This window comes from Apium graveolens, chromosome 3 (assembly GCF_009905375.1).
Source record: "Apium graveolens cultivar Ventura chromosome 3, ASM990537v1, whole genome shotgun sequence".
NCBI classification, from domain to species: domain Eukaryota; kingdom Viridiplantae; phylum Streptophyta; class Magnoliopsida; order Apiales; family Apiaceae; genus Apium; species Apium graveolens.
The window spans coordinates 158817080-158889168 of NC_133649.1; the positions used below are offsets into that span (position 1 = coordinate 158817080).

Consider the following 72089-nt stretch of genomic DNA (forward strand, 5'->3'; position numbering starts at 1 on the left):
ATTTAAAAGAATTCATTATAATCAAAATCTCACCACTATCATGTGATAAAAATATTAATAAAAATTGTCAATAAATTTGTTCAAGTATGTAGTGCTACACAACTCATCATGAACTACCGATAAAGTCAATAACAAGAATTTTTACAAAATTTATCAAACATTATAGTGCTACAAATATCACCAACAGCTAATGATATGGATATCAAGAGTTTATGGTGCTACCAATCTCATTACTAACCACTGAAATAAATTATCAGATGTGTGATGCTACAAATCTCTTTGTTAACCACTGAAACAAGTTTTCGGAAGTGTGATGTTGCAATTACTTTAATAATTTGACTTATGGAATAAATAAAAAGTTGAATTGCTTCAAGGTCTCTAAATTAAACTATTAAAGCAAGAGACACAATAAATAAATGTAACAAATATTCAACAATTATATGCATTTACATATTGAGGAAAAGATGTCATTCGTGATTTCACGCCATATCTCGTAGTCATTCATTTGCTTTCATCTCTAAAGGTTACTAACATGCCAGCTTATTTGTCCACTTCTGATAGCAAGGCTCTGTCCTCGAACTCTTGTGTATTAAACATCAAATGTTCACACTCCACATGGTTTGCTTCACTTTTACTTGCCATGTATGCATTATGGATCAAGTTTTCTTTGGTACCAAAATTAAGTTGGGCCTAGGGGACTTAGAGTAGTTCACAGTATGAACAATATCATATGCAAATTTGACATGCTTTTGCTTCTCATCGACTGACTCCTTCTTCTCTTTAGAAGCCCTAAGAATTACTTTAGGTTTTCAAGTAGGAGTTTCCTTTCTAACGTTAGGAGGACTGACATTCTTTGCCCTAACATGGTTTCTACTCATGGTCTTATCATTATGATTGCAAGTAATAGATGAAAAATGTATCAAGTTAAGATAAGAAGACAAGGTATTAAAAGTATATGGCATACATTCAGATTTATGACATGATGAATGAGAACTAGGCATAGTTGGCATGTTATGCTTTTTATAAATCTTGATATTGTCTATTATACTCATGTTACATGCATATACAAGATGCGAAACAGAATTACATTTAAAGCAAAACTTCCTAGAAGAGTTAAGATTAAAGGAATTTTTATTTGTGTTACTAACACCTAACTTCCCATTTTTATTGCTTCTGTTCCATTTTTTAGCTCTGTGAACATCTATATCATCTAAGTGAGTTTTAGATTCATCACTAGAAATAGACTCTTTAGATGACTCTACATTTGATTTTTCCTCACTTGAGACATAATCCTCAACAATCATGTTATCTTCATTGAAATCAAGAGCAGCTTTTTTGCATAACAAATTGTTGACTTTTTGAGAAGATTGTGATGTATATGAAGAGTTTGATTTAACATTGTCAAAACTCTCTGATTCTACCACATGTTTCTATCCAAAATCACTGGATCCAAAATGCCAATTATGGCTCCACTGATTTGGTTGTCAATAATTTCTTTTACACTAATAGCAGAGTTATGATACTCTTTCAATTTAGATTTTAACTCAGCTATCTTACCCCTACGAAAATCATCTAATTTCTTACTGGTATAGACCAAGTTCTCTAGGCATCCATTACGTTTCTTAAGATTATCTAATACAACTCATGACACATAGTTGTTCATTTTTAGCAAACAAAATTCTATTAATTTTTCTTAATACTAGACTTGCTAACATGAACTTATAACAATTTTACTCCTCTATCTTTAGCACACTATGTGTGATCATGCCAAGATAGATTAGTAGTGGTGTTATGCAAAACATGCATGTACATAACAATACTAAGTCATCTTGACAACCCTAAGGATAAGTTGTATGATAATCTAATTTTGTATTCTGTAATTGTATTTCTTTAGTCTGTGAATATGTTAAGTAGATTAGACTGGAGAATTTTTCTATGAACAACTATCAAGCTAAGGAAATAGACTCTGTAAGAAGATCAAATCCTGATCATGCCTCAGAGAGAAGTGTAGCAGCTTGGAGTTGAATAAAGTTGTTCTAGGAAAAATGTTCTAAGTCAAATATCGACAAGTCACAGATTAAGGAATATCGAGAAGTATGTCGAGAAGTCCCAAATGACTTATAGAGAAGTCTCAAGAGATATCGATAAGTCAATCTGCATGTAGAGATCTCAGATATTGACAAGTCAAAAAGTCCATGTAGAGAATTGGAGATATGGACAAGTCATTTATTCATGTAGAGATCTAGAGATATCGACAAGTCAAATCTTTATGGAGAGAACTAGATATGTCGACAAGTCAAAAGCCTATGTAGAGAACTGGAGATATCGACAAGTCATTCTACCTGTAGACAACTGGAGACCTCGACAAGTCATTAACACATGTGGAGAACTCAAGATATCGATAAGTCATTTTACATATCGAAATATGACATCTCTATAGAATAAAAGAGATCTCGACAAACTACTTCATAATTCAGAATGTAGACAAAATGAAGATTCAAGATTATCAGTCAACAAACAATTCTATCACTGAATTGGAAAGACTGTAAACGCAACTTTAAGAATAAAAGATCAAGGGCTAAGATTCACTGGACAAAGGAGGGTCACAAACCTATTAGATTCTGCATAGATTTGCTAACACTGGAAATGGAAAATATACAAAGTAGCTTTAGAAACTGTGTTAGTCCATTTTAGTGCAAGTTTTGTAATCCCATGCATGTTGATCTATAAAGCATGTCATGGTCCTTTATTTAGACGCAACCAAACAGACCTAGGATATATCTTGTATTTTTTCTCAAGAATTATAGCTGAGTTCTTACTTTTAAGAACACAGATCTATAACAAAACAAATTTTATTTTAATAAATCAAGTGAGTTTTTTGATAATTTGCCCGTGTTTTTACATTTAAGCATTTTATCACTGCAAGTTCATATATATGCTTTGTTCCAAATAGCCAAACACCTTAACATTTATTTGAAAATCACGAAAACACATTCACCCCTAGAGCTGAGCATTCGGTCGGTTCGGTAACCGAACCAAGCCAAATTAACCGAAAACCGAAATGATAATTTTTTCCTGACCGAACCGACTTACGCATAAACCGAACCGAAAACTGAACCGAATTATTTCGGTTTATTCGGTTCGGTTTATGAAAACTAAAATAATTGAATTTTTTTGTTTCTGCAACAAAAATGAACATGCAATTTTTTTTACAAAAATCCGATACTCTGATTACTTCTACTTTGCACTCACAAATGTAAGGAAGAAAACCATGGACTAGTTTATTAATTCAATGACCAACGTACATGATTCTGCCTATCCTACTGATGCCTCAAAGTAAACTATTGTATTAGCTTAACTTCTTAGGTTCTTATAGTGCATTTATTTTTCTGACGCATTCTCATAAGTCGTGTCCTAGTTCATTTTCCTTTATCTTGTATAATTTGGATATCAGAGATTCCCCCAGAATCAACAGAGTTATTTGGTCTTGAAAAAAAATAATAACAATGATTTGGTGTACCCAGAATCCCACAATTATCTACTCACAATAAGTAGGAGGAATGACAAGGGGTTTAAAGATTATTTGAAGTTCACACATGACACAACCAAATCTCTTCTGTAGATTGAATAATATATAATTGCCATTATATATATTTCAGTAATGTAATGTAGAAAAATATGAAAAGTCAGTTGCAATTGTAAAATTACAGGTGGTCAAAGAAACATCCATGGTTGTTTGCGCACTGCTATTGTATTGCAGAGCTGATAGAATTATACCTGAAACTCGCTTGCTAGGTGCATCCCAGATTGGCAGAACTAGAACAACAAGGCTTGATATAGTATGTTCTTTTACATATATTTATTATATTATATTATATAGATAAAAAATATAATTCAAATATATATATATGCATACTTCGGTTATTTCGGTTAAACTAATTAATTTCCAGACAAACCGAACCGAACTAATATTATTTCGGTTCAAACCGAAAAACCGAAGTAACCAAAATTTTGAAAAAAATTTAACCGAACCAAACCGAAATTGTACGCTTCGGTTTTGCTCAGCCCTGCACTCCCTATGTGTTCATTTCATACCTAACTAGTGGCCTCAGAAGATACCAGCGATGAAGAGGTTTTCAGTGATGTTGGATCATTGCATTCTTCTTCATCTACATCGGGTTGCATTTTTATTTTTTATGGGTCGGGTTATAAAATTTCAAACTCTAAATCGGGTTGCTAAAATACATTTAACTTGGCCAACCCTACCATGTGCACCTCTAGTTTCTGTGAGTAAAATCATTGATGATATCTGTGTATTTGTTGTAAATGGGTGTGGTATGAGAGTCCTTAACGTTGTTGTAGGAGACGTATTCGTTCAGTTTTCTTTTCAATTTTTAATGGACATAATAGTTAGTGGTCTAAATGATTTTCAGTTTGATGACCAAATTGCAAGTTTTAAAGCCCGTTGAGTGACCAAAATGCCGCTTCAGTTGACTGTACATGCCTCGATGAATTTATTTAAAGGAAGTCACCAAGCTTAGGGTGTGTTTGGTATTGTTGTTGTTGACAACAACAACAGTTTTTCGCTAAAAAATAATTAAAAACTGTTTGGTAAAATTCAAAAGCTGCTTTTCGAAAAAGTGCTTTTGGCCTAAAAGCTGCTGTTAGAAAAAATAAGTCCCCCATACTTTTAGAAAAAGCTGCTTTGCAGCTTTTACAGGAAGCAGATGCTGATTTCACCATCAAACTTTACCAAAAACATTATTATTTATATTATTTTAATTTTTTGCATTAAAACATATACATATAAAAAAAATCACCAAACAATTATCTGATTTTTATAAAAGCACTTTTTTCAGCAGTATTTTTTCTAACAGCACAACAATTTTTAATATTAATTCCAAACACAGCCTTAGTCAGCATTCCCTCAACTTTTTAACGGAATGTAACAACGAGTGATCTGGATAAATTTTTTTAAAAATAAAATGATATAACTGATTTTTTTTTCTGGATGATTTTTTTCTAAAAAAATGATATAGCTGATTTTTTTTGAGTTGGATGACCAAACTGCAAGTTTTGGGTACAAAATGCATTAAAAACAGAGTTAATCCTTAACGGGCTGTGATCTTAATAGGCCCAAAGTGTGAAAGACCTAAAACTGGGCCAGCATGTACTGAACCCCGTATATATAAGCTGCTCAGTTTAACAACCCTAGGGTTTCATTTTGTAGAAGAAGCCGCAGCAGCACTGCTATTCCAAACTACCTCGTCGCCATGGGAAGAAGTACGTACCCCCCCTCTCTCTCTCGATTGTCCTTTTATGAAATCTTTTACTGCTAAAATATATTGTGTTTTTTTAAGTATCTGTTGCTTAATTGCTATATTTAAAGGCAATTATCGTTGTTCTATTCCATCAGTTTGTAAATGTATATGTGTAATTTGTTCATATAACATTTAGTTTACAGCTCCTATAAATTGATTAATCTTTTCCTTTTGAATCAATTATTTAATTGGATATTAATATTATTGAAAGAATGGGATAGTTTTAAATTTTTGATATGATGTTTGTATTCAGGACCTGCAAGATGTTATCGTCAGATTAAAAACAAACCCTACCCCAAATCTCGTTTCTGCCGTGGTGTTCCTGATCCTAAAATCAGGATTTACGATGTCGGTATGAAAAAGAAGGGTGTCGATGAATTCCCATTCTGTGTTCATTTGGTTTCCTGGGAGAAAGAGAATGTGTCGAGTGAGGCATTGGAAGCTGCTCGTATTGCTTGCAATAAGTATATGACTAAGTTTGCTGGTAAAGACGCATTCCATCTCAGGGTCAGGGTTCACCCCTTCCATGTGTTGCGTATCAATAAGATGTTGTCGTGTGCTGGGGCTGATAGGCTTCAGACTGGTATGAGAGGTGCTTTTGGCAAGCCGTTGGGTACTTGTGCTCGTGTTAGTATTGGTCAGGTGCTATTGTCTGTTCGGTGCAAGGATAATAATAGTCCCCATGCTCAGGAGGCGCTGCGTCGTGCTAAGTTTAAGTTTCCTGGTCGTCAAAAGATCATTGTTAGCCGCAAATGGTATGATTAGTTTTCTGTGTTTATCTGTTGTTTTTAGCAATTTTAATATAATTCTTGTTGTTTTCTAGTCATAGTAGCAATTGCAGTAGGTGTGTAGTCCAAAGTTATAATTGCATCAAATAATTATAATTTCTAATTTTTTGAATTCACATTAGTGTACAAGCTTATATGTGCATCTCTTAGGATCCAGCAGCCAAATTAAATAATTGTAGCTTCTGAATATGTTACGAAGTATATGCCATCATTGTTATCCAGAAATTTATCATATTGGAGAATATCATATCAGTGTGGAATTGCTTGAATTCATGATTAATTATCTATGTTTATTTATTGTCTTCTCTTGTTAATATTGAATTCTTGTCATTTGATTGTTCTAGTAGTATTTTTGATGGTGTGGTATCTAAATTTTTAGTTGCTTTAATTGTTTTATTTTCTTCAGGGGATTCACCAAGTTTAGCCGCACTGATTATGTCAAGTGGAAGGCAGAAAACCGCATTCTTCCTGATGGTGTCAATGCTAAGGTTTGTGTTATTTTAGCCTTGTCCAAATTTCATTTTACAGTTTATGGGAGTATATTTCCATTGACATTTTCCAAGACGAATAGTAAATGTTAGCTTGGTCAGCTAGTTTGTATTAAACACAAGCTTATTTGTCATTTCGAATTATAATCTGAATGCGATAAATTATGGGTTTTAACTTTTGCTTTATTCACGCAGCTTTTGGGTTGTCATGGACCTCTTGCAAGACGCCAGCCTGGTAGAGCATTTATTGATGCCGTTGCTACCTAGAGAATCATATTCAAAATGGACGTTATCAGAATGATTGAATTTACCTTTGCTGAAAGTCGATTGAAAACTTGTAACAGTTCAAGTTTTATTGCCTTTTACCTAGTATTTTGTATTCAGAACTCTGTTTAAAAGAGCTATTGTGTTGCTTCCTTTTTTTGGTTCTTAGTTTCATCATGATTTTGTTACTTTGCTATTGCTATACTAATTCGTATCAGTTTTGATTCCTTTTTATTATTTCGCTGTTTTTACTCCTTTACAATTGCTTATGTTTAACCATTACAGATTCTGGTTGCAAATTCTTGGTAGAAACTTCAATAAATGGGAGGATGAACTTTTCATTTTTCTATTTTTTTGTCAGAATGATAATTTCTTACTAGGAAATTATCAGAGAGCTATTTCTTACTAGGAAATTATCAGAGCTATTTTTTATGGCTACATGACCGAAACCTTAATAAGAAAGTCACAAACCTATTGTTTGTGGCTACAACTTATTCAAATTCTGTGCCATTATCAGGAAGAAGAGTATGAATGTTACTATTAATTTCCATTGGTCAACTTCGTAATAATTTGTTCCTATGAAATTTTCCAACTGAAATTTATGTATGATTAAAATTTGAAGGTAACTTTTCTTCTTAATAATTGTTACCCCCCATTCTCCCCATTTATGCACAAGGGTAATCTTGTTGGTTTTTTGCGCCTAGTTTTGGTGTACTATATTTCGATTCAATTGAATCATAACTAAAATTTTTGAGTATTTGACATGCATTGTAGCTACTCCGAGGGTTATTTTTTTTTTGCCCCACTTCAAATCCTAATATACTTGCTTCTCTGAGGGTTCTTTTGCCCCACTTTGAAGCCTAATATACTTGTGTATTAAAGTAGTTTGATACTTGGAAGTAAAGTTGAGGCCACAAAAAAAGCAAAAACGCCCATGGCTTTAATAATATAGTTAATTGCACTTTTCAACCCCAACCTTTCATTTAATAACAAAATTATATACTTACTTTTAAAATTATAGTTTGCAACCTCTAATTTTAGATATCAAATACAATATGCATCCTTTTAACCATTTTGTTAAAAATATTTATATTGTGGAGAGTAAAATTGAAATTCAGTAAAATATTTAAATAATAATTTTAAATTAAACTAAAATTTAGAATTTCAAATTATAAAAATAATATTGATATCAATTATTTTATTACTCAGTATAATTTTTAAAATTTTAAAATTTAGATGTATTTAGAAACTTTATGATTATATATATAAACATATATTTTGCTTAATAAATATATTTTAAGTATTAAGCATTATGATTAATTTAGAATATTACTAAAAGAAAATAGCTATAATTTTTTTCATGTAAAAAATGCATTAAAATAAATATTTTAATTAATTTGAAATTTTAATTATTAATATTAACAACTCAATTTCAATTTTATAACCGCAAGGGATGCACGTTGTAATTGATATTAAAAGTTAAGGGTTACAAACTGTAATTTGCAAAGTAGGTATACTGTTTTGATTTTAAATGAAAGGCAGGGGTTGCAAAGTGCAATTAACTCTTAATAATAATAATTTCCTCACATGTCGAATTCTAGCAGGTTATTTCGGTGTGAAAAAAAACATACTACATTTGCTAACTGTCTCAAATGACTGTTCCTGATTCCTGCTGGTATGACAACTAATTTAGCTCTACGTATGTGATCAACAAGAGTCGTGTAAAATGTTGTAAACGTCTGATCTTTGTTCATCTGTAAGTTGCGTAGGAAACTCTACTTCAAATTTAACTATCAGGTTACCTCTTTCCCCTGGCTCCTTGGACTTTGGCATGCCCTGTCCTGCAACTATCTTTTGATAGCCATGATATATAACATCTTCTATCTTTATCACCATGTTCTCTCCGTCTAATAGAGGTACTGTAACTGTGCAACCCGTGAGAGCTTCTACCAAAGGAATATCTATATCGAACACCAAATCATCACCATCTTTTGTAAACAAAAGGTGCTTGTTCTCTACAATCACAAAGGTAACATCTCCTGTTTGACCTCCTGGTATCTCATTTCCCTTACCCTCAAAAGTAATCTTTGTGCCATTTCTCCATCCAGGCTTCACTTCTATTGTTAGCACTTCGGTTTCTTGCACTATCTCCCTGTTATATGTGTACAGATAAGATGAGTAAAAACAAAATCCTTATAATCTAACACACACACACATTATCGAAGAAAGTTTACAATATACCATTTGACAAAAAGAAAAATATTGATCGGTAAATGCTCAGGAAACAATGGAACTAGTAAAGGGAGGTAAACTAATTTATGAAGAGAAGGCATTAGAGACTAAATAAGCTTTTGGACAAATCCATGTCATAGTGTTTGATTTGTTACTTTATCTACTTTCTAAACCAGCATATGCAATTTTAGACATAACTTGAAGGTCCGAATCATCTATACCATTTCTTTATGCATAAAAAATGCAGAAGATTAACCAAAGACATATAAAGAGAAGAAAAGAGTATGTAATATATTGCTCACCTGTCGTATGTCATAACATCCCTTGTGATTTTGACCTTCTTAATGCACCCGAAGCATAACTCCTCGAGAGTGCAAACAAGCTTTTTTTCAACCACAGGGGGTTTGATTACCCCCGTGGAGTTAGAATACATGATGTTGGTGCTTATATTTCTAGACAGTGAGTGTGGCAGTTTCCGTGTTCCATCCACACTCCTCCGCCTAGAATTATTCTGGCTGGTACTTCTCTTGAGGGATGCTAGGTTTCCTGACATGCTCATTCTTGCAGGTCCGAGTGGTTGCGAATAACTAGAAAAACGAGAAGGCAAAGACACATGATGTCCCTTGCGGTTGGACAAATTCCCGCTGAATCCTCGTGGAGTACCAGTGTCAGTGCCACGATGTTCCACCGGATCAGTCATCATCCGATGAGGGGTCTTAGTTTTGTTGTGTTCATTCTTATTGCTATTGAGCTGAAAATATTGCATAATCAAGAATCATTATATGCAACAAAATTGGACTTGTTAATATGATTAATTAATTTGCTTAGAAATATGATGGACTAATTTAGACCAAGTCACTGATTACACAACTATCAGAATACTCCACAATACACAACAAATCAACATTAATTGAATCAACATATTTCACTGGCAGCTTTCTTAAGAAGCAGATATAAGAATAATTGTTAGTCAAAAAGAATCTTACAACTTTGTGAAATCTCAATAAACATCTCTCTACACAAAGAGAATGCAAATCACAGGGGATAAACCCGGAAACTAGATCAACTAAAGAACATTAGGCACAAACGATTTAACGAGCCACCGTATTTGCAGACCGTCAAATAAAAAACTTGATTAAAACATTAGCCATGTTATGTAGGACATCATCTTGATTACACGTAATTAAACTTCCACAACATATAATTATACAATTATATGGGCAGATTTTATCAATCACCAAGAATCTTACATTAATTTACATACAATTATATACCCTAAAATTTGAGACAGCAGGTGCAATATATGATACAAGTACCTGGGAAGATTTAAGGTGCTCTAAATTGTGATTTTTCTTCTTGCTGGCGGCATCAAGTTTGTTAAGATTTGATGATTTTTTGAGGCTGAATAATAAAAAAGATTTGCATGATTTACCAACATTGGCTAAACGATGTACATGCATGCCACAAAAGTAACTAGCCCTCGGTTTCGAATGAACATCTGGCATTGCACGTGCACACGATATAATTTTAAGATAAGGAGTATATATTAAGATGATGAGAGCGAGGGAGAAACAAGCAATATCCGTTTCTTAGAATGATTTGTAAAGAAGATGGAAAGGTTTAGGTTTATTAGCATATCCCCCCATGTACTTTCCTCTTGAGTCCCTTTTCCTGTTTGTAATGTTATTATTGTTTCTTTATTTGTAAATTATATTACAGGAAGGCTCTATGGACTTGGTAAACAACCATTAATTGGGACGGCATCCACCCCTAGTCTTGGATAATCAAATTGGCTTAGAATCTGGTCAAGTTTTTTATTATGATATATAGGGCTGAGCAGAAAATCAAAAAAATCCGAATTCGAAACCGCTAAAAACCGTTAAAATCCGAACCGCAAAAATCCGATCCAAAACCGTAAAATTAAAACCGAACCTGAAACGATTATCCGGGTTCGGTTATAGGTGAAAACCGAACCAAGAAAACCCGACCCGAACTGATAATTAAAAATAATATATATATATATATATATTTTAAAAATTAATAAATACAAATAATTTTTAACAGAAGTTAAAAAATAGTTATAAATTAGGGGATTGGGCTGGGGTTATAATGGGGATTGGGCTTCTGAACAAGGGTTTCATCTCAGTCAGTCACTCTTTTTCTCTTCTTAGTCTCTTTTAGTTTTACGATCTCCTGACCAGTCCTCAACCTAAATCTTTATCACCGATTTGTTGAAATTCAGTTTCAGACTGCCAAGACCTAACTGCTAATAGTTTCAGATTAAGAAGATTCAATTTCAATTGGATATATTGAGCTCTGATGGAACCATCCGAGATAAATCTAACTCAGCCGCAGGAAGAAGTATCTCGGGCTGGGGTCGTTCAAGGGTCTGCTCCGGCTCAACACCAACACCAAACAAATGATGTGGTATGTATTCCAAACTACAATTCATAATATTCTATGTACTTACTAGTTCTCTAAATTTTAGATATATATTTCTTTGTTTGTACATACATGTGAACTTAGAAGATGAAGAAGTAAAATGTGATGATAAAAAAGATGAAACTTGTGAAAGTAAAAAGATTTCAGTTGTATGAGATTATTTTGATAAAATTAAAGGCCTTCCGGTTGGTAAAGAGAAAGCTGAGTGTCGATTATGTCGTGTAACAATTGGATGTTATTCACGAAATAGGACATCGACAATGTTGAGTCATTTGAAAACCGCATGTCCTAAATCACCACTTAGGAACAATCTTGATAAATTGCAAAAGACATTGCAATTTGAAAAGATATCAAAGGAACTAAGCACCGTTAAAACTCACACCTTTAATCAAGAGAGGTTAAGGAAAAAAATTGCCTTAATGTGTATAAAAGACAATCAACCTTTTAGGATTGTAGAACATGAAGGGTTTAGGGAGTTACTAAATGAAGCGGAACCAAGATTTAAGATTTCAAGTAGGTGGACCGTTGCTAGGGATTGTCTTAAAATATATGGAGAAGAATTAGTAAACTTGAAAAAGAGTTTGCCTTTTCAAAGAGTTTCTTCCACAACGCATACTTGGACATCTATAACGACTCGTATTTCTGTATTATTAAATGTGTAATTATTGAATAATTAAATAAATAAAATATATTATGGTTCTGTCAGTAGTGTGTTATATTAATACTAAGTATGTGTGACTTATTGGTGTACGAAAATTATTTGTGTGGTTAACTGCTAAGTCGTAGTGTTTTATTTATTTCTTTTTAAAAGTGTTTTTATTGAGAATTTATTTCTATAAAGATTGAGATTATCTATAAAATTATTTTTATTGCTTTATAATATTATTAATTATTTTGGGGATTTATAAAATTTAGAATCCAATATTTTATCAATTATTTATTCCAAGATGATTTTCTGATTATATTTAAGTGTAAAATTCAGTATTAAATTCCCAAATGCTTCAAAAATTATGAAACTCATATTTTCTTAAGTTTTTAATATTACGAGAATTTTAAAATTATTTTGAAATTTTTTGGGATCAAATTCACCCGCACGTTTGTTCGCTATATTGTAAAATGCGGGTGTGATGTGCGATTCAAAAATGATTTAAAAATTATAATTTTTTTTATTAGTTTTACTTATTTTGGGAATTTTAAATTATTTTGGTAATTTTACGGGTTATTTTTACCCGTAAATTAGTTCGTTAAATAATGAAATACGAAACAAAATTGGACTGAAATAGGAGGCAAGGGGCAATTCAGGATACGTGTTATTGTTTCAGGAAATCACTTGATATGTGTCAGCATTTGTGATTTTAAAAGGAAAAAAAACAACACAAACTCACATACACAACCCTGTTTCCCCACCTAGGGGTGTAATTCGAACCGAGCCGGCTCGAACTCGACTCGATAAATTGAGCCTGACTCGACTCGAACTCGTTATCGAGCTCGAGCTCAAACACATTTTTTGGCTCGATAAAAAACTCGAGTCGAGTCGAGTTTTTATGAGCTGGACTCGAGATCGACTCGATAAACTCAAACTCGACTCTGCTCGAACTCGAGCTCGATTATTTTTTTTATAAATATTTATGTGTTTGCTAATATATGTGTCATTAAATTGTCTAATAAAATTAGTTTTACAGACTAATTTACTAGTTTTTCATAATATATCGGCATTATTACGTTTTATTATATTAGGTAAAAATTTTGAATTGAATTATTTTTTTAAAAATATATTTAATCATTTTTTATAGTTAAATGTTGAAAAATATGAGCTTAATTTATTTATTTTTGAAAAATTCAACTCTAATTAGTTTAAATATACGATAAGTGCTACCTAAATTTTAAAATAAAATAATAACTTAATAACTTCCTTTTCGTTAACAAAATTAATTTTAGGGGTTTTATCAAAAATACCTAAGTTATAATTTTTTTGCAAAAATACGGTACAAATGGAATAAGTTCGAAAACTCGTTTAAAAACTCGAAAACTAGAAAACTCGAAAACTTGATTAAAAAACTCGAAAAGCTCGAAAACTCGCGAGTAGCTCGAACTCGACTCGTTTATTATCCGGGTGGAGCTCGGACATAATTTCCGGGCTCAATTTTTTTTGGCTCGACTCGACTCGATTAAAAAAAGCTCGAACTCGAATTTAATAAGCACAAACTCGACTCGAATTACATCCCTACGCCCCACCCTCCCCATTTCTGTTGTCTCTCTCCTGAAAATCTCACAGTCTCTCTCAATCTCCCATCTCTTCCTCCCATCTCTCTATCACTTTCTCTTATATTTTTTTTGTTTTGTTTCCCCCATTCCCTTGTGTTTCTCCGCCTCTCTTCCTCGCCCCTCGCGTGCGGTTCCCGGTAATTGCTTCGGCCACCTGTATTTATTCGGTGATTGCTGTGATATGATTGCTGTGTTGCGTTTATCTTATTTCCTAGTTTGTTTCACTTCGCAGTCGTGTTGCTGTGCTATCCAATTGTTGTTGTGTTATTGTTGGTTGTTGAATTTGGTAATTCAATTATCGTATTTCTTTGGAAATTCGAATTATCGATTTGATTTTTGGTGAAAACTTCGAATGAAACATTCTTGATTATTCAAATTTTCTCTGTATTAATTTCCGATTATTATGAAATTCAATCGGTGGGATTCATGTCGGAAACTCGAATTAATCGGGTACCCGCGAATTTTGCCACCGTCGGCGATGAGCCTCTGCGAGCTAACGGTGGACCGCGATGAATTATTCCGAGTCCTAAATTTATAAAATAATAAATTAGTTCGGAACAAAAATAATTAATTATTTTTAAAAGTCGTATCATTAATTGGATTATGATTGTGATTGTTAGATTGCGTAATTGATTTGGTTGGGGTTATGAAATCGATTATGTTTCGACAGGTAGGCCAATAAACGTAGGAGATGCTGCCCGATATTTGGGAAATTAAATTCAAAAATACGGGGACATACCCTGAGATTATCGGGATTACTAGTCGAACGTATATAACTATATAATTATAAGTATTTTACGAAACATTCTTGCATATTGTGATAAAATATTTTGTAAAATATCTGACAACCCTATTTCTCCGAAGCGACGGGTATATGTACTTTCTGGAAACAAATACCTAACCAAGTTTCGAGTATATGGACACTAACTGTTATGTGTATTATAATAATACGTATAATTAGGAATCGGGTTTTGGTATCGTTTGGGTAGAATTGATAGCGATGATATGTCAAGCATGGTTGTCTCACATAGGGTATTTTGACTCTGTAGGTTCTAGTCAGAGGACTCGAGAGTTGACGTCGGACTAAAGATAGCCTAATGGTCAGTCGAAAAGCTCAGCAAGGTTCCAATCGAAGGGTCTGAGTGTTGAAGTCGGATCCAGGATAATCTAATAGTAAGGCGATAAAGCCCGAGCGTCCAAGTCAGTCCAAGGTCAACCTGGAATAGTTGTAAAACTCTGCGAGACAAGTACCCCTGACCATACTTTTATGGTTCAGTATATATGAATAAACTGTTGCTTTATTTTCGAACAGGAGCAGAAATATTTTAAGTTACGTATCCCCTGTAGTTATAAATATTGGTTTAAAAATCTATTTTAGGGAAAAGTAACTTCGAAAAGGTACCTATCTCCGAATGAAAAATGATTTTGCAAACAAAATTTATGTGTGTTGTTACATGAACGGTTTTAAACTGAGATAGGTACAAGTGATTTGAAACTGGATAAAAACTATCAGATATTGGATACATAGGGGCCAGAGTTGTAACAACCCAAATCCGGGGTCAAGATTTGGTGTCACGAAACAATCTTTACATAAAATAAAAGAATATTCAATTAACCCCTTGAATCCGGATCGTTTACAGGTTATGGTATGAAACAAGAATCTAACCTTCTACAACTTACAATAACTAGAATACAAGTGAAAATATCTTTGTCCCAATGCTCCTGTCATATGCTTCTAACTTCTTCAACTTCTCGCAGCAGAGATTTCTCTAACTTCTGCTGTCTATCAAAGCTATTCACTTTTATCCTTATCTGTTTCTGGTAGAAATAAGAATTTACAAAGGAAGAGTGAGCCAAAAATGCCCAGCAAGTATATAATTTGAGTTTCAAGCATTAATACCAAAGGAAAAACTTCTGGACAAAATCTCAAAATAATTTTAAACAATTCTATTTATTTGAGTGAGTTGCGCGAATAAACGTTGGCTGTCACCAGCCTCTAACTATAAATCCAAAAGTGACAAGCGATTCCCAGATTCTTCTCCAGAATCAGGGTTTTGTCCGGTTTTGAAATCATGAAAACCTTTCGAGAGAGAATGCCGTTAATGGCGATCAACAACAAATTAGACTGTACACTAGTTCGCATCTATATCCTGCTGATCAGTCAGGATACAGTGCAGATCTATACCTACCTGTATAGATCCAGTCGGGTCCCCAGGCTCTACGACCCATCTCAAGGCACCGGTCATGTCCCGGCCCTTAGGATTAAGTAAAACTCAATCCCCAAAATATCACTATCCAGCCCGTGGAGTATTTTGATATCAAATCATTTTGAATTCAAAACATCCCAATTCAGGGTTCGCAAATAACCCGAAAGAATGGGTATTTTCTCAAGAGAGCAATCGAATTACAGGAATAATAATGAATGGAATATGCATAATCAGAGTAATTGTAGCGAAATGTAAAACATTTAACTATTCTGAACTAAGAATATGAATGAAGAAATAATTGCAGTATTTTAAAAAGGAAAATCAGGAATACTTGTCCCAATAAACTTTAATCGCTAAAACTGGTTGACTTTGGTTCGACTTGAACGTTCGGCTTTACCGTCAAACTACTATCCCATTTTGGATACGATCCCAACACTCAAGCCCTTCAATTGAAACTTCATTAATCTCGACGTCTAATCACTAGATCATTTCTAGTCCGATGTCGATACTCGGGTTTTCCGTCTAGGACCTACAGGGTTGAAATGCCCTTATTCAGATAACCGTTTAAGCTTAACATCAAATCGCTATCCTATTCTACCCATACGATTTCATAACCGAACTCATATTTATATGTATTATTGAAATACACATAGCAATTATGGTTCACATCTTCGACTCGGTTCGGTATTTATTTTCGGAATATATATAAATATATATATATTCGTCATTTTGAAAAAATAGTGTAATCGATTATTTGTAAATTATTTTGTCTCAATCACACTTAAGTTCGTATAATATAACTATATATATATATGGTTATTAGACGTCTCCGATAATTATAGGTTACGTTCCCGTAATTTCAGAATTAATTTCCCGAAAATCGAGCAGTGTCTCCTTTGTTTATCGGCCTACCCGTCGAAATCAAATCGACGTCAAATCACAACAACAACCACAACACAATCCAATCCACAATCCAATTACCAATTCCAACCACCGATATGAATTCAATCATTATTTACTGTTATTCTTATCTTATTTTTCATTTCGTTTCGAAATTAATTTCTCAACTAATTTTATTTATTTATAATTTAGGACTCAGAATTAATTCATCACGGTCCACTGTTGAGTCGTTAAAAGTCATCGTCAACAGTGACAAAATTTATTGGTGCCCGATAAAATTCGGGTTTCCAAATAAATTCCACCGATAATTTTAATCATTTCCCGCATGAATTTTTATTTCACGAATCGCAATCAATAATTTCTAGAGAAAATTAAAGGAATTAAATGAATGAAATTTTCCAAAACCAAAAATTCAATTCGAATTACTTGGATTTGAGCAAATATACAGCAAAGCAACACAGTTGAATTAGAACTCACAAAGACAGCCACAACGCGCACACGCGCAGCAGCCGAACCAGAACGGACTAACCAGGAACGCAGGCAGCACAGAACAGGGGGAATACACCATGACACACACACACAGACCACAATAACACACACATACAGTCGATACACAGACACACACACAATCGATACACAGATACACACACAGTACAACACGTACACGGGCCACCTAGCCGAAGGAAAAATCCGGTGGCGGCGGGAGAAGAAATCAAGGCGGCATAGTGGAATTACCGAAACAAAAGGAAGAGAACAGCGGAATAAATCACAGAACGCCACAGGAAAAGAAAATAGGAGAGAAAGGAGAGATTAATCGAATAAGAGAGATACAGAGAAGAGAGATGAGAGTTTGAGAGGAGAGATTAGAGAGGGAGATCAAAGGGAAGAGATTACCCGAGAGATTGAACCCGAGAGAGAAAGTAATATGCGGGGAAGGGGGTGCAGGGGTTTTGTTTTATATTTTATTTTCGTTGTATCCCGTTTTTATTAATTTCCGACTCGTTTTTCGCAAATTAACGAAGTAATTGTGTACCTAAAATTTGTCGGAAAAAATTACAATTATATTCCAGAAATATCAGAATATTGAAAAGTTATCAAAATAAAGTTTTCAAAATTTTCTTTTTAAATAAATTTGGAACGCGTATCAAACCCGCATTTAATGTATTAACGAATAAATGCGCGGGTGAATAAAAACTAGAAATTTCTCGAAACAATTTTAAAATTCTTGAAATATTTAAAAGTTAATAAAATAAAATTTTCAGGATTTGTGAAATATTTTGGAATTAAATACTGATTTTATGATTTAAAGAAATCAGAAAATCATTTAAAGATAAATAATTAATAAAATATTGATTTCTAAATTTTATAAACCCCTAAAAATAATTAATAAAATTATGGAATAACAAAAATAATTTTAGAGACAATTTTAACATTTATAAGAACAAATATTCAATATAATTACTTTAAAAATGAATTAAGTTCATACAACTCGATAATTAATTACAAAATTAATCTCCGCATTCAACAAATCACAAACAATTAATAATACAACAACCCATATCTGATAGAACCATCACACATTTTATTTATTAATAATTCAATAATTACATTTACATATCGGATCCGAAAATAGGTTTCTTAGCCGCTAAGTAAATAAAAAGACGATACGATTTAATACTACAATTGGATAATAATCAAAACAGAGCTTCCTATAAAACACTTTATACGAAAATAAGGTGATAATATCTCGCCTTTTGAAATTATGGAGTTTATCGATCTACAAAATGATTTGCGTATCGAAAATTTCACACCGGGACTCGTACAGGTCAAACCGTACCCCGGATCGAAAAAGTCAAAATATGAAAAGTGTTCAGAATTATCAGATTAGGTTAGGAAGGAGTTTTCGGAAGAGTTTCAGGTTGTAAAAACACAAAAACAATTGAAGTGGGACGATTTCTGATTCTAAAAAGTAATTTTATAATTATGTAAAAATAATCATTAATAATTCTATAAATTCTTATAAGATCATATAATAATCCAAAAATTACCGGAAAAGTACCAAAATTATCTATATTTAATTCTGGATAATTAAAAATTAAAATATTCTAATTTTATCAGAAATAAACATCCAAATATTAATATCAACCCTCAAATAATTCACCAAAATTCACGTAAAATCACATAATAATTATTTATTGATAAAAATGATTACATAATATTTCCCAGGCGTTACATCCCCCCCTTAAAAGGATTCTGTCCTCAGAATCATGCTAAGGAACAAACCATGATAAGTTCCAAGTATCCTTATAATTTCTCAGGTTTCCTCACTTTAATCACAACTCAACGATCTCTTATGGCATCAAATCTTAGTTACTCACGTAACCCGAATCACATCTCCATTTCATACATATGGAGCTAAATAACTCTTCCTGGTCATATACCTATGAACGTCTTATGAACTCGTTATGCCTGTGACAACGAGACCAACTCATTCACAATCATTCTATCTATCTCACTGTTTCAAAGGACTAACTTAATTTACACCAATCTTTTTTTTATAATTTTAATATTTCATTTTCATGAACTTTCTATTTTCACTGACTGTTCTACTCTACTTTCCATGTCTCCTTCCGTTCGGCTAGCCTAACCTATGATCGTTTTCAATCGTATTCAAGAATCTCTAATCGGTCTCTTACACTTTCTATTCGTCTGCGCCCGATATGCTGAGCTTATGGTGTCTTATACTTAGAAACGTTCTAAATCTATTTAAAAAAACTAAAAAGTAAAGGAAAAATCTCGACAATTGCATTTAACTCACCACTCTGTGGTATACTTCAATTTCTTTTCTATCACCATCAAGTATATTCATTGAGCGAGAATCTGTTACTATTTGAAAGGAAATATTAATTTGGAACGGAATGAATCATAACTTTATTCAAAACCCGATCTCTTGGTACTAATACTTATTTTGTCGTCATATCAAATTAGATGTCAATACGAACTTTGATGCTCACAACGTCCCATACTGAAGTCAACATCAATCATCTATATTAATACCACCTTTGATATCTAACAACAAAGTAAGTATCAGCATAACCCAAAAGACAGATCAAAGCATATTCTTCAATTTCTAACTTTTCCAATTCCTTTATCCATTTTCCAACAATCTTAGTAACATTCATTCTTTCTTTTCTACTCTAAACACCTGTCTCTAAATGGATCTTACTTGGTTGGTAATTAACCATACTTTCGTAGCTCATAATCTATTATGACCAGAATTCACACCTTTGAAGCTTAGAATGCAGTTGCTACTCTTCAACCCTCCGCAGGTATATCTTCCAATGCTTAACTTGGTCTTCCTTAGTCATTGAATTAGCGAGGATGCTATCAATAAATACAATTACACTATCCAAATACTCCTAGTACATTATGTTCATTTAATCTTCAGACTTACAATTTCTGATAATCGATGCATAACTTCATACCTCCATTCTCTTTTCGTCACGACCACTTTTGTATATAGCGTGAAACATTCTTTATTTTATTATTCTTTCATTCCACATTCCTGAAGTTTCCTTCACTAATTACTTAATCCCAATTTAGCCATACGATATGGGGCCTTTGTCACTCGCTTGACTCTGTTCAGTAACCAATGAGAAATTTCACAGTTATGTTTTGAGGTAACCTTGGTAAATCATCCGTTAAAACCTTCGGGGCTTCATTCTGGAGAATTCCGATGTGAGATTCATTGTAACGTTTTTCTCTAGCAGTTCACCATCAATACCTTTGTTTAATCATTCCTGTTTACACGCATTTTTGGAACGAATTCCTATCTCCAACTATCGACATTTCACCTCATTCTCCTAACAATTCTGACACAACCGACGTTCCCAACTTGCATATTTTCTGGATTATTTTACAAAATTTCTTTATCATCCTTTTGATTCCACTTCTTTTCTTCATAATTTCTCCATTCTCATTATTCATTATCTCTTTTAAACATAATAAAAATCTTTTTCTTAGTAATATTAATATGTTTATTATTGGATAGGTCATTTCTGGATTTCACACTGGAATGAAGACTTTTATTTATAATATTTAAATTCTTACTAACAGAATTATCGAATTTCATTAGTAGCTATTTTCTTAGCCTTGGTTAACTCATCACAGATTGCGTATTTGACTTCTCCTCATTGACCAACATCTCTTTTCCCTGAGTTCACATGCGGACTTCATCAGTCTCCGTCTTACATTAGATGCTTGAATTTGCGAGTTTCCCAGTATTTCACAGCATCTTCCATTAAATCGTAATTCGATATTGATGTACATTCACATCCTTCATGGAGTATTATTATAGATGGTAACATTTCTTTGCCCTATTTTGGATCTTCAGTTATTGCAAACGTTCTCTCCACTACTTTACAGTAGCTTCCATTAACTCGTCATTCGATATGGGTATACATCCGAGTCCTTCTTGGAACGCTATTACGGATAATAGAATCTCTTTGCTTTATCTCGTACCTTCAGTTCTTGAAAATATTCTTCTCACTAGCATGAACTAATAACTTTGTGTTCCTTTTGTCTATTGAAAAGGCGTATTCATCTAGATAAAATCTCGCACAGGCTTGCAGCAATATTACATTACTTTTACTAATTTCCACTTCTGCTGATGCCATTACTTCCTCCAAATTGCTAATTGCTTTGCTTTCGGATCTGAAAATCAAGTCAGAATTTGACTTAATCTAATTGGAATTGATTTTCATTTAACTGATCATTAGTTGGTAAAGTTGATCGATTAATTCTTTTAACTGACCACTTAAACCAAGTGCTGATTAGCTAACTAGAATCAAAGACCAATTATATAAAGTCGATTTGGTCATAACACTTTCTCAAGAACCGAGATTGCAATCATTTGGAGTACTGACGAGAACGACAATATACTTCTTTCTCCATAAATGTAGGGTAATTTCTGAAAATTTGGGCAGCACTTCCCCTATATCATTGACTACCAGTCGGACTCAGGCCGACACCATCAATCAATCAAAGCATTCACAATCATACCCATCCACTTTTATCAACCAAATTCATCCATTCACCATAACTCAAACTGTAACATTTTGATCAACACCTGTACTATTAACTGACATATCATCTATCTTTTGAACTGAACTAAGGTCTTGAACCAACAAGGATTAATATATATATATATATATTTTAGAATATTACAAAATGTCATTAATTGATTTATCTTGTTGTTTTTCAAGGATTTTATTTTGTGATTCTTTTAACTTATCTCTTGTCATTACCCATTGTATATAGTTACTTTCAAGGATTATGCAGCATCCAATCTTTTATCTTTGATGCTACCCTCTTAAGTTTCTTAATTATTCTGTTTATCTTCTAACAACCACGCATGGTTTTCATTATTATTGTCGCAATCTGAAGGAAACTCAGTCGTCAGATCATTATTCCTTAAAAGATTCCAAAGTCGAATCATTATTACTTCATTTTCACTTATGTTCCCGTATCGAATTTTCGTCATTGATCCGGTTGTGGGTATTAAATTTACCATCACTTATTTACTCAAGTTTGAGAACTTCATAATTTCTTGAAGAACATGTTTGAAGTTCAATTACATTTAAGATTTCTTCCATCCTGAATCTTCACGGCAAATATCTTCCCACGATGAAGGGATGTTTCACGTAGTAATTACATGTCTGAATCATTGTTCAGAATTTCCTTGATCTTTGATCGTCGTCCCGATACTCGTTTGCTCCGTCTGATGCACACAACTTTACTTCCTTATTTTGTTACTAATTTATTTGTTACGGTTCGTTAACCATTCATTTCACATCAAAATCCTCTGATTTGAAGTGCATCACGTTAATGTAACCTACCATACTGATGAGATCCTCGTAACATGAACAACTGTCTGATTTGATGTCTTTGCTATGACCGCGTTGTCGGTGTATCCATTCTTCCTTGCTCGCAAATGTCCCCCACTTATCGGCTTGCAATCATATACTCCTTCGACACATAACTCTACCTGTCGCACGGGACTATTCTATTTCTTTTGTAATCGTCAGAGAACATACTCGATGCAAGAGGAGAGTTTGTGAACATGATTTTGATTGAAAAACGGAATAAGGAATAACAATGCAACAACCGATTGGAAGAATTTGTAAATCAGAAAACTGAAGGAAGAAAAATGAGTGAAGAATGAGACAACCATATTCGTACTCAAGATGGCCAGTCTTTCCTACTATATGGCATACAACACATGATTAGGTGGCATCCCACCCGACTCTTCATCATTTCGACAAAGTGTCATATCACAACACTGTTGTCTCAATCAGGAATCAGGAATCAAGAATTTGAGAAGAGAAACAATTCAGAAGGAATACATGAATTTTTCTTTCATTTCCGCCTCATATAATTTATCAACAGAAGAAGCTCATACGTATTCAAGAATCAAGAAAAACATATACTATCGTATTAGAAGAAGGAATGTCAATGTTGATCACCTTCCACGCTCCGCCTACATCTGCCTTCAGGATCGTTCGAATAGAGGTTCACGATTCAAGTCGTATCATTGCTTCGAAATGATGTATGGAAATGCCTTCACACCAAATGCTTCAATAATTTGATCTTAATCGCGTCGTTCCGAGATCTAAAATCACTGCTTTAGATCTTATTTATGTCACGTAAAATACCCATCGATCACATAACACCTCAATTTCGTCGATAGAAATACGATTATTCTCCAACTATCTAGAAGATTCTTTCATTTTCTTCAATCACCCTCTAACCGCTCGAATCACGAATTTCGTTAAATTTTTAACAATTTCTATGAATAGAGTAAATAATGTTTTAACATGTTGATTTAATTATTGATATTATTCAACAATGTTCACTTTCATCCTTCACAAAAACTTGAAACGTTCTTCCTGCCAATGGGTCTACTTGGTCCTCCGAAATAACAACACTGAGTCTAAATCCATTATCTTTTTAGGTCATTTTCTGTTTTTAATAACAAGAACATAAATAGTAATTCGACAACCAAATTGTAAAACTTATTTCGTGCAAAAATTTTCTGAAAGTTTATTAAGAAAATCCTTTTCGAAAACTCATTTTAAAATTTTGAAAATCAAATATTTGTTCGTCATTACTATATGAGTTACTTGCTATTTTCCTGATTTACCAATGAAATGTCTAATTAAAAGAATGCCTATATAAGGGTCTCTCCACTTTGGTACCTTTTCCACTTTTCCTTGGGTTTCGTTCATATTTATTAGTCGACGAAACTTCATTTACCGTTATATATCATTTTATTCGCAATTCCACCGTAACGCTGACATCTAGTACTGTCTTTGACATTCTTGTCGTCGTCCTTGACGTTATGCTTACAACCACGCATGCGATTCGACGTTCTGTCTGTAGATAGGGTCGCACTTCCTTACTAGACTTTCCTATATCTAGGAAGGTAGATATTATTCCTCGCGCAGCGCCCGATATGTGATAAGAATCTTCTTGCAATGATGATGCCTTCGAAATGTGCAACGTTGGTTCTTCATCAGCTTCCATCAACTGGTTGCCTCTGATGTGGAGCTCGTCATATTACCTAATTCTAAGTTAAATCGTACCTAAAAGTCACGAAGTTCTTACAAGACTCAATCGCATTTTCTTTAAAACCATATGAAAATAGGGTAACATACCCAATCTCCGTCGATCTGTCGATTCCTCATTACTGTAGGATCCGAGAACTCAATATACCTATAGCGTTGCGATATCTGCTTTACACTTTCTCAACAATCCTATCTTACCAACTCCATATCGGATCTACTAACCCTAATTCACACTCAACTCATCTTAACATGAGTATGCCTAGGGTCTTTCCTATCTTGTACGGCCTACCATTCCTATCTTACTCTCACCTATTCTTATTTCAGTGACCAATAACCTGCAGCTCTGATGCCAACTTGTAACAACCCAAATCCGGGGTCAAGATTTGGTGTCACGAAACAATTTTTACATAAAATAAAAGAATATTCAATTAACCCCTTGAATCCGGATCGTTTACAGGTTTTGGTATGAAATAAGAATCTAACCTTCTACAACTTACAATAACTAGAATACAAGTGAAAATACCTTTGTCTTAATGCTCCTGTCATTTGCTTCTAACTTCTTCAACTTCTCGCAGTGGAGATTTCTCTAACTTCTGCTGTCTATCAAAGCTATTAACTTTTATCCTTATCTGTTTCTGGAAGAAATAAGAATTTACAAAGGAAGAGTGAGCCAAAAATGCCCAACGAGTATATAATTTGAGTTTCAAGCATTAATACCAAAGGAAAAACTTCCGGACAAAATCTCAAAACAATTTTAAACAATTCTATTTATTTGAGTGAGTTGCACGAATAAACATTGGCTGTCACCAGCCTCTAACTATAAATCCAAAAGTGACAATAGATTCTTAGATTCTTCTCCAGAATCAGGGTTTTGTCCGGTTTTGGAATCATGAAAACCTTTCGAGAGAGAATGTCGTTAATGGCGATCAACAACAAATTAGACTGGACACTAGTTCGCATCTATATCCTGCTGATCAGTTAGGATACAGTGCAGATCTATACCTACCTGTATAGATCCAGTCGGGTCCCTAGGCTCTACGACCCATCTCAAGGCACCGGTCATGTCCTGGCCCTTAGGATTAAGTAAAACTCAATCCCCAAAATATCACTATCCAGCCCGTGGAGTATTTTGATATCAAATCATTTTGAATTCGAAACATCCCAATTCAGGGTTCGCAAATAACCCGAAAGAATGGATATTTTCTCAAGAGAGCAATCGAATTACAGGAATAATAATGAATGGAATATGCATAATCAGAGTAATTGTAGTGAAATGTAAAACATTTAACTATTCTGAACTTAGAATATGAACGAAGAAATAGTTGCAGTATTTTAAAAAGGAAAATCAGGAATACTTGCCTCAATAAACTTTAATCGCTAAAACTGGTTGACTTTGGTTCGACTTGAACGTTCGGCTTTACCGTCAAACTACTATCCCATTTTGGATACGATCCCAACACTCAGGCCCTTCAATTGGAACTTCATTGATCTCGACGTCTAATCACTAGATCATTCCTAGTCCGATGTCGATACTCGGGTTTTCCCTCTAGGACCTACAGGGTTGAAATGCCCTTATTCAGATAACCGCTTAAGCTTAACATCAAATCGCTATCCTATTCTACCCATACGATTTCATAACCAAACTCATATTTATATGTATTATTGAAATACACATAGCAATTATGGTTCACATCTTTGAAACTCGGTTCAGTATTTATTTTCGGAATATATATATATATATATATTCGTCATTTTGAAAAAACAGTGTAATCGATTATTTGTAAATTATTTTGTCTCAATCACACTTAAGTTCGTATAATATAACTATATATATATATATATGGTTATTAGACGTCTCCGATAATTATAGGTTACGTTCCCGTAATTTCGGAATTAATTTCCCGAAAATCGAGCAGCGTCTCCTTTGTTTATCGGCCTACCTGTCGAAATCAAATCGACGTCAAATCACAATAACAACCACAACACAATCCAATCCACAATCCAATTACCAATTCCAACCACCGATATGAATTCAATCATTATTTACTGTTATTCTTATCTTATTTTTCATTTCGTTTCGAAATTAATTTCTTAACTAATTTTATTTATTTATAATTTAGGACTCAAAATTAATTCATCACGGTCCACTGTTGAGTCGTTAAAAGTCATCGTCAACAGTGATAAAATTTATTGGTGCCCGATAAAATTCGGGTTTCCAAATAAATTCCACCGATAATTTCAATCATTTCACGCATGAATTTTTATTTCACGAATCGCAATCAATAATTTCTGCAGAAAATTAAAGGAATTAAATGAATGAAATTTTCCAAAACCAAAAATTCAATTCTAATTACTTGGAATTGAGCAAATACACAGCAAAGCAACACAGTTGAATCAGAACTCACAAACACAGCCATAATACGCATACGCGCCGCAGTCGAACCAGAACGGACTAACCAGGAACTCAGGCAGCATAGAACAAGGGGGAATACAGCATGACACACACACAGACCACAATAACACACACACACACACATAGTCAATACAAACACACACACAATCAATACACAGATACACACACAGTACAACACGTACACGGGCCACCTAGCCTAAGGAAAAATCCGGCGGCGGCCGGAGAAGAAATGAAGGCGGCATAGTGGAATTACCGAAACAAAAGGAAGAGAACAGTGGAATAAATCACAGGACGCCACATGAAAAGAAAATAGGAGAGAAAGGAGAGATTAATCGAATAAGAGAGATACATAGAAGATAGATGAGAGTCTGAGAGGAGAGATTAGAGAGGGAGATCGAAGGGAAGGGATTACCCGAGAGATTGAACCCGAGAGAGAAAGTAATATACGGGGAAGGGGATGCAGGGGTTTTGTTTTATATTTTATTTTCGTTGTATCCCGTTTTTATTAATTTCCGACTCATTTTTCGTAAATTAACGAAGTAATTGTGTGCCTAAAATTTGTCGGAAAAATTTACAATTATATTCCAGAAATATCAGAATATTCAAAAATTATCAAAATAAAGTTTTCAAAATTTTCTTTTTAAATAAATCTGGAACGCGCATCAAACCCGCATTTAACGTATTAACTAACAAATGCGCGGGTGAATAAAAACTAGAAATTTCTCAAAACAATTTTAAAATTCTCGAAATATTTAAAAGTTAATAAAATAAAATTTTCAGGATTTTGGAAATATTTTGGAATTAAATACTGATTTTACGATTTAATGAAATCAGAAAATCATTTAAAGATAAATAATTAATAAAATATTGTTTTCTAAATTTTATAAACCAATTTTAACATTTATAAGAATAAATATTCAATATAATCACTTTAAAAATGAATTAAGTTCATACCACTCGATAATTAATTACAAAATTAATCTCCGCATTCAACAAATCACAAACAATTAATAATACAGCAACCCATATCTGACAGAACCATCACGCATTTTATTTATTAATAATTCAATAATTACATTTACATATCGGATCCGAAAATAAGTTTCTTAGCCGCTAAGTAACTAAAAAGACGATACGATTTTAATATCAGAATTGGATAATTATCAAAACAGAGCTTCCTATAAAACACTTTATACGAAAATAAGGTGATAATATCTCGCCTTTTGAAATTATGGAGTTTATCGATCTATAAAATGATCTGCGTATCGAAAATTTCACATCGGGACTCGTACAGGTCAACCGTACCCCGGATCGAAAAAGTCAAAACATGAAAAGTGTTCAGAATTATCAGATTAGGTTAGGAAGGAGTTTTCGGAAGAGTTTCAGGTTGTAAAAACGCAAAAACAATTGAAGTGGGAGTAATTTTATAATTATGTAAAAATAATCATTAATAATTCTATAAATTCTTATAAGATCATATAATAATCCAAAAAAAAATACCAAAATTATCTATATTTAATTCTGGATAATTAAAAATTAAAATATCCTAATTTTATCACAAAATAAACATCCAAATATTAATATCAACCCTCAAATAATTCACCAAAATTCACGTAAAATCATATAATAATTATTTATTGATAAAAATAATTACATAATATTTCCGAGACGTTACAAGAATGGCCTATTGAGGTTGCGTAAGCGGCTAACTCGGTTGCGCGTACTATTTAACCGATTAGTCCAGCAGGTCAGAGACTTAGCTAGTCTCTGAGTTCCGGAACAGGTTTATGGGATGGCAGATGGAGCCGTCTGGTGTTGATAGCCTGATAAGCCGTCTTGACATATCCAACACGTATCTGATTTGGTTTTGTGATTCGCGTAAAGGAACAAGTGATTTATACAGTTGAGTTATAAATGAAAATAGCATGCTAAAATTGGACTCTGGTATTTATACACAGTACCTGACTGATGTTATTATTTTACAGAGCATGCTAGTTATTGATATCCAGTTTATATCTATTTTACTTGTGAACGAGTTATAATTTCTGTTCCTATAACTGTTTTATCATAAATTGTTTATTTGTTATTCATATAGTGGTACTGCTGAGCAATTGATTGCTCACCTTTGCAGAATGTTTTGTATATGTACATTGCAGATGCTTAGAAGATCTTTTCGTTATAGTTAGGGAAGAGTTCCAGTTCCTTCCGTACCAGGCTCCTTTTAAGGTAGTGTCATACCAGATGTGGTCTGTTGAGTTGCTGTAATAAGTTAGTGTGTCAGATTTGTTTGGTTTTGTAATAGTTGTAACCTAAGTCATACTTAAAACTGGCAAAGATTTTGGAAAGAAAAGGGTCGTGTTTATGAGTTTGATTATATTAAATTATGGTTGTTGTTCGTGACGTCAACTCCTGACCCCGGGGTTGAGGCCGTCACAACATTCGTACAAAACGTTAATTATATGTGCCTCATGGCTCATTGGATTAATGATGATTGGAAGACGTGCAAAAGAATTCTAAACTTTCCTCAAATTGGAAGCCATAAAGGGGTTGCAATCGGGAAGATGTTAATTGATTTATTTGCACAATGGGGGATAGATCGTATATTCTCTATCACTTTAGATAATGCATCTTCCAGCGATAAAGCAATCTCACATATAAAGAAATTTCTTAGAGGACCGGATGCTATATTGGAGAATAAATTTCTCCATTTGCGATGTTGTGCTCATATTTTGAATTTAATAGTCAAAGATGGTTTGAAAGAACAATACAATTCAATTTCTAGAATTCGAAATGCAACTAGATATGTTAGGTCTTCTCCAACAAGGCTTGAAAAATTTAGAAAATGTGTAAAAAGAGAGAAGATAAAATGTGATAAGATGGTGTGCCTTGATGTTGATACTAGGTGGAATTCAACTTACACAATGTTGGAGGTTGCGGTAAAATATGAGGGAGCTTTTATAAGAATGGTTGTTGAAGATAACGACCATGAAGATTTCTTTAAGGGGAGTGATCTTGAGGTTGTCGGTGAAAGTTCAAAGAAGAAGAAGAAAAAAGTTGTAGAAGGTGCTCCTCTTCATGATGATTTTGGTAATGTCAATCTTTTCATGAAATTCTTAGAAATCTTTTATGATGTTACCTTAAAATTATCGGGTTCCAAGTATTGCACTTCCAATATCTTTTTTATTGAGCTTGTAAAGGTTTAAGAGGCCATTATAAGATTGTGTTCATGTGAAGATATATTAATGAGAGATATAGCTAAAAGAATGAAGGATAAGTACGATAAGTATTGGGACAATATGGATAATACAAATTTCTTATTGTATGTGGCGGTTGTGTTAGATCAAAAAAATAAGATGAGTTACATAGATTTTTGCTTTGCCAAAATTAATGGGAAAGGATCTACTAAAAATGTTCTAATGCGTGAAAAAGTATTGAAGTCATTGCAAGAACTTTTTGACTATTACATGAACTCGAAAAGCCATGCAAATTCTTCTTCTACGCCTAAAACAAATCAACCGAATTTCTCATGGAAAAATGATTTTGAAAAGTATATGGAAGATTATGATGAACGAGGGATGGGGAAATCGGAACTTGATGTTTACTTACTTGATGCAAGGGAAAGAAAAGGTGAGGGCTTTGACATATTAACATAGTGGAAGGTGAATTCCACGAGATTCCCGATACTTTCGGAATTAGCTAAGCATGTGTTGGGCAAGAAGGTTTCTTCTGTTGCCTCGGAAGCCGCTTTTAGCACCGGTGGAAGAACTATCGATGCATATCGAAGTTCCCTTTCACCAAAGACACCTGAAGCTTTAGTTTATAGCCAAGATTGGCTAAGAAGTTCTGAGTGTGTCACTGACCTTAGAGCGGAACCAAAGGAGTATTTGCAGCATGAGAAACTGGAAAATGGTAAATCTGCTACTTCTGTTCCAGTTTCTGTTTCTGTTTCTATTTCTATTCCAGCTTGCTACCTATGTTGTCTTTTACATGAGTCATTCCGTTCCGGTTTCTGTTCTCTGGTGCCATACTGAATTTGGCAGTGAGTCTGAGTCATGTATTCACTGAGATGGCAGTGAGTCTGTTCTCTATTTTTCTGGACTTTTATCAGCTATACTTGCCGCAGTTCATCGATAAATCTAATGATTGGATTTTATATCTACTTGGGACGCTTCATTAAAGGCTTAAATTGGAGTTTTGGACTCAAGTTGTTGGAATTTTTGACGTGTTTTTGTGTTATTATATTTCAGGCATCGGTTAATTGAAGAAAGGAGCTTTTTAAGGAAATATGCTGAAAAGAGATCAGAAATGGAAGCCTAGGCCATTTTCAAGTTGTACAGAATCTCGTTAGTTTCGTGTGGGCAGTTGAATCACCTAATTCTGACGAGCAGAACTCAAGATACGACCAAAAAAAGAAATGTCAAAATTTTTTAAGAAGGTCGGTGCGGCCGCGCCAGAACCAGCGCGCCCGCGCCGCTGAAAACACTATTCCAGCGTGGCCGCACCCGAAAACAGCGCGCCCGCGCCCTGTTTCTGCCATAGAATCCTGATTTTAGTCGAAATTGAAGATTTTGAGAGTTCTGGTCATCCTGGAGCCTATATATACCAATAAAAAGACGTTTTTAACAACAAGGAGACCTGTGGGAGAAATAAGAAGACCTAGAGAGTACGAGAAGGCTACAGAGAAAAAGACTTTTGTTTTCTTTGATTTAGGCGATACTTGGATGCTTGTTTTTGATTTGTCTTTGAACCCTAGTACTCTTATATTGTTTTGTATCATGCTTACATTGGAATCCATGATGATGGTGAGTTCGATTATAAACTAATCGTTATCGTGGGGTTCTAGCGGATTTATTTATGAATTTATTTAGTTAATTTATTTCAATATCTTGGTGTGCAGTGATTGATTGACATTCTAGTATTGGTTGTGCTTATTCGTCTTATGTGCGTAGCTAACATATAAGATAGCGTGTTAATCTCTATTGAAGTGAAATTGAATATAGAGGTTTAGAACTTGCCATGCTAGCATAGGTTCATGTGTTATTATTATGCATGATTCGTAGGTAATTTTAACCATCTTACTTGCCCTATGTAATCACGAGAGATAACTTGTGTATTACACCGTTATGTTTTCAATTCTTATAGACATATAAGGACTAAGCATAATTGGTGTCTATTCAACTTCTATCTCTTTTATGGATGCTTGGTAGTAGGGTATTCGTACAACGAAAGTTGGCATTTACTAGTTTGGTGTTATCTGATTAGTGTCATCACCATTACATGCTAAGGTTAAGAACAAAAAGGCTATTGAATGAAGTATTTAATGAAGTTAAGATCCCATGTTTGTCATATATATTAATTCAACCATTCTTGTTCTTATAGTTATAATTTTTAGTTTAATTCTTAGTTATAAACAATCTTAACTTGTTATTTGTCTTAGCATTGGATAATAACCATATCATTGTTACATAGGTGCATATTCTTAAATTAACCAAAGAGTCTCTGTGGGAACGAATTTGATCTAAATCTTATACTACTTGCGAACGCGTATATTTGCGTGTATTATTAGCGCATGTTAACGTCCTAACAAGTTTTTGGCGCCGCTGCCGGGGACTCGGTATTAATTTTTAGTTTATGTGCTTGTCATCAGTGGTTGTTAAAGTTCACTGACTCAGATTCTTTTACTTTCACGGTTTACTTATTTGTGTTTCAGGTACTCATGACAATGGGAGATCCAGCAGCAGTAACAAAAGCGTTGATGGATTATTCTCAACCAAAGATCAATGACATTCAATCTAGCATTGTCAGGCCAGCTATCGCAGCTAGTACCTTTGAGATCAAGCCTGGCATAATTCAATGGGTACATAATTCAGTCCAGTTTGGGGGTTCTCCAATGGAAGATCCAAATATGCATATTAGGGATTTCATAGAGATCTGCGACACCTTCAGGTTCAATGGTGTTTCTGAAGATGCTATAAAGCTGAGGCTTTTCCCATTCTCGCTGAGGGATAAAGCTATGTGCTGGTTACATTCTCTACCAGCAGGTTCTATCACCACTTGGGAGGATCTTACTCAGAAGTTTCTTACTAAATTCTTTTCTATGGTGAAGACAGCTGCAATCAGAAACGCTCTTACTCAATTTGCGGAGAAATCGGGAGAATATCTATGTGAAGCTTGGGAGCGCTACAAGGAGATGCTTAGGAAGTGTGCTTATCATGGAATGCCTGATTGGATGATCATCAATTGCTTCTATAATGGGTTGGGAGCACAGTCAAGACCCATGCTCGACGCAACATCAGGTGGAGCATTATGGGCAAAGAGCTATGAGGAAGCTTATGATCTAATTGAACTGATGGTTGCTAATGAATATCAGTATCCAACCCAGAGATTGCCACATGGCAAGGTAGCAGGAGTTCTTGAAGTGGATACAGCTACGACTATTACTGCTCAACTAAAGGCGTTGTCTATGAAGATCGATTCTCTGGCTAACTATGGCGTTAATCAGATAATCAGTGTTTATGAGTTGTGTACAGGTTCACATGTGACGGAGCAATGCGCTATATCCAGTGAATCAGCTCAGTTTGTGAGCAACTTTCAGAGATCGCAGAAACCAGTTCCAGACACTTATCATCCTGACAATTGGAATCATCCTAACTTTAGACGGAGCAACAATCAGAATGTGATGCAACAGCCGTTCCAGCAGTTTAGAGAAAAACAATTCAACCCTCCTGGTTTTCAGCAACAATTTGCACCAATACAACAACTCCAACTTCAACAACAAACTCATGATGCAGGTCAATCTTCGAATGAAAAATCTGAATTGGAAGAGTTGAGACATATGTGCAAAAACCAGGATCTTATATGCCAAAGCCAGGCTATTTCTATCAAGACTCTGGAGAACCAGATAGGACAAATTGCTAACACCTTACTGAATCGACTATCAGGAACGCTTTCTAGTGATATAGAAGTTTCAGGCAAGAGGGAAGCAGAAGAGCAGGTTAAGGCAATTACATTGAGGTCTGGGAAGGTTGCAAGCCCTGAAAAATCTCAAGTTCCAGAATCTGAAGTTTTGGCTGAAGAAGATGTGCAGAAGGAAGCAGAAGTGGAATCAAGGAAGAAAATTGTGGGACACACTCCAACTGAGGGTAATACAGGGGAGAAACAGATCTATCCTCCACCTCCTTTTCCTAAGAGGCTGCAAAAGAAAAAACTGGATAAGCAGTTTGAGAAGTTTCTGGAGGTGTTCAAGAAACTTCATATCAACATACCTTTCGCTGAAGCTCTTGAACATATGACTAGCTATGCGAGGTTTATAAAAGGTATTCTCTCTCGAAAAGTGAAGCTCGATGACTTAGAGACTGTTGCTCTTACGAAGGAATGTAGTGCTGTGCTGCAACAGAAGTTGCCTTCGAAGCTTAAAGATCCTGGAAGTTTCACTTTTCCTTGCACTATTGGAAATATGTCATTCGACAAATTTTTATGTGATTTGGGAGCTAGCATCAATCTGATGCCCTTGTCTATCTTTAAGAAGTTGGGATTACCTGATTCGAAGCCTACATACATATCACTATAACTAGCTGATCGTTCCATCGCTTATCCGCGAGGAATAGTGGAGGATGTATTGGTTAAGGTGGATAAACTCATCTTCCCTGCTGACTTTGTAATTCTTGATTTTGAGGAAGATAAGAAGATTCCCATTATCTTGGGGAGACCATTCTTAGCTACAGGCCGAACTATGATCGATGTGTAAAAAGGAGAGCTTACGATGAAGGTTCATGATCAGAAGATCACTTTAATATGTTCAAGGAAATAAAGTTACCACAGCTAAAAAGGAATGCTTTAAAGTAGAGTGGGTTGACTCTGTCATGAATTTAAAGCCTGAGCAATTGCCAAAGTCAGATACTTTAGAGAGATCCTTAATAGGGGAATCAGTTATTGAAGATGAAGAAGGAGCAGAGGAACTGCAGGTTTTGAATGCACCTCTGTGGAAGAGGAAGTTGGATATGCCATTCGATTTTATTGGGTTAACAGAGCTGAAAATTTATCACAAGCGTTTTCAACCATTTATTGAAGAAGCTCCCACACTTGAGCTCAACCCACTTCCAGATTACTTGAGTTATGCATTCTTAGGTGACCGACCGGTTCCTCCCGTGTTTACAGATGGTCCCTCTCGTGCATCACTTACAGTTGATAGGTTTGGTCTTGGTGATGCGTAATATAAAAGGTTGATTCGACGTATTGAGGCCTTGCATGACATCCACCGATATTTTGCTGAAGATTTGACACACGCTCTCGGTACTTTTTCCCGAGACACTGGTGTCGAGGTTGATTGGCCACCTGATCCTCCACCCGAGGAGGGTGATCCTCCTAATAACTAGGTATGCCTGAAATTCTTATTATTACCTTCAGTGAGGATATTGAAAATTTTAAGTTTGGGGTGATAATGTAAGGATTAGTAGTGCGTATGTCCATATAGATTCATATAGATTCATATTGCATGTTTAGTTACATTTCATTCATATTTTAGCATGATTGTTCATATAGGACATATTTGTTTATGTTATTATGTGAGTCCATATAGTTACATGCAATGCATATAACATGATCCCTTAGGTTGAGCTATTTCTGATTGATTGGTTGATATTGATGTGAGTGTAGTGATGACGAATAGAGGGATATTTAAGTCCTAATGAATTGATTTGTATACTAGAAACAAATATTTTCACAAAGTCTTATAGGGTAGCTTTTGATCTAGATCATGATCATACTTGTTTGTTATTGAGATTTAATCACCTGGTTATATTTAGAATTTGTAATATTCTCGTAATGACAAAAAGAACACTGGATTTTTAAACTGGAGAAAAACTTGGATTTCATTGTTAGTTGTGAATAAGCTATGCGTCAAATGGCTAGTAGCCGACTCATATTTTTATGAGTAGTCTAGGGTTGAATGAGATGGAGCGAAACGCACTCATTCAGAAATTGTTGAAAAAAAAGAGAAGAAAAAAAGAAAGAAAAGAAAAAGAAAAGAATATGTGTTTATGCATAATTGATCAAGAGTGAGCTCTTTAATACTCGAGTTATTAAGTTCTAGGGGACTTTGTGCCTAGTGACCTATGGCTTTGATAGTCTGCGATCCGCTAACCTAACGCTCGCTATATGGGTATTATTGTATAAGTCTTTTGGGGACCTCATTCATTACACGGTCAAATAAGCATCTTTGTTATGTGTTCAATAATAGTATGAATCCTTGTATAACTCTAGTAGAAAGGAGGTGTTGTAAGTCATTATGCGTTTAACGTCTATTCTAGTTATAAACTGGTGATTGTTTTGATGATAGATAAGTTATGATTATTTATCTAGTATCAAGAGTATTTCTAGTAAGCATCCACACACGTACACTTCTGGTTTGTGGGATTTATTCAAACTCTATTTTGAGTCGTTACATTCTTAGAGACATTGGCTTATTCATTTAGTTATGGTTATTCTGAGGGGATCGATTGCATTATCATTAATTGCATTCGCGTAGTTGCATTCATGCATTAGGTTTATTTTGTAGTTTTTGAGTCTGTTTATGCTTAAGGACAAACATCGATTCAAGTTTGGGGGTGTGATGAGTGAATTTTATATCTACTTGGGATGCTTCATTACAGGATTTAATTGGTGTTTTGGACTCAAGTTGTTGGATTTTTTGATGTGTTTTTGTGTTATTGCATTTCAGGCATCAGTTAAATGAAGAAAGGAGATTTTCAAGGAAATATACTGAAAAGATATCAGAATTGGAAGCCTAGGCCATTCTCAAATTGTAGAGAATCTCGTTAGCTTCGCATTGGCAGTTGAATTGCCTAATTTTGACAAGCACAACTCAAGATACGGCAAAAAGAAGAAATGTCAGAATTTTTCCAGAAGGTCGGCGCGGCCGCGTTAGAACCAGCGCGCCCGCGCCGCTGAAAACACTATTCCAGCGCGGTCGCGCCCGAAAACAGCACGCCCATGCCCTGTTTCTGCCCCAGAATCATGATTTTAGTCGAAATTGAAGATTTTGATAGTCCTGGTCATCCTGGAGCCTATATATACCAATAAAAAGATGTTTTTAACAACAAGGAGACCTGGGAGAGCAATAAGAAGACCTAGAGAGCACAAAAAGGCTACGAAGAAGAAGACTTTTGTTTTCTTTGATTTAGGCGATACTTGGATACTTGTTTTTGATTTGTCTTTGAACCCTAGTACTCTTATATTGTTTGTTATCATGCTTTCATTGGAACCCATGGTGATGATGAGTTCGATTATGAACTAATTGTTATCGTGTTGTTCTAGCGAATTTATTTATGGATTTCTTTAGTTAATTTGTTTCAATATCTTGGTGTGTGGTGATTGATTGACATCCTAGTATTGGTTGTGCTTATTCGTCTTATGTGCATAGCTAACATATAAAATAGCGTGTTAATCTCTATTGAAGTGAAAGTGAATATAGAGGTTTAGAACTGCCATGCTAGCATATGTTCATGTGTTATTGTTATGCATGATTCGTAGGTAATTTTAACCATCTTACTTGCCCTATGTAATCACGATAGATAACTTGTGCATTAAACCGTTATGTTTTCAATTCTTACATACATATAAGGACTAAGCATAATTGGTATCTATTTAACTTCCATCTCTTTTGTGGATGCTTGGTAGTAGGGTATTCGTACAACGAAAGTTGGCATTTACTAGTTTCGTGTTATCTGATTGGTATCATCACCATTACATGCTAAGGTTAAGAACAAAAAGGCTATTGAATGATGTATTTAATAAAGTTAGGATCCCATGTTTGTCATATATATTAATTCAACCATTCTTGTTCTCTTAGTTATAATTGTTAGTTTAATTCTTAGTTATAAACAATCTCAACTTGTTATTTGTCTTAGCATTGGATAATAACCATATCATTGTTGCATAGGTGCATATTCTTAAATTAACCAAAGAGTCTCTGTGGGAACGAATTTGATCTAAATCTTATACTACTTGTGAACGCGTATACTTGCGTGTATTATTAGCGCGTGTTAACGTCCTAACAAAATCTTATATGTATCGCACATTGCTTATCATGACTTAAATCTTAAATGTGCACATTTTGATGTTAATGTCTTGCTGATAATTGATTTCTTAAGTTGTGTGTGGAGTATATGAACTGTGTCAGAATTTTATATTATTAAGCATTTTTAGAGTTTTATTTACATGTTAGAGTTGCTATCTGATCTCTAGTTTGAGCATAGAAACTATCTTTAAGTTGTATTGTTAATCTAAAATTTCTTTTAGATTCGACTAAAGCAACTGAGTTGCCATTCAGATAGCTGCAGATCTCCATATGCTATTTTTTGTCATCCAGTTTTATAAAATATATTTGATCTCTATTTGCTATTTCACATAAGAGATAAAAGTTATTGCACACTCATTTAACTACCTGGACATCAATGACTAGATGAGTTAAAAATCACTGCTTAATCTTTACCTGAACATAATGTTCATGTGTTAACAATAGCAACTGACAATTCTCATTTATTTTCATAAGATAAATCTCGGGACCTTCATGTATGTTTATGTCAAACCCTAGTTTAATCATATTATCGAGTTACGTAATTGGTATTTGCTTGTATATTTATTCATGGCTGATATAAGCTAAATTTTCTTGTCGACTTGCACAAGTTTGAAAGAATCGTATGCATCAAATTCTGCAACATTTGTAAATGATAATGTAAATATGCTAAAGGGACGCAACTACACAAACCCTTCTGCATATTGCTGCAAGTTTGCTACTATACAAAAAATACAAAGATTTTTTTTGGTGAAATCCTTTATTGTGTTCTGTCATATTGCTCATATGCTCTTAAAATTGGTTATTATTGTGTTATTTATGAATAACATATTGTTGTGGGTATATAAATAAGTGCATATAGATTTTTATGATGCTTGCATCTTGTTGTGTCATAAATCTAGAGAAAAAAGCTCTGGAAACATCTGGTTATGATACCTTCTATTTTCGTTTGGAGCCTCTGTTCTAATGTACATGCTGTAAGCTTATTGTATATCAAAATTGGAGTTTATTTCTCATATATACCGACTCTCCAATATATAGCGACACTGCCTTATTCAACAACCTTAATGATTGTATGCACATGGCAAAAACAAATTATAATTCAACCTCTGGATCATGTATTTTTTCTTTGTCACAATACTCGTGTAATATTAGGTTAGACAACATCTGTTAGTTTGTTAACCATAACTTACTCTTAAGTAATTATTATTCTATTTGCGGTTGGATCATCTTTAAGCCGGTCAAGACTATTTACCTTTATGATGAAAGCTGCTAGAGCAAGTAAAAAGAATTTTCATCTTTTGGATCGAGTTTTATCCATGCCGAAATCAGGGAATAAGTGTCCCCTTGGGTTACTTTTGCAGAGTGTCAGCTCTTGTTTTTGAACTAATATAAATACATTGCAACAAAGCTGAAATATATTAGAAATTGAAAATACTTTCATGGACTTGAAATTTTTGGGATTTTCTTTAATGTTGGACGTGGCGGTGATCGATCACTGCTGCTAGCTTCTTCTATCAAGAATTCATTTAAAATTTTTGTTTGATTTTAATCATGGATTAACGTTAGATTGTTTTAATTTGTTATGACTTTGTATTCTTATTTGCAAACAAACGTACTTTTTACTTTGTATTTTATTTGTCACTTTGTAGTACTTCGTATTTAATTTGTCAATTTTATTGGAGACGGATTTATAACCGAACGGATCCCGTAAAATCCTAGACAAGGTTTTTAAAACCGAAACTGAATCGATGACTTTGGTTGCGGTCGAGTTTTAAATTTCAAAAACCGAGGGTATGCGGTTTCAGTTTTAACTAAAATCCGCCCCGATCCGACCCGCGCTCCCCCTAATGATATATATATAATTATTTAAGGTTTTTTGAAAAATACTCATATCTAAAAATATTTTTGCAAAAATATTGTCATATTTTAAAAAAATTTGCAAAAAAATATTTTTTAATTTGTAAAAATACTATTTTTCAATTTGTTTTGTAAAAATATGATTTTTGCCAACTGGACATGCAACATTTGACAAGTTTCTGCAACTCCATTCAACTAGTTGCATATCTGTTTGATTTTGGTTGATTCCGTATTTTTGCAAAAAAATCAGAAGATGGTAAAATTGCAAAAAAAACATAGAAAAATTAGTATTTTTGGTAATTTCTCTATAATTAATAATCTACATTGAGTCTAAGTTAAATTTTGTTTAATTTGAGTCTAATTCAGATTTTGCATAACTTTAATTGATTATGGTTCTGATCATGTCATATTTTGTTCGAATTCAAATCGAAAAAAAATCGGATTAAATTCAGTTAAATATTTCAAAATTTTCTTATTTTAGGTCGAATTTGATTTGAATTAGATAAATTTGATTTGGAATTAACTAAATTATAATAATTAAATGTGCAATGATTTATAGTTTGGTTATCATCATTTCAATAATAATGACTATTAAATTTTTAGTAAATAATTGAGAATAATTAAATTTATACATAGAATTTGTTATCTACTAAATCTAATGTTCAAATAATGTCAACAACATATTAAATAACTAGGTAGAATAAGAAATAACCAATGTGAGAATAAGTATGTCCCGTTATTGTTTCTCTAGCTAAAACACATTTTGGCCTGGTTTATTTCGTTAATTATGTGATTACATAAAAACTTTAATTTACATGTAGCTTGTAACTAAGTTATAATTAAAAGTTTTAAGATAATTAAATTATATGCATTTTGTTTATTACAATACAACTAAAAGTCATGTGGTTATATTTGGTAAGTAAATAATATTTTTATATTTGATAACTATATAACTTGTAGACAGTGGTAACTAATGTAAAGCATAATGTAACGTAATAAGTAAACGAGGAAATATAACTCAACATGAAACATAAACAGATAAATAATATTAACTGTGAATCACAAGAATCCAAAAGACGAAGATTGGATAGATACAAAAATCAAATCATGAAATTAATGAACTAAGTCCGTAACCAGGTCATGAAAATAAATTCAGTAACATGTCCAAGCCTTCATGAAAGAATAAAAGAACAAAGGACTAAGTGATAAGGAAGTGTATTGGTTTGAGTATCGAAGATCATAGGGATTTAATGGATGAAGCAATAAATGACCATTAGGCAATATCAACTCAGAATTGTAAAGAGATTGAGTGAATCCAATTCAGTATCAGTCGTTTGTGAACCAAACCAGTGCACTAAGTGTCAGCACATTATAAAAGGATTAACTTAATCATGCAGAAAAAATCAAGTTGATACATGATAGAGTGGATCAAAGATAGGAAAAATATGAGCTGTATTGAAGAAGATCAGAAAAATAATTAAGCCTTTAATTATCCCTTCAAGGCGCCAGAAGAAGAAAATACTCTGATTCAAGGGTATTTTCCCCTCTAGGCGCCAGAAGAAGAAAATACTCCAAGTCAAGAGTGTTTCCCCTCTAGGATCCAGAAGAAGAAATCATTAAATCAGAGTGTTTCCCCTCTAGGCGCTAGAAGAAGAAATCACCAAGTCAAAAATGGTTCCCCTCTAGGCGCCAAAAGAAGATAACATTCTAAGTCATGAATGTTTCCCCTCTAGGCGCCATATGGAGACATGATTCCGTCTTGGCTTCTTTCACTCTAGGCCCAAGTAGATTTGAATGAGATCACTCTTAGCGCCAACACATGCCTTGGTTAATTTTTTGTTACAGCAGCACAACAAATTAATTTGGCTGTAATGAAACCACGTAATTGAGTTTATGAAAAGTCCACACAAAAGGAGCAAATTGAATTTACTGGTAATCATCTTCTCCAGCAACCAACTGCAACAAATACGAGAGCTCATTCAAGGCAATTTATATTAAAACGCTTGTATCTGTATTGTTATGCTGCTGAATTTATTGCGGCTAATCTTAATCGACTAGAGTGTAGCAACCTCAAGGTTTATACTAATAAAATAATATATTTCGTGAATTATTTTGTGCACTTTTGATTCCGTATATTTGACGAAGAACTTAAAATGAATCAAAAAAATTGTAGGTATAGTATTCAGCCCCCCTTTTATGATACTTCGGAACTAAAATTGGTATCGAAGCTTATTTTTCGATATACAAAACAATATCCGTAGAAAGAAGCCAAAGCTAACAAGTTCTTGAAAAAATTATTGAATATTTTTTATTTTTCAAAAAACTTCAATCTTGAATTTTTTTAATCTTAAATATTTTTATCCCGCCAAGATGTAGAACAACCAAATGATTGGAATTATCAAGGTTCCCCCATTTGATCGAGAAAATTACATCCTATGGAAGAAAAAGATGGTTTTGCTCATGAAAGCTTCAATTTCATTATACGTTAAGATATTACTGAACGGTCCTTATGTTCCAATGGAAGTAGTTTTTGAATCATCAAACACTACTAGTGTGAGAATTCCTTTTACATCCACTCCCAGAGATCTATCCAAATATACAGATAGTGACAAGGATTTCATTAATTTGGACACAAACTTTCAACTCATAATAGTGGAATCGACCGAAAAGGATATGAGTCATCAACTACTGGGAAGTAATAGTGCAAAGGAAATGTGAGAAACAATTGAGCTGTTAGTGGAAGGTACTGCCGAAGTCAAAGAAAAACAGAATGGATATACAAATGACTCAATATGCAGCATTTAAACTAACACCCGGAAAAATATTATATTCACTTTTTGAGAGATATGCAAGGTTGTTAAGTGAATTGAGATTGTAGGGCAAAAATTATCCGATGCATGAGTCAAACAGAAAGTTCATGATGACTCTACCAATCCACTTGGAACTAAAGAACACATCCATCAGAGAGAGGTTGACTTTATCACTATGCCTTGGATGTGATTTATAGAAAATTGAGAACCCATGGATTGGAATAAGAGCAGAGAGCCATAATCTATGGCCCTGATTCTGTCGAAAGCAAGAGTACGACACTTGCAAAGACTACCGCACTTGTTGCTCGTGAACCTGAAACTTCAGAAGTTAAGGTTGCACACTCCTTAACTATCAAGAAAATTATGGTAGCTGATATTGCCCAAGATGAGCTAGAAGATGAAAGTGAGTTTTATACTCAAGTGGAACTTGAAGAGCTGGAAGACAAATCAATGGCTTACATGGATTCAAAATTTAGTCATGTTAGATTTAGAAAAAAATCCCAACTACAAGTCAAGAGGTTCATCTGGCGAATTTCAGAAAGGAATCTACGTATCAGGATCTGGTTCCAGAGGAGGGCACAAGTCAAGCTGTGTGGATAAAAGTAAAACAATATGCTTCAACTGTAATAAATTGGGGCACTTTGCATCTGAATGCAGAAAGCCCAAGACAACAAGAGGAAATGATTCCTATGAAAGAAAAGAAACTTACGAAGATCTGAAGAAACAAAATGAGAAGCTGAAAGAGAAGATGAATGATTATGTGGTCAAAGAGAAAGGAAGAGCATACAATGCTAAAGGAAAAAGCTGGGATGATACTGATTCAGATGAAAAGTATGTAAATTTTGCTCTTATGGCAGACTCTGCAGAGGAATCACCATAATCATCTTAGGTTTTTGATCTTACCACTATTGACATGTCTGAATCTGAATACAAATTTACTGTGCATGGATTTACTTTAGAATTGTATATTGTTCATATAAGCATGCTTGCATATAAACTTGAAAATGATAAGTTAGTTCTTAAAATTGAGAATCCGACCTTAAGGAATGAAGAATTAGAATTGTTTGTAGTTGCCTTAGATGACCTTAAGCAGAAGAATGAATATTTAAAGAATAAGGTTAAGTGCAACACAAACATAGAGGAAATTCTTAGAACCTAAGTTGCTAACCTAGATAGAAGTTACATGCCTTTAAGAATGCAGTTGTGACTCAGAAGGAGATAATAGATAGTCAAAGATTTAATTCTAAGATAGCCATAGGACTTGGCTATTCTAAGTTAGTAGGCAAGGAACATGTTGGTGCATTAGAGACAAATAAACTTGTCCCTGAAAAGGTACCGTATGTTGTTAAGGATGTTATATCTCTGTTGTTCAATGAACCTGTTTCATAACCTTTAGATGAAGTAGGTTTGTGTTAGGTAATGAATACAACACAAGGGGGTGAATGTATTTTGGTTATTTTTAAAGCTTTTTGAATGTTTGTAAGTTGGTGAACAAAGCAGATTAGAAATACAGCAATATTATGTTAACTGAAAATAAACAGTGCACACAATATTTCAAAACTCATAAAATTTTATATTAAAATCAAGCTAGTGTTTTGCTACAAATCCTGGGTTCTTTGTAAGTAAAGAACTCAACTTCTTCCTTGATAGAGTTACAAGAAATTTTAGATCTGTTTGATATATTTTAAAATTAAGGAACAATGTTTACTTTATAGATTAGTAAACACAGGTTTATACAACATACAATAGAATGAACTAAATCCTACTTTAAGTTATCTCTAAAGCTTTCCATTTCTGGCTTATTTTATCTTTGCAAATTCTATGAATCTGTGACTATCCTTTGTTAGTTAATCTTGGCCTTTGATCTTGTACTCTTCAAGCTGCTTTTATAGACTTTTCAATCTAAATGATTAGATCGTTTATTATTTGATAATCTTGAATATTTAACTTGTATGCATTATGTACTTGAGCTTCATATCAAGATCTCCAGTTTGGTGTATAGAGAACTGACATCTCGATAAGTATAATTGCTTATCGAGATCTCTTAGTTCTCTATAAGTGTTTTGACTTGTCGAGGTCTCCAAGTTCTCTATAAGTAAATTTGGCTTGTCGAGGTCTCTGAGTTTTCGATAGGTAACTTTGGCTTGTCGATATCTTTGAGTTCTCTATAAGTGAACTTGGCTTGTCGAAGTCTCCAAATCTCTACATGTAGAAATAACTTGTCAATATCTCTGATCTTCACATCTTCATTTGCCTTGTCGATATCTCTTAGTTCTCGATATGCAGAAATGACTTGTCGATATCTCCAATCTTCATATCTTCATTTGACTTGTCGATATCTCCGAGACTTCTTGATAGGTCAATTTGGACTTCTCGATAAGTGATTCTGGAGTTCTCGAATGACTTCTCTATATGACTTGATATTTGACTTGTAGATATCTTCACTTAGAATGTTTTCCCCAAAACAGATTTATTCAACTCCGAGCTTCTTCACAATTTCTATGAGGCATGATCTTTTTGATCTTCTTCCAGAGTTTATTCTTAGGCTTGAGACTGTGTACAGAAAAATACTCCAGTCTAATCTTTGACATTTTTACAGACTCAAATAATACAGTACAGAATACAAATTTAGATTATCATATAACTAATTCTTAGGGCTGTCAATTTGACTTAGTCTTGTTATAGTACCTGCATGTCTTGCACAACAATCTCCCCCAATTTGTGAGAAGATTGCTTATCACAAATTCATGCCTGGTAACAAGACTAACCCCAAGTTTCAATGAACAGTAAAACATTACATATAAAATTGACAGAAGTACAACTTTTATACATTAAGTTATTACAAGAGTTTGAAAGATACACTCATCACACAAATTTCTCATGGCCTATTTCCTGTCTAATGAGGTCCTTTAAGTCTACAAGTACTTGCAATTCTTCTATAATTTGAGTCCCTCTTAGAGCTTCCACAAGCTTGATCCAATTATCTAATGAATAACTATTCAAGTAACCAACTCTAACTCTTGAGAATCTTCCAACTTTCATGTTCAGAAAATGTTCATCCTTGGAAATTCTGCTCATCCCCTTTGCCTTGAGTTCTTCAGATCTTTGCTGAAATATTTCTATCTCTTCAACATATTTCCTTTCCCTCTCTTCTCTTTTAGCCTTTTCTTTTGTTCTTCTTTATTCCCTTACTACCAACCATACAACCAATACAGACCTCCATGCCATTGTTCCAGTATCCTTATCCTTCAGTAAGATGATCACCCTTTTATTCTTTGTGGTTGAAAATGCGTCCATTAAATTTCTACCAAGTAAAGTGTAGGAACCATCCTAATAGTAGATTCTTACTTCCCTCAGTGATACAGCCCAAACTTTGATACTATTTTTTCAGATAGTTGTTGAAAATAATCATCATCTGTGATGCACCAGTTTAGAGGTAGAAAATCATTTTGATTAAAACAGTTCCAGATGGCCCTCTCAGTAACTTACAGTTTCTTTGATTTTCTTCCAACATATTTGAAATGAATTTTGGTTGGTGGCTTAAATGAAGATAGGTTTGAAATTTTATTTAGAGAAGTTTGGCTTGAGGTGATTGGTATTTTCCGTATGGTGTTTGCAGTGTGTTTGTAGAGAAATTTAGGCTTAGAGGTTAGAGGTGGCATAGTGTTTGATTTTATTGGCTTAGAGGGTTGAGCAAGTTGGATTTGAGTTGATTGGATATTTTACTTGGTTCTTGAATCATCCTCCTTCTTCTTTCTTCTTCTCTCATCACCTCTCTTATTATCATCTCCCTTATTCTCATCTTGCTTCTTTTCTTTGTTGCCAATTACCTTGAAGGATTGACTTGGATTTGAGCCAGAAGGTTTTTTATCATCTTTCTTCTGTTCATCATCATCCAAGTCATCCTTATTGAATTGTGTTTTGGGTAACTTGGCTTCAGGATCTCTCAAGTATCTCCCCAAATCTTTATCATCTCTATATCTTCATCTGTCTTGTTCTTCTTGGTCTTCAATCCAGTTTCCCGAGTCATTATAAGCTTTTTGTGTTCCATGGCACAATTTCTGGGAATAAGAAAGTTCTTGAGTTCCTTGGTGTTTGGAAAGATGTAAGCCACTCCCTTGTGTGGATATAGATATGCTTCTGGAAAAGTAGCTTCTTGAGCCTTTTGTACTTCCCTAAGCAAGAGAGTGTCTTTATTGATTACTTTATTGACTTTTTCAATGAAGATTTCCAATTCAGATGCCCTTCTTGATTTAAGAAAATTCAGGGACACTTGCATACATCTGTCTACACCTGAGTGATGTTTATCATAACTCTCTTCCCCTAAAAATTAACCTTGGTCACTAAAATCACCCTTATAAAGTTTATGGTCTTATTCAAAGCCCTTTTGTAGGTGATGAAATTGTTGTTGAGAGAAGCCCTGAGAGCCTTTAGCAAATCTTCAAATTCCTTGCTCAGACTAGGTCCCTCAGCTGCTTTAATAAGCCTCTCCATTCCAACATTAACTTTAACTATTTGAGATTTGCCTTTATTAGCAGATTGAGCTTGAGCTTGAACAAATGTAGATGTTTAAGATGATCTTAGTAACCTAGCCTCAATCCCCCCCTTTAGATTGTTAGCAGGCAGGATAATAAGTGTAGGGATTTCAGACCTCACAGCTTCTAGAAGTGCAGGCAGGGGAATGTTGAGTGCACCCATGATGCTCCCAAAGATACTGAATTTTGCATTTGGAGATGCTTGTGAGAGTCCACCAGGGTCTGGATATCAGCCTGTTGACTTGCTACCATTGCTGTAAGTTGAGAGACTTGAGTTGTGAGAGACTCATTTGTTGACTGTAAGGTAGAAACTTTAGTTTGGAGAGCTTGAATATACAAGTTTGTGGATGTAGAGATGGGTTGTTGAGAGCTTGAAGGGAGAGAGGTGCCAAAAATGGCCTGCACAGTTTCCTTTATGCCTTCCATCAAAAGTGCTGAAGGCTCATATCTGCTTTAATGAAGTTGATTTAACTTGATTTTGGTGTCATTTGAATTTGCAATGTGCTATTGAACCACCTCATGCAAAGCCACAAAAGATTTCCTTAGATTTTTGACATTTGTATCTACTAAATTCAGATCAAATCTTGCCATCTGGTCAGCAAAATGTTGGAATTTTGATTGGATCTTGACTTGTGAAGGAATAATTTCATCCAACTTATCTCTCACTAATTTTATGATCTTGTCCTGATGCAGTCAATGTCACTTGAAGTACTTTACCAAAGAGGTGAAAAACCTTGATTTGAGCCTTGTAGACTTCATTGACTGCATCATACACTTCCTATGGAGTGAGGACCTTGGCATTACTCCCCAAAATGGAAACATATTCTTCTCTAAACCTTATCAAGACCTCATCCATCTCTAAGGTGAAATCCTTAGAGAGCCTGGCATCCACATTGCCATTCTGCTCAGCTTCATTCACTATCTTCTCCTTTTACTTTTCAACATCTTCATTATAACTGAACATAATTGTCTAATAGTCTTGATTTGTCATGTCTGTAGTGAGCAGGTGCTGTGTGATGTTTGCAAGGTCTGAAAGTTGATCAACCAGAAGGTCATCTACTGTGGTTGGTTGGAATTGAGTATTTTCTAACCACTGTTGGATTGGGTGAGATGGTTGTTGTGAATGATTGGATGTTGAAGAAATATATGTGGGTTGTGAGTGGAGGGTTGATCTGTTATAGAACCACCTATGACAGATGTCACAGTTTGACTCACAGGTTGAACTGTGGTTGTGACAGTTTGTTGTTCACCACTTGTGGTGGGAACCTCTATTGGAATTGGAGGGGAGTTAACTAGGTTACTGTCATGTACTATAGTCTCAAATCCTTGTGTTTTTTTCAAAACACTGTCACTTGAAAGTGCTGTACTTGCCTCCCCCATAGCAGGATCATTGACAATTGAACTCCTAGTTTCAATTGTAAGTGTAATCTCAGCTAAGGTTTTGAGGGGAGTTGTTCCCACAAGAGGAAACTTCAATTGAATTGGAGAGGATTTAGATAGCTCATCCTCAGGAGTACTACCCTCAAACCTTACAACCTGTGAAGGTTAACTTGCACATGAAGGTGCATTTGTAACCACCACAGGATCTTCAGTAAAAACTGATAAAACCCCTGTGGTTTTGTTGGTATCATCAAAGTTTACCCCAACATGTAGCCTCTCACAACTAAATTTGGTTCATGGGTGGTGAGCATAGTTTCTTGAACCATGTCACTTGAAGTTGGCAACACTTGAGAATCAGATTCAAGTACTTCATTGTATGAAGAAAAAATTTGAGAAACTAGAGTTTGGATTTCAGAATTGAGTGTTGGCAGCTCCCCCTGAATGGATGAGGGAGCTTCAAGAGATGTGCTCTCTTTGTGTGTGCCATCCTTATTTCTCCTTTTATAAATTTGAATTTGTTCAAGTGATGGTGCAGACTCTGTACAGGATGCATTAGGGTGGATGCTTATTTCAATAGAGACACCATGTTGAGAGGATGCCTCTAGAGTCTGTTTAAGTCCCTGTTTTACAACTACATACTTTTGGGAGGATGCATAGGTGGCTTGAGTGGTCAACTCAGTTTGTTTCACCTTCTTAGTTTTCTTGACCAAGGGTGACTCTTGTTCTGTTTGGTCTTCACCACTCTCATTTATTATTACTAAAGGCGCCTGCTTTCTCTTCTTTTTACTCACTTCACCCTTTTGAGAGGATGAAGTGGTTGGTTTCCTAACTTTTAATGGTAAAGAAGAAAGGGTCTCAGTATGGGAAGGTCCCTGTTGGTGTTCCTGTGCTTGTTCTTCCACAGGTACAGGAACCATTATTGCACTAGATGTAATAGTAGACCTCATGTCAGGCATGGGGTAAGGGTAAGTCCTAAATCTCTCTAACATAAATGGAGTGATTTTGAGACTTAAAGATACCTTGTCCTTTGTAGTAAGTGAGCCAAATAAAATTTTGGACACTGGCTTACAATTTCCTATTTTAATCCTATCTATACCATTAAGTAAATGAATGTCTTGAACTTTACGATTTAAAGTAGACATTATAAACCCGGGGAAAAAATATTTCCTTACCTCTGGTAGCTAGGGGCATTGTGAGCCTGGTGCTAAGTTCTTCCTAGATCGATAGACCAACATTCAGGTGTCTGTTATGAGCTATGGAGAACACCGACTTCTGGACCACACTTGATATGTTGTCATATCCTGTCTTTCTGCAAGTGAAGGCCCTCACAATAAAATCAAACAAGAAAGACCATTCCTTCCTTGTGAACTTCTTGTTCAGACTAGCTAGATTGATTCTTTCACTATAGTTGATGAAGTCCATGAACTCAGCTCGCATATCCTGTGTAACACCCCCAAATCCGGGGTCGGGGATCCGGGTTGTCATGAGTTCCATTTCCCTTAATAACACTATTTTTTTAATAAACAACCAACTACTGCATACTGTGAACCCACAATAAACACACACACCACAAGTTATAGTCTCAGAGATAAATACCAAAATAACACAAGTCATTTTATTACACAATTATAAGTCATTACACCTCAAAAGGGTTTCTGAATAAATTTACATTTCTTTGCCATTATTACAATTCATAATATACATAAGGCTGGTATGTCAAAAGTTGAAAGCCTAGCCTATTGGTAGTTCCTACCTCAGCTACAACGACATCAATGCCTATAGGAAACAGCGGAACATTTCCTATCCGCTCGTGAATTGGGAGCTTGGTCCTGTTCATCTTGTCTATCTATTATTTTGTGATGAAAGAAGAAAGCAAGGGTGAGCAACGAGCCCATCAAAATAACATGTATTATAATTAACAATATATGAACCTTCTCATAGTACTCATGAAAGTCTTGGTCAAGCAAATATGAACCAAGTTTGATATCTAAATGCGACGAAGTCGTAAAATATTCAGCATATATATACATATATACTTTTCAAAACCTTTGAAATCCTCTAACATGTATATTAAACACAGAGTTCTAGTTTATAACTGTATAAAAATATCGTTGCAAGGTGATCTAATATATCTAATCTTGTCCCAACGTTTTTCTGAAAATCTTTGTCATGCATAAGATAATCATTTACTAGATATAAGTTGAAAAGATGAAGTTACAAGATACTCCAATATACTTATATTTTTTTCCGAATACTACTTGAACTACCATCTTTCAAGATATAAATAGTTCATCCCATAAATGAAGCTACAAGACAAAACTTGTATAAAATCAATCTTTGAAATATCATCAAAATGAAATGAAGTTACGAGATACTTCATTTGATGAAAACATCATTTTGAAAACTTGACCCTGCCAACGCTCAACAATCGCCCAGCCGTAGCTTTTCTATCGAAGTGTTCTGGGTAGTGTTGCAGAAATATCCAACTGGATGATGAACTCATTACGGGAGTTTACCGCGCCAGGAAGACCACTCACGATGATCAGTCGCAGTAGTGCAACCCCACCATTTTCAACATGTAGAGGAGAACAGTCAGATTTACATATCGACCGAACGCTAGACTCCTAAGGAATGGACCGTCTTAGCGGAACTTCCGGGCTATTTGGGCCAATAAATAAGGATGGGCCGGCGCCACTCGACCACTTATGCCACTCCTAATTCAGCTGAAATCCATGACTCTGTAACGTAAAGCTCGTCCCCCTTTCCCCGAGTAGAAACTTGTTGATACGGCTCCACCAAGAAGTCGTATCTAGTTGGAAAGGAAAACTCACCGATATTTCCTAGGCGATGCCTGTTAATGGGTTAAACTCATTCCAAGAATTTTACTTCCCGAGTGTTGGATAAGTAATCAAAAACTCTTTTATCAAATCAGCAACCTCGTTGCGAATATAAAAATACGTCACAGAGCCGGATCCCTTAGATTTTTAAGCGAGTATTTGAATCCCCTTTAAAAGGAAGATCTCAAATATGAAAACGAGTTTTGGGATCCGCTCTAACTTTCAAAATAGTTTTAATAAAGTTTGAAAATAATCTCTGGAAATATTTAAAGTAAGAATGATTTGATAGTATCAATCATTTTCCGAATACTTGGCGAATATTGAAACATTATTCTTTAGGAAAATAAAGAATATTATTTAATAAAATAAGCGGGGTCATAAGTCCTCGAATGAATATTCAAAATTATATTAATTGAATAAAATAAGCGGAGTCATAAGTCCTCGAATGAATATTCAAAATAATATTCATTAAATAAAATAAGCGGGGTCATAAGTCCTCGAATGAATATTCAAAATAATATTTATTTATAATATAAAACTATCGAATAAACCATATTCGATTAATAGTTTTAGAAATTATATATATATATATATATAAAATATACTCAGGAACATCACCTCCCGGTTTAGAAAAATGTTCAACTCTGGGTCCCCTATACTAAGGGTATACGCAAGTATTACTTATCTCTAGCATAGGTATTATGCAGTTTATAAGCAAGTGAATTGACAATGAAATATCAAAATCTCAAAACAGGCATATATATACATATATATAAATAAATCATATCAACATGCTTCAATATATTGCAATATTTGCTAATAACAATCATGCACTTATCACAAGATAATGCACATATATATATACATCACAACAACAGTATAACGGGTAGAAAATTTGCCTGAGTGTTCCGGGATAGACTTAAGCTTAGAGTGGGTCTGATAACCTATGAACAACAACATAAGCCGTAATTAGACCACGGTCACTTAAGAAACTAGTCAAAACTCACTTATACCCTAACTGTCGCTTACGGTCGCTTATACGCTTAACGATTTGTATTAATCACTCGCGTACCCTCGACTCCACTAATTTTAATAAATTAACCGTTACGAATTTTAAGGCGACTCTTTCCCGAGTACTTTACCAACTGCTTAAACCACCTTAAATAATTGTTTCATACTCCAATTAGTCATTTAAGGACCTTAACCAAGGTTTCATAGTAAAGCGAGGGGTAATGGTTTGCTCACGAAACGCTGTTACTTAAAACGGTCGTTTCTCCTAAACCGTACATCGGATCTAAGCGAACCACATACCAAAACGAAGCTTACGACATGATCTAGCTAAAAATGGCAAAGTTCAGACTCTTAAAGTGACTCACGGGTCCTAAAGTTAAGCACAGAAAAAGTTAATCGGGCATTATAACGGCAATGTTTACGCGATTTCCAAAATAATTACCACTCTAAATCCTCATCAATTCACTCCCATCCTCCAACAATCAATAACACAACAAATAAAACTTAAACCACTGAAAAATAAGTCCACACTCCAAGGTTTTACCAACTGATTCAATCACTACAAATTTACCATTCAAAATCAACACAACTTCATAAAAATCACTACTAAGCGTGGATCTAACTATACATTTACCAATTCATCTAAAAACTCAAACAATCAAGCTTAGTACTAAAGGTCAAGAAGTTTTTATACCTTGATTTGTGAGTGAAAAGTTTCTAGGGAGCCTTAAAACCTTGATCAATCCTTATACAAGCTTGGATCTCACAAACCATCAAGAAAACACAAAGTTAGATTTTGAAGTTTCTAAAAGTCCGATTTAAAGAACTGTAAAAATGAAGGTCTTACCATGATTAATTGAACAAGAGTTGTAGGCCATCTCAATAAATTTCCAATGAGCTATAGAACACAATATTTGAGTGAGTAGTGAAGGAGATATGGCAGTCTGAAGTTGCTGGTATCATTTTGGCCGAGAGCAAAATGATGAAATGAAAAAAAATGAAAAAACTTCTTTGATTTCCTTGCATAAATATCTTCTCCCTTGATGACATCATACATCATGCATCACTTTCTTGCCATGTGTCAATCCCTTGTGGTTTGATGATGTCATAATCCTTGGCTTCTTGTACAAGCTTGTCTCTTGGTCTCTTATTTGTTTTACGGTTCGCTTAACTCTCGTTCTCGTTAATAGTTTGAGGGATCATATCCAGGATCTTATTATTTGGGCTTCCCTGAATCTTTATTAATATCTTATATTCCTTTAATGATCCTCTGCTATAATTATTAAATAAAAATCCTTTTAATCATGTTACCTTATACTCAATTCTTTCGGTATCTGGTGGATTTTCGGGAAAAAATCAAAGTGCCCGGATTCGAATTATGACGACCTTTACATACACTCATTTACTTTATGAAATACTAATACGATCTCAGAATTACCATAACAATACTCCTATATAGCGTGGTCTGATAATTTTCCTTAATCAGCATAGTCAGAAAAAAAATTACTATTCATCAGGGTTTCAAAATTTTTCAAAAATTGGGGTTATTACAGTCTTCCCTCCTTAAAAGGATTCTGTCCCGGAATCAGATAGAAAACAGTTGGGAATGCTTTTCTAGCATTGCGCTTTCTAACTCAAGTCAATTTTCCCATATTGTGATTCTATTACAAAACTCTGATCATTTGTTCCTTTTTGATTCATAACCCTCACTGGTTGCTCCACATAGGTTAAGTCTGGTCGGAGGTTTACGTGTTCATATTCCCCTATGTGTCTCGCCTATGGATCATACTTCCTTAACATTGATACTTGGAACTCATTGCGAATTTGTTGCAGGTTCGGGGGTAGGGCTAGTTCATTTGATAACTTCCCAATACGTCTTAATATATCCAAGGGTCCACCAAATCATGGACTTAGCTTTCCTTTATTTCCGAACCTCATCAATCATTTCCAAGGGAATACCTTTAACAATACTAGATTCCCTACTTCATACTCTTTGTCCTTTGGGGCCAAACTGACATACTTCTATAGTCGATCTTGGGCTGCTACCAGCCGTCCTCTGGTTAAATCTATCATATCCTTGGTCCTTTTGACCACTGCTGGTCTGAGCATCTTGCGCTCTACTACTTCATCCTAACATAAGGGAGATCGACATTGTCTTTCCTCAAGGATCTCATAAGGCGACATCTCGATACTGACATTCGATCTATTGTCGTAAGAAAACTCAATCCGCGTTAAGTGATCATTCCAAATTCTTTCTAAGTCTATTGAACAGACTCTCATCATAGCTTCTAACATTATAGATTTTGCTTCTCAATACCCACTCTTTTCCAGTTCGTAATCGTTACTATCTTCCGTACAGAATACTATTCTAGATATACCTTTACTCGCTAGAGTTTTATAACCTTTTAATAAATGCGTCAACCTTAGTATCACGAACGCGTTTTCATTCTGAATACCACCATACTTATACTACTCCTTTTCTAGCTGCTTCTATCTTCCAAAGTTTAATCAATCATATAGAAGTAAAAGAATTTGTTGTGAGATCACTATGATCACGAACACTTGTTCTATGGCATAGTTAGTACAGAAGGTGGCCAACCTTTAGTACTTGAAAAACAATTAAACAACATGTGGTATCCTACTAGGCTTCTATCACACAGATAGATAGTCATTCGGCTATACCTCCCCTTTTGGAAGGGTTGTTCTTCTCAGTTTACACGAAAATGAAAAGAAGAGAAAAGAACGTATTTAAGAGAATTATATATAAAACTATATGGTCACAAAATATGTGGCTTGAAATCTACCTCTGAACTATAGAGGTTTATCACCGGAGAACAAAATACATATAGATGTATATATATCAACATTAAGTATTATCGCATCGTATTTCACATGCCTAAATATTTACTATTCCGTCCATCGTTCTATGGACCCATGCTCTTGCACGAGCTTATAAATAATCACCTTTGAAACTCCCTCGACAGCGAAAATCAAATCTGGGATTTCATTCTAGACATCATCGTTACTAGAATCCATTGCTATACCACAACCTTCTTCATATAGTAATACTACTCTTTATCGATAAGAAGGAATAGATATATCATAGGTAAATGTTTGGCTTAGTTGGTCTATCAATAATAACTTATACATCACCACGACCCGATTAGTGGTACTCAATCTCAACATCCATTCCAATACAACTCTCACGGTTGTAATCAGCTCATTCCTCGCAGAATCATTGCTGCATTACTATGGTCCACCGTTGACCTACTGTAGTCATTCGTTTTTCATGAAATCTTAATATCTAACCATACAGAGTCCATACCTACCATATCGAATTCCTCTAAGGAGGTAACATAATCACCATTCATAATACATGAAGAACACTCCTGAACTTGACGTACATATGACATGAAGCAGATAAAATTGCAGAAGAGTTTCAATAAAAGCAACGATACCAGGTTAATACCATTATTAACCATATGCCTTTATTAGGAGACATGAAGCTCAAAGGTTCATTTAGTCCTTTCGTAACATGGTCCTGGCTAATCTCAAGATAGGACCTTCTAAGATAGATAGCCTGCTCACGGCGATTACATGAATTAAATCTTTACCAAAATACTATTACGGTTGAGTATCGCACAATCATCAGAAGGAATGTCAATCTTCCACACCATAATACAACCTTTACGGATTTAACCATCATCACTGTAAGCCTCTAGCACGAGCGCCTATAATTGCTCTCTTATACTTAGAGTGTCGGCCACCTCATTAGCCTTTCCTGATAGTAGTTCCTCATAATCAATGTCTTTTGAACGATCTCCAACTAAATTTTCTACCTCATTTCCAATCACTGCTTGTGTGAAAATGCTCTTCCTTAAGCTTTGGTGAGAAAAAAAATATCACCATTTTTCCATAAGTTATTGCCTCGGTCTTTAGAAGTTAACATTGTCACGACTGATTCTCGATCATACTTAGGACGTCTCTTATCTTGGGTCCTTCTTGTTTTCACCAATCTCGACCTTCATTGAGTCGATCTATACTTTTTTATGGTTCAACACGTGCCTACCTGGCATTATTATAATTACGTCATATTTCCTTTATCAAAATTTCTATTCTTCAGAACTTTGAATATTACCTTTCTCCTTGTAAGACCTCTAAGGTTATCCTTGAATCGTTCCTCCTGTATTCCCTAGATACAGGGCATATCAAAATATCATTTACTAATACTAGGACCATTGTCTATATACTTCTAAAAATTTCTCCACTGATCCTTAAAGGTTGTTGTTACCTAAATCCTTTCCAATTTATACTGCCAAAACTCATACTGTCCCTATTAAGGGTGAAATGCCAACCTTTATGCATTCCCCTAGGATTCATCTCAAGTTATCGAGATTCTATCCTTAATTCGATCTTTAAAAAGGTACATGCATCCTTCCATGGATAAATCAAGTCATATATCCTTGACAGATTATCTTATTCAATCATTTCCACTTCGATAGTCTATACCAAATTTCATAATAACATCCTTATTCAAGCTGAGGTCAATCCATATAGCCTCCAAAAGATAACAATGGTTATCCGCTTTTCTTTCCTGATTTGGTAATGATAATAGGGATGTTCTGGAAGATATTGGTCGTGTTCAATGTGAACTTTTTAGTTCTAACTATTCATTTATCTCCATTATTTATCTCAACCGTCATCTCAATGTTGGAATATCTTTTATACTTGGTGTCTCCCATTTTGGGCATCAAGTCACAGATCTTACATACACTTCCCATTCTTGAAGGTCACTTCCTTCATCCCATTTTCCTAATATCTTGTTATCCCGTCTCCTCAGCCCATCTGTGTTTCCTTATTAATCCATCGGTCTATCTCAAAGTTTCATCGAATACTCTCAACTTAAAGGGGATTAATTATACATATCGCTTACGCCTTCAACCTTGAATTTATCTCATGATCAGTCACCATCGCGCTGATGATGACACACTTCTCTGTATTTATTGCAAGGGTTTCTTAGGGTTTCCCATACCTAACTCCCTTATCACTTCTCAACTCTATTTCCTTTATATCCCTTTATACTCCTTCCCCTTTCAGTCTTTTATTTTCGTTTACATTACAACCATTTCATGAACCAACACAACATAAGCATTGATTTCAAACATCCCGTCATTCTGGATTCGTGTCCTTCAGACGAACCTTGACAACTTTCAAAACCTAGATTCATGATTCATCATACTTGTCCGCCTCTGGCCTGGTTTTAAACACTATCTCTCTAGCTTCCTTAGCCTTCCACCAGCGGGTGGCCTCTCTCTTAGGAAGGGAAGTGGCAAAATAGTCTTTTGTGCTTCGTCAATCATTAAGAATCTCAAATGATTCCTCTATTTCTTTTAGCCAGGCTCTTACCTCGACTGGGTTAAATTGTTCCTTGGAACTCTGAGAGCTTAGCGACTTAAAGGTCCTGAAAGAATTTCCCACCGCATTGTTTCCTCAGGGTGGTGGTTGGGGGTAAAAGTATAAGTTTTGTTTAGGCAGGTCCATGAATTGCCCCATAGGAGTACCGTCCTGATTCCCCCTATCTTGCTCGACTTCTGTATTCTCAGTATGAAATATTTCATCCTTCTCCCATAACTAGGGTTATCTTATACGTTAAAATCCTTATTTACACTTTATTATGTTATGGGTTCCTTCTTTCTTGATGGCGACCTCCCTGACTATCACATTCAGGTTTTGCCATAAATATTATTCCTCGAACTATGGATTTCATCTAAGATCCGGTCCTTAAGCTCTTAAACGTTTGGGACCCAAATTTAGTTGGAATACCTCGTTATTCACTTATCATCTTTCTCGGTATTAAACTCTTCTCCAGTCATTGGCTCTCTGCCTTCATTCATCGCTTTTTCTTGGCACAATATGATCTTTTCCCATTATTCAGGCTGCATTACAACCTCAAACAGCCTTTCAATACCAGCTCCGGTTACCTTCACTTCTATTTCCATTTTTTCGAAATCTTTTATCTACTCTCCCGAAGACATTATCATCTTGAGTCTCTCATTTCTACTAAGGGCGTCAGCCACCACATTGGCTTTACCTGGCTGATAAATAATCTCATAATCATAATCCTTGATTAGCTCTAACCACCTCCTCTAGCGCATATTGAGCTCTTTCTGCGTAAAAATATACTTGAGCTCTTGGGGTTTGCGTAAACCTCGCACTTCTCTCCATACAAGTAGTGCCTCTAATATTTAGGGTAAAACTATTGCCGTGAGCTCAAGATCATGGGGGGATATCGAATTTTATATTCCATTAATTGTCTTGACGCGTATGCGATTACCTTGCCGTGCTGTATAAGAAGCACCCTAATTCCTTATGCGAAGCGTCACTACAATTCATAAAATCTCCTTTTCCATCCGACAACGCCAACATAGGGGCCGTCACCGAACTTTGCTTCAGTTCTTGAAAGTTGTTCTCGCATTTCTCTGTCCATTCGAACTTCTTAGTCTTACGAGTAAGCCACGTTAAAGGGGCTGTTATCTTTGCAAACTTGAACGAACCTACGGTAATAACTGGCCAATCCTACCTCTGGTAGTCGCCCTAACCACGGTCATCGATTCCTCAACGGTCCTTTCTTCATTCTTGTCAGGATCTCCCACGGGATCCTCTTCAGCATTAATCCCTTCTGGGATAACATCTTCAACCGCTACATCCTTAATATGAACATCATCTGGTCCCTCGTTAGGGTGCTCCATTGGATCCACAATCCGATCCCCAATATATAGTAAAACATCATCGTGTTATTGCTTTTGAACTTCAGGGTTCGGAGTCTCACTACCATATACGATAACGATCTATGTTACTATCATGATATTTATAAGGGTTCCCGTAAGGGTTTTAATTGTCAGTACTATGTTAGGTAGTCCGACTATGAACTTGGAAAGAGTTCTTATTATCTTAGTGAACTTTATCATTTTAACGACGCATCATCTCTGAGGTTTATAATGCTTAGCTCTGATACTATTTCTGTAACACCCCCAAATCCGGGGTCGGGGATCCGGGTTGTCACGAGTTCCATTTCCCTTAATAACACTATTTTTTAATAAACAACCAACTACTGCGTACTGTGACCTCACAATAAACACACACACCACAAGTTATAGTCTCAGAGATTATACCAAAATAACACAAGTCATTTTATTCCATAATTATAAGTCATTACACCTCAAAAAGGGTTTCTGAATAAATTCTCATTTCTTTGCCATTATTACAATTCATAATATACATAAGTCTAGTATATCAAAAGTTGAAAGCCTAGCCTATTGGTAGTTCCTACCTAAGCTACAACGGCATCAACGCCTACAGGAAACTGCGGAACATTTCCTATCCGCTCGTGAATTGGGAGCTTGATCCTGTTCATCTTGTCTATCTGTTGTTTTGTGATGAAAGAAGAAAGCAAGGGTGAGCAACAAGCCCACCAAAATAACATGTATTGTAATTAACAATATATGAGCCTTCTCATAGTACTCATGAAAGTCTTGGTCAAGCAGACATGAAGCAAGTTTGATATCTTAATGCGACAAAGTCGTAAAATATTCAGCATATATATACATATATACTTTTCAAAACCTTTGAAATCCTCTAACATGTATATTATACACAGAGTTCTAGTTTATAACTGTATAAAAATATCGTTGCAAGGTGATCTAATATATCTAATCTTGTCCCAACGTTTTTATGAAAATCTTTGTCATGCATAAGATAATCATTTACTAGATATAAGTTGAAAAGATGAAGTTACAAGATACTCCAATATGCTTATATTTTTTTCTGAATACTACTTGAACTACCATCGTGCAAGGTATAAATAGTTCATCCCATAAATGAAGCTACAAGACAAAACTTGTATAAAATCAATCTTTGAAATATCATCAAAATGAAATGAAGTTACGAGATACTTCATTTGATGAAAACATCATTTTGAAAACTTGACCCTGCCAACACTCAACAATCGCCCAGCCGTAGCTTTTCTATCGAAGTGTTCTGGGTAGTGTTGCAGAAATATCCAACTGGATGATGAACTCATTACGGGAGTTTGCCGCGCAAAGAAGACCGCTCACGATGATCAGTCGCAGTAGTGCAACCCCACCATTTTCTACATGTAGAGGAGAACAGTCAGATTTACATATCGACCGAATGCTGGATTCCAAATAATGGACTATTTTAGCGGAACTTCCGGGCCATTTGGGCCAATAAATAAGGATGGGCCGGCGCCACTCGACCACTTATGCCACTCCTAGTTCAGCTGAAATCCATGACTCTGAAACATAAAGCTCGTCCCCCTTTCCCCTAGTAGAAACTTGTTGATACGGCTCCACCAATAAGTAGTATCTAGTTGGAAAGGAAAATTCACCGATATTTTCCAGGTGATGCCTGTTAATGGGTTAAACTCATTCCAAGAATTTTACTTCCCGAGTGTTGGGTAAGTAATCAAAAACTCTTTTATCAAATCAGCAACCTCGTTGCGAATATAAAAACACGTCACGGAGCCGGATCCCTTAGATTTTTAAGCGAGTATTTGAATCCCCTTCAAAAGGAAGATCTCAAATATGAAAACGAGTTTTGGGATCCGCTCTAACTTTCAAAATAGTTTTAATAAAGTTTGAAAATAATCTCTGGAAATATTTAAAGTAAGAATGATTTGATAGTATCAATCATTTTCTGAATACTTGGCGAATATTGAAACATTATTCTTTAGGAAAATAAAGAATATTATTTAATAAAATAAGCAGAGTCATAAGTCCTCGAATGAATATTCAAAATAATATTAATTAAATAAAATAAGCGGAGTCATAAGTCCTTGAATGAATATTCAAAATAATATTCATTAAATAAAATAAGCGGGGTCATAAGTCCTCGAATGAATATTCAAAATAATATTCATTTATAATATAAAACTATCGAATAAACCTTATTCGATTAATAGTTTTGAAAATTATTTATATATATATAATATACTCGGGAACATCGCCTCCCGGTTTAGAAAAATGTTCAACTCTGGGTCCCCTATACTAAGGGTATACACAAGTATTGCTTATCTCTAGCATAGGTATTATGCAGTTTATAAGCAAGTGAATTGACAATGAAATATCAAAATCTCAAAACAGGCATATATATATACATATATATAAATAAATCATATCGACATTCTTCAATATACCGCAATATTTTCTAATAACAATCATGCACTTATCACAAGATAATGCACATATATATTTACATCACAACAACAGTATAACGGGTAGAAAATTTGCCTGAGTGTTCCGGGATAGACTTAAGCTTAAAGTGGGTCTGATAACCTATGAATAACACTCACTTAAGAAACTAGTCAAAACTCACTCATTCCCTAACGGTCGCTTATACGCTTAATGATTTGCATTAATCGCTCGCGTACCCTCGGCTCCACTAATTTTAGTAAATTAACCGTTACGAATTTTAAGGAGACTCTTTCCCGAGTACTTTACCAACTGCCTAACCCACCTTACATAATTGTTTCATACTCCAATTAGTCATTTAAGGACCTTAACCAAGGTTTCAAAGTAAAGCGAGGGGTAATGGTTCATTCACGAAACGCCGTTACTTAAAACGGTCGTTTCTCCTAAACCGTACATCGGATCTAAGCGAACCACATACCAAAACGAAGCTTACGACATGATATAGATAAACATGGCAAATTTTAGAATCTTACAGTGAGTTCACGGGTCTTAAAGTTAAGAACATATAAAGTTAACCGGGCATTACGACGGCTATGTTTACGCGATTCCCAAAATAATTACCACTCTAAATCCTCATCAATTCACTCCCATCCTCCAACAATCAATAACAAAACAAATACAACTTAAACCACTGAAAAGTCAGTCCACACTCCAAGGTTTTACCAACTGATTCAATCACTACAAATTCACCATTCAAAATCAACACAACTTCACAAAAATCACTACTAAACGTGGATCTAACTATACATTTACCAATTCATCTAAAAACTCAAACAATCAAGCTTAGTACTAAAGGTCAAGAAGTTTTTATACCTTGATTTGTGAGTGAAAAGTTTCTAGGGAGCCTTAAAACCTTGATCAATCCTTATACAATCTTGGATCTCACAAACCATCAAGAAAACACAAAGTTAGATTTTGAAGTTTCTAAAAGTCCGATTTAAAGAACTGTAAAATTTAAGGTCTTACCCTGATTATTTGGACGAGACTTGTGAACAAGAGCTGTAGGCCATCTCAATACCTTTCCAGTAAGCTATAGATTACAATATTTGAGTGAGTATTGAAGGAGATATGGCAGCTTGAAGTTGCTGGTATCATTTTGGCCGAGAGCAAAATGATGAAATGAAAAAAAATGAAAAAGCTTCTTTGATTTCCTTGCATAAATATCTTCTCCGTTGATGACATCATACATCATGCATCACTTTCTTGCCATGTGTCAATCCCTTGTGGTTTGATGATGTCATAATCATTGGCTTTGTTAGGTCACACACACACACTGTAGAGGGGGTGAATACAGTGTATAGTACACTCAAATCGAACTTTAAGAACTTAAGTAACAGAAAACAAACTTTATTGAAACAATAAACTCTGTTACAGTATGGAACTGTTACCTCTCAGTGATGAACAAATATCACGAGAGCTGCAAGGGTTACAATGAATAATCTTTTCTAATAATGATAACACTTTTAGTGTAAACCCTATGTCTGTGTTTATATACTACACAGTTACAAGATAAATGCTAATTGATATGGAATATAATTCTGCTTCCTAAAATATATCAATCAGATATCTTTTCTTCCAAGTATTCCATTCTTCACGGAATTCCTTCTTCATGCATATCTCTTCTTATGTTTATCTCGATCTTCTTTCCTTTAATCAGCTACTGTCCTTATCTGATTGTCCTTCAGCACTTAAGTTCTGATATCTATCTTCTGATGATTATCTCCTGATAATATAAGTACTGATATCCTTAAGTCCTGACTTCCAGTATAAGTACTGATCAACAGTTAAGTACTGATTTATCATGTTCACGAAAGATTCTGAAAGCTAAACATAAAACATATTAGCCATGATATTATCAAATATATCTAACAATCTCCCCCAACTTGTAAATTAACAAAATATACAAGTTTAACAGATATTTGATGATGTCAAAAACATTAAGTACAAATGCATGAGAAATAGACTAGATAACTACAACTTACAGTCCTTAAAGTTTTTACCAATTTCAACTTCTGATAACAACTTCAATCTGTATAAATATCAGAATTTAAGCAGTTGTAGATCTTCGACTTGGCTTCTTCATTTTCTGATCTCTCTGATGTCAGGAGTTGTTCTGAGATAGTTCTTCAACAAACATTTCTCAGCATATCTTAGTTCATCAATCATTCTCCTTTTAACATCTTTAAGCTCTGCAGTATCTTCACCAGTTTGAAAGATTGCAGCTCTGAGATCATTAATCTTTGCTTTTCTCAACTCCTGATCTAGTCTTATGACATAAGCTTTGTCAGACTCAAGATTGAATTCAAGTCCCTTAATACCAAGATACTTTCTGATCTGTGCAGTATTAGGCTTCATATCAACAATATCACCATTGTGATCTCTGTACTTTGGAACATATATGCTGTCAGACTTAACAGAATAAAGCCTTTTCTGTCTCTGAATCTGTTCTTTTAAGTAGTTTGCAGCAGTCTCTGTTATTCTGTCATCCACTTGAAGTAAGAAAAGTACATGCTCCAACTCTTCAAAATACTTCAAAGGAATGGCATTTTGTCTTATATGATAAACCCTACCATCTGTCATGAAATACAACATGATGTATTCTTTCAAGTAGGTATGGTAAACCATCTGTACAGATTCCAGTTGATTCAATCTCTCAGGAGTTGCTCCAATACCTGGTTCACTCAAGGAAGTTGGATCATTGGTAGTGTTGTGTACTCTTCTTTCATCAGCACTTCCCAATCCAGTTTTATCTTTAGCTTCCTTTCCAGTAACTACTCTTGCTTCAAAACCACTTGCAGTAGTCTTCAAAGATTGAGTCTGTTTTGCTTTAGTGAATCCTGGTAGGAGTGTCTTTGATCTATTTTCTGATATCAAGTTAACTTGAGCTCTGTCAGAGGTTACTTGCTTCTTTTGAATATCAGAACTTACAATTTCTTGACTCTGAACAACTTGAGCCATGTCAGAGGTTGTTTTAAGAACTTTTCTTGAAGTCGGAGCAAGATCATCTTTTTCATCAGCAATTTCTTCTTCCTCAGGAGGTACATAACCCTTGATAGGTTCACCAACCTTTTCTTTACCCTTGGATCTTGGATCTATCTGTGGTTGTGATCTAGCCAATGTTGCTTCAGTATGTGTCCTTTCTTTGATCACAATGCCTTTAAGTTTTGGAAGTGACTTTTTACCAGAAGCTTCAGATTTAGATGTGACTTTATCTGATTTAAACTTTCCAAGTCCATTCCTGGATTTTCTTGAAGAAATAACTGTCTTGACATTTCCTCATCAAGATCTAGAAGTTCATTAGAACTTATCCTTTTACCAGCAGCAGAACTTATTCTTTTCCCAGTATCAGAACTTGTTCTGTGACTAGCTTGTCTTGATGTAAACCTTCTACCTTGACTATGACCGCTACCCATTCCAGAGTTTCCTTGGTCATCTTTTCCATCATCCTTTCCTTGTAGTGTCTTGTTGGTTTTGCATTTGGACTTAATTACCTTCTCCCCCTTTTTGGCATCAGCAGGTAGTAAAAGAGAGATAAGTAGTTCCACTGAGGTCTGGATTTCAGTAAGTTGCGATTGCTGAGAAGCTTGATTTGTCAGAATTTGATCAATCTGAGCTTGTTGTTTCTCTTGAGTTTTCTCAATATAAGCAATCCTGTCAATGGTAGGTTGAAAGAACTTTTTCTTATCAATTTTCCAAACTTGTTCCTGTTTGATAAAGTTCTCCTGAATCTTGTGTAGCTCTGCATGAGTAGTTGAATGAAGACCTTGTAGATGTTTAGTACCCAATGCAGTGACTCTAAGCTGGGTTTTAAAATCATCAGAATTTAACATTTCATCAGCTTTAGTCAAGTGCTCAGCAAGATGTAAAGCATTTGGAACACATGAAACTGAGTTCCATTCCTTAGTCCACTCCTGACCTGCAGGAGTTTCACTCCAAGGCACTGGTGCATCCATGATAACAAACTCCTTTACCAGTTCAGACTTAGGAAGAGTCGGTGGTGGAGTATGTCCTGAAGGACCTGCTTCATCAGCATCGACAGTTGGAGCAGCTTCACCAGTATCTCCAACATTTGCAGCATCAGAACTTAACGAATCAGTATCTTCTGATAAGACAACAGTGTGAGTAACTATGGAGGCTTCAGCATCCTCTAATTGCTGATCTGATACTAAGTTCTGATCAACAGCCATATCCTGATGCTCACCTAAAATTTGATCATCAGCATCTTGATGCAGATAAGGTGTTGTTGATAACTCTGGAGTTTGAACAGCATCAGTAACAGGTGTTGTGGAAGGATTATTTGCTGTTGGAGCTTCTAAGAAAAGTATGTCAGGCACAACCAGGTTCTGAATATCAATTTCAGCACTTGTGCCTGTGTCAACAAGAGACACAGATGGTGAGTTAGCCTTGTCAGATATAGCTTCCTGAGATGGAGTTGATGGAGAAGAAGTGACTGGAGCAAATTCCTTGTCTTGTGAGATCAGAGATTCCTGATCCCCTTCCTTAGCTGTTTCCTCCTCATCATCTGAAACTGGCCTTTGTGCCCTCTGTTTCTTGTACTTCCTTGTTGATTTGGATTCCTTGGGAGTTTCAGGAACTACCATTCGTCTAAGCCTCTTGAGAAGCCTAGAACCCCCAATTTCAGAATCCTTCTGAGAAGTTGCTTTCTCAGCTTCATTTACCACAGGTTCTGAAGAAGGAATCTGTTCCTCAGAATCTGATTCATCTCTCAAAGTAATTCTTCTCCTCTTTTGAGGTGTTTGAGGAACAGTCTTTGTTCTCTTTGGCTTAGAGGATGTAGGCTTCACAGTAGGTGCTGAAGAAGAAGGTTGAGCAGTCTGTGAAGTGGAGAGATAGGATTTGAGATAAGTTCTGAGGGTAGGCTGAGATATACCCTGAGTGGTAGGGACTGAAAATGATGAATTTTGGTTATGGTGAGTTGGTTGAACATTGGAGTAAACAGATTGGTAAGTAGCAGGATCAGCATTTACCAGAATCTGTTTCACAGACTGAGGAATCTGTAATGGTCTCACCATTGATTTCTTTGTGTCAGCATTTATCAGGTCGTTAAAGTACCTTTTTGCAACCTTAAAAGGTGGGGTTTGAGTGCTGACTAACTGGGGTTCATCAGTACAATACGTATAAATAAGTTGACAGAATCAAGCAAAGTAAACAACAGTTCTATCCTCTGTCATCCTATCCCCAATAAAACCAATTAAAGCAGGTGCAAAATCAAAGTGAGTTTGATTGATAAGTGAATACCCGATGTGCTGACTCATGATTGGGATAGCATCAAAGTTTGAACACTTGTTGCCAAAAGCCTTGGTGATGCAATCGAAGAAGAAACTCCATTCTCTTCTGATATGAGCCCGTTTCAATTGTCCTAGTTTTATCAGACTCTTTTCATATCCCAAATCAGTCATTAACTCCCGAAGTTCTGATTCCTCTGGTATAGAGAAAGTACAATCTTCTGGAAGATGTAATGCTCTTCGTACTGTACCAGGAGTGACTACATAGGATGAATCACCCACTTGGAAGATAATACTGGGAGTTCCTCGTTTACCACCATCATCAAAAACTCCAGTCCTCCAGAACCTCAGAACTTATTGACTTGAAAATAATTCAGGCTGAGTTAAGGAGTACCCAACCTCACTATGTGCAAGAAGATCTTGCACAAAGTGCAATTCAGATGGAGCTTCAGCATGATCAAGAATTGCAGCATAGTTGTTTGGAACAAACTTTGCTCCATCAATGATTAAATCCTTTGGTGCCATGTGAAAAAATATTGAGATTCAAGTATGCCTGTTAGGTGTTTGAGATAATGTCTGTATGAAAAACCAACGTGAGAAAGAAGGAGAAAGAGAGTAAAAGTAAGGAGAGAGATAAAGTAGAAAGAAAATAAAAGATTAAAGAAATCTTCTCTCTGTTGTACTTATACTCTGAACAAAAAATGTTACCGTTGGACACCTGTCAAACATGCAGTAATAACGGTCAGTTACTGGGCTCGAGAAAACAGGAATCATTACTTACCCAGTTGCCTAGTTTCAAGGAAAAACCGTTCCATTAATCAAGAGAAACAATTTTAATTCAAAATTTAAACCATTAGTACTGATTGAATTATTTTTCACTGCATCATTGATATTCTGAAAATACATCACATGAAAATGACCAAGATAATTTAGATGAGTAAGTGCTGAAAATGAATCAGAACTTAATATAAAACAAAATATATATGGTCATCAGAACATCAATCAGGATTTATCAACACAAGATGAAATAACTCAGAGACAAAATCTTGAAGTAAAAACAACTTTCATTAATATATCAAGACAATACATTTATGAAATGGAAATTACATCAATACTTATACAAGATTTTCCCTAAGCTCCTAATCCTAACATCAACAGCTTTAGTCCTAGCTAAGAAGCCTGACAAAGCTGAGGATGAAGAAGAACAGGAAGAAGACAAGATTAAGTCATCTTCCTCTTCCTATCTTCGACGAACAAGATGGTGAGTCGTATGATTCACTCTTGCTAACGGATAGCTTCCTGCCTTTCCTCCTCCAATCGCTCCAGATGGCGATGGTAATCCATATAGAAGAATAGAAGGTGAGTCAGCACCTCCTGTGGGACAGAATCCCAGATCTCCTCAGGAATGGCTGTTACATGCCACTCCTGCTGCCACTCGGCACAACTTAGCTCCATATTGAAGGTTTGGTGGTTCAAAAACATGTTGTATCGGACCATTGTGTTTTTGACAGAAAAAAGAAGGAGGATAAGTGTGTGAGAAGAATGTGATGGAAAGACTGATGTGAAGTGGTTGCTTATATAGGCAAGAGAATGCCAAGAGACGCAAAGATATTTAATGCTGACAGGTAGAATTAATTCTACCTCATCTCCCTAGACTTTGAAAAAGAATAACAGACATTGGAAAGAGGAATCATGGTCTAGACCGCACAAGACACAAGAAACAGTGGACTGTTCAAGTACGAATACCATTAATCCTAATCATAGTGACTATTAATCTTCCACTTCAACATATTCTAGTTCGAACTGAGACTGTTATCAAATTTTATTCACAGATAAGCCAAGTAAAGGATTAGACTGAGAAATCAGAACTTAGACCTATACCAGAACTTAACAGTCATCAGAACATAATTTCTTAACTTGAGAAAGGAATGCCCATCTTAGTAAATACTCATACAACTTCTGAGTTATGGACGTCAGAACTTAATCATCAGAACGTGTAACTTAGAACTTGTCCTCAGAATTTGTGCAATAATGACACAATGACTGTTTATCTAAAATAACATAGACCACCATAGAAATTTTCATCATTCAGATGGAGTGATTAGTGTGTGCATTAAGCTAAAAACAGACAAAGAGTAAAGTCTGATTCACTTCAGTACATCTTAAAAATAAGGCATAACTAAAATTTTGCTAAAGATCTGTCATTATCCTGAAACCTACTGATGAATGAGTTCATGCTTGAGTCCATCTCAACTATTTTGTGCTAATTTTATGCATCTTTTGCAATTCTATTTTACAGTGGCTTCTCAGTGTAAGTGAGTCACGACTGTTTATCAGAATTTATTCTATTATCAGAGTATTTCTCCAGTAATCATAGAGTGTGAAAAGTCACCAAGAAAATATTTTGCTTTTCTAATGCATATTTACTTAATACCAGCAATGCACTTGGGTCGTCCCTTCCACATTTTTACTCTAGATCTCAAAGGAGTACCTGATTTTATTCTTTGATCTTTTTGCTTTTTCTTTTGATAAGTGAGGTTTATCAGCACTTAGTACATTCAGCAGTTTTACTAGTATCAGAACTTAACAGATGAGTAGCATTATTCTAATTTGTGACTTAGTAATAAGATATACAAAGTAAACTTAACTAAGCTCAATAATCAGAATTTGCTAGTGTCATAAGATTTCCACCAAAATAATTACTTCTTACATGGAATCATTTGTTTATTAAAGACTATTAGGTCAGTTATCTAGCACAGTTATCCTCATAGGATTGAATAGGTACTAGAACAAACATATCACTTATCAGAGTTTAGAAACATATATCAGACAACAGTCAGTACTTAAAGACATTTATCAATTAAGCACAAAATATACAATGAGATTAATTCTATAAATACTGAGCATAAAGTCTGATAACATAGAACAAGTCTAAGCAGATTTAGAGAAAGAACCTGAAACCATTCCAAGTTCATTTACCAATCTTGTAAAAGTAGCTTCACATAATGGTTTTGTGAAGATATCTGCCAATTGTTGATCTGTGGGAACAAAATGCAATTCCACTGTACCTTCATCCACATGTTCCCTGATGAAGTGGTACCTGATGCTGATGTGCTTTGTCATTGAGTGTTGAACTGGATTACCTGTCATAGCAATAGCACTTTAATTATCACAGTAAATAGGGATTTTGAAATATGTTAACCCATAATCCAGTAACTGATTCTTCATCCAAAGAATCTGTGCACAACAGCTTCCTGCAGCAATATACTCTGCTTCTGCAGTTGATGTGGAAATTGACTTTTGTTTCTTGCTGTACCAAGAAACCAATCTGCCTCCAAGAAATTGGCAGCTTCCACTTGTGCTTTTCCTGTCAATTTTGTAACCTGCAAAATCTGCATCTGAGTAACCTATTAGTTTAAAATCTGATTCTCTAGGATACCATAATCCCAGAGCAGCTATTCCTTTAAGATACTTAAAGATTCTTTTTACAGCTGTTAAGTGAGGTTCTCTTGGATCTGCTTGAAATCTTGCACAAAGACAGGTAGCATACATGATATCAGGTCTACTAGAAGTTAGATAGAGTAGAGAGCCAATCATACCTCTGTAGTCAGTAATATCTACTGATTTACCGGTATCCTTATCCAGTTTTGTTGCAGTGGCCATTGGAGTGGATGCACTTGAACAATCTTGCATTCCAAATTTCTTTAGCAAGTTTCTGGTGTACTTGGTTTGACAAATAAAAGTGCCTTCCTCATTCTGCTTGACTTGAAGGCCCAGAAAATAGCTAAGTTCCCCCATCATACTCATCTGATATCTTGACTGCATTAGTTTGGCAAACTTCTTGCAAAGTTTGTCATTTGTAGATCCAAAAATGATATCATCAACATAAATCTGGACCAGAAGTAAGTCCTTTCCATGGTTGAGGTAGAACAGTGTTTTGTCTATTGTCCCTCTGTTGAATCCACTTTTCCAGAAGAAACTGAGCTAAAGTCTCATACCATGCTCTAGGAGCTTGCTTAAGTCCATAAAGTGCTTTGTCAAGTCTGTAGACATAATCTGGATGTTTGGTATCTACAAAACCCGGAGGTTGTTCAACATATACCTCTTCCTCCAATTCTCCATTGAGAAAAGCACTTTTCACATCCATTTGAAAGACAGTAAACTTTTTGTGAGCAGCATAAGCCAAAAATATCCTTATGGCTTCTAACCTAGCAACTGGTGCAAATGTTTCATCATAATCAATTCCCTCCTGTTGAGAATATCCTTTTGCAACCAGCCTTGCCTTATTCCTTGTAATTATGCCATCACTGTCAGTTTTGTTTCTGAATACCCACTTTGTACCAACAACAGATCTATTCTTTGCTCTTGGCACTAGGGTCCAGACTTTGTTTCTTTCAAATTCATTCAACTCTTCCTGCATTGCTTGCACCCAATCAGCATCTTGAAGAGCTTCTTCCACTTTCTTTGGCTCAGTCTGAGAGAGAAAAGAATTGTAAAGACACTCATTTGAAGTACCTGTTCTAGTTCTGACACCTGCATCAGGATTTCCAATTATCAAATCAGGTGTATGTGATTTTGTCCACTTCCTTGCAGATGGAAGGTTTTCTCTAGAACTGGATGCTCCCCCATGATCCATGCTATCTTCATTTTCATTTTTTGATGCTCCCCCTGAAACTATGTTCTCTGAGTTGGATTCTTCAGTATTTAGATTTTCAGCACTATCAGAACTTGGCTTATCAGAACTTGACGAATCAGAACTTGAAGAGCCAGATGCATGTTCTGATGTTTCTTGAGATGTGGTAGGATCTTGAATATGCTCCCCCTGCATAGGTGCATCTTCCTTTAACGTAGTCACCACAGTTTCAATAACATCAGAGTTTAATCCATCAGAGTTTGCAGTATCAGGACTTAGACTGTCAGGATTTTCAGTATCAGAATATGAGTCTTCATTTTCAAATCTCAGCTGATCATGGTCAATGAAATCTTTAAGACCAGTGATCTTCTTGTCATCAAAAGAGACATTGATAGATTCCATGACCACTTTTGTTCTCAAATTATAGACTCTGAAGGCTTTTGTGGAAAGTGGATATCCAACAAAGATTCCTTCATCAGCTTTTAGATC

General features: G+C 35.0%; 2 protein-coding genes, 1 long non-coding RNA gene and 1 other non-coding gene across 4 annotated transcripts; 2 read left to right on the forward strand and 2 right to left on the reverse strand.

Moving 5' to 3' along the window:
* The first annotated feature begins 5145 nt into the window (after positions 1-5145).
* On the forward strand, positions 5146-7098 carry LOC141712893 (large ribosomal subunit protein uL16-like). Its single transcript, XM_074516012.1, has 4 exons — positions 5146-5283; positions 5575-6076; positions 6516-6597; positions 6793-7098. Exons 1-4 carry the CDS (start codon positions 5274-5276, stop codon positions 6862-6864), a joined length of 666 nt encoding a protein of 221 aa, XP_074372113.1. The 5' UTR covers positions 5146-5273; the 3' UTR covers positions 6865-7098.
* Positions 7099-8382: 1284 nt separating this feature from the next.
* On the reverse strand, positions 8383-9675 carry LOC141710907 (uncharacterized). The gene is made up of 2 exons (XM_074513397.1): positions 9396-9675; positions 8383-9013 (listed from the first exon to the last, which is right to left on the reverse strand). The coding sequence occupies exons 1-2, from the start codon at positions 9650-9652 to the stop codon at positions 8569-8571; spliced, it is 702 nt and encodes a 233-aa protein (XP_074369498.1). The 5' UTR covers positions 9653-9675; the 3' UTR covers positions 8383-8568.
* Positions 8752-9947, forward strand: LOC141710908 (uncharacterized). The gene is made up of 2 exons (XR_012571131.1): positions 8752-8890; positions 9661-9947. It is a non-coding gene; the product is annotated as an uncharacterized LOC141710908 (long non-coding RNA).
* Positions 9948-33057: 23110 nt separating this feature from the next.
* Positions 33058-33164, reverse strand: LOC141715831 (small nucleolar RNA R71). Its single transcript, XR_012572579.1, has one exon. It is a non-coding gene; the product is annotated as a small nucleolar RNA R71 (small nucleolar RNA).
* Between the last annotated feature and the right edge of the window lie 38925 nt (positions 33165-72089).

What these genes read in the sequence shown, in the direction of transcription:
- LOC141712893 (XM_074516012.1), top strand. An exon ending in ATCATTGTTAGCCGCAAATG is followed by an intron (nt 6,077 to 6,515) that starts GTATGATTAGTT and finishes TATTTTCTTCAG; the next exon opens with GGGATTCACCAAGTTTAGCC. An exon ending in CTGATGGTGTCAATGCTAAG is followed by an intron (nt 6,598 to 6,792) that starts GTTTGTGTTATT and finishes TTATTCACGCAG; the next exon opens with CTTTTGGGTTGTCATGGACC.
- LOC141710907 (XM_074513397.1), bottom strand. Translation starts at nt 9,652, where the DNA reads ATGAGCATGTCAGGAAACCTAGCATCCCTCAAGAGAAGTACCAGCCAG. An exon ending in GATGTTATGACATACGACAG is followed by an intron (nt 9,014 to 9,395) that starts GTGAGCAATATA and finishes CACATATAACAG; the next exon opens with GGAGATAGTGCAAGAAACCG.